Source organism: Hordeum vulgare, chromosome 3H (assembly GCF_904849725.1).
Source record: "Hordeum vulgare subsp. vulgare chromosome 3H, MorexV3_pseudomolecules_assembly, whole genome shotgun sequence".
Classification (NCBI taxonomy): Eukaryota; Viridiplantae; Streptophyta; class Magnoliopsida; order Poales; family Poaceae; genus Hordeum; species Hordeum vulgare.
Window position 1 is genome coordinate 150,411,103 of NC_058520.1, and position 71,743 is coordinate 150,482,845.

Genomic DNA, 71,743 nt, shown 5'->3' on the forward strand with positions numbered 1-71,743 from the left:
CCAACTCCACCGCGCGACCCCAAACGAACGTCTGTTTTGCCCGGATTCTGTCCGTTTGGGTGGGGAGATGGGGTCGTGTCTGGCCCTGTCCTGAGATGCGCTGGCCGCGCGCCCAGCGCGCGGCCGCATCCGTTTGCCTTATCTTGTCCGCCTCCAAATAGAACAACGATTCAGATGCCAGCGGCCAGTTCACGCCGGCGGCCCTAGTTCACTCGAGCAACACAGCCAGCGGCCTACACGTCCTCGTCGGCAACAAAGCCAGTGGCCGGCAACACAGCCAGCCTCCAAAATGAATAGTTTCCTTCACCGGCAACACAGCCAGCGGTCGGCAACACAGCCAGCCTCCAAAAAGAATATGTTTCTCGCCGGCACACACAGCCAGCGGCCCAGCGGGCGGCACCCATGCCAGCCTCCAAAAAAGAACGGCCATGTCTGATCGGACGACCTAGTTCAGGCCATCGGCGTCAAACATCTCCTTCTGCCTAGCCTCGAACCAGCTCCTCATCTTCTCTCTCATCTTCGTCAAGTGCATGCTCACGATCGCAAGGGCCACCTCCTTCGCTTTGGTTGCAGCATTGGTGGCCTCGATGTCGAGCTGCCTCTTCCTGGCCTCGATGTCAAGCTGCCTTTGCCGGGCCGCCTCCTCTAGGTAGATCTTTCTCTTCTTGGTTGCCTCCTCCATCTCTAGCTTCTTCCTTTGAAGCTTCAGGTATTGCTTCATTTGCTCATCCTTACTTTGTCGCTTCTTCTCGTCCCTCATGTCCTTTTGAGACATCATGCCATGCAAAGTCTCGTGCAAGGCCATGGATGTGGCATCACGTATGTCGTCCACCTTGGAGTTGGTCTTGCCCCTCGGCCTCTTCAACGCCTCGCCATCTCCACCTCCGGCGAACTTGGTCGTCTTCTTACCTCTCTTCCTTTGAAGTTCACGGTATTGATCCTTGAACTTTGCGCAATCGTTGATGATCGTCCAACAATGCATAAGCGTGAATGGCTTGTCGTTCTTTCCGGGCCTTGAATGATTCCAAAGATTGAAATGCCTACACCACATGATCAACAAAGATTTGGACATGCAAACATATACAAGGCGAAAGCAAGGAAAGGACTAGGTTGATGTGACAGCCCGAGATCGACGTTCCAGAAGATTCCCCCTTTATTCCGTTTTTGTCGCATGACTTATTTATTTATCGCATCATCATTGCATCATTTGCATCATTAGCATTGCATCGGCAGTCCGTTGCCGCCAGTTTTCAAAACTTGCATCCGTTATTAGTTGCCGGTTCTCTCTGTGTTCATCGTTGCCCGTTTTGAGCCCGACCACACACGCACGCGCCCGCGGCATCGTTAAAATATTGTTTTTAAAAGTGTGTATAAAACTTTCTCTGATTTGGTTGAAACTTGGCGCGCGGTCGAGTTTTATTATAGGTAGGCCGCCTGCCAATTTTCGTCGCAATCGGAGTCCGTCTAGTACCCGAACGATCGACCGTAGCGGCACCGTATTCGGTCTATCATCGGATGTTTTTCGATGTTTTAAAATTACGTTGTCGGGTGTTGTTTTCCCTCTCATCTCCGGCTAACCTACTCTACACGGCCACTTAGGCCCGTCCCGCGTTCGAGATCGTTCGATTCCGATCGCACAGTTGGATCCGGGGAGAAATTCTGCTAAACCTACACCCCCCCCCATTGTTATAAATAGACACCCATGCCATTTTTTAGACACCACTCTCTCTCTTCCCTTGAAATCCGTGCCCCCCAAAACCCTAGCGCAGCCTCCACCTCCCTCCTCTCTCTCCTCAGCTGCAAGGGCCCGCCAGGCCCGCAGCAGGCCCGCCCCGGGCCCGGATCGGGCTCTCACCGGCGCACGCACATCGAGCCGCCCGAAGCCCCTGAGCAGCTCGTCGGAGCCAGCCGCCGGGATCCGCACCGCGCCTCCGCCTCCCGTCGGCCATCAGCCCGCCGCCGTCGGCCGATCCCGCCACCAGTGGCACCCGAACCTCCGGGAATCCGCCGCCCCACACCAGCCTACCCCGCTACCGCTGCATGCTGCCGTTCGCCCACTCCGCCGGCCGGATCAGGCCAGATCCGGGCCGGAGGTCGCCGTTCCCTGTGTCCCCTCGCCCTGTCGGGGCCCCAGCCGCCGGTGCCGCCTCCCTGGCGAGTCGCCGCCGCGACGCTGTTCCCTGTCTCGGGCACGAGGACAGGGACGAGCGCCCACTCACCGATCCGCACGTGGGTCGCGCCCCAACCAGGCCAGCCTGAGTCGGTCCCACTCCCATCGCCCCTAGGCCTAGCCGGCGCCAGCCTGGCTCAGCCAGCGCTCCACCAGGCCGCCTCCTCCTCCGCATGGGCTCGGCCCACTAAGGTAGCCCCTTTCTCTTCCTACCCAGCGCTCAATGCACATCGGAGCTATTCTGCACCCATTGGACTGTTGACCCAACTGCTTTGACTCGGCCTGATTAGATTTTAGTATTTTACCTGTGATTAAGTTCTTTTTCAGGAAATTAGGATATTTTGAAACGCCCGTAGATAATTAATCGTGCGTCGAATCGCAATGATTTATACATGAAACTTGTGTAGTTTTTCGCGTAGATTAATATTTTGCAACTTGCATGCATGTTTGGAATAGTTTGACTCGCTGTTTGCCTAGTTTTGCGTGTTGTCCTAATGTATTAGATATCCCGTATCTATTTTTGCGCGTGTCTGGTTTGTTCAATCCCGTAGATTAAATCCTCATGTTTTTAAGGACCCTTTTCCATGTTTTTTAGAGTAGTTGTTTCATTTTTGCATGTAGGTTCCATTGCTAGTTTGTTATATCGGGTGTAGGACATAATTTCACATATACGTGTGGCGATATTTTAATTTTGCAACCCAACGTGTTATATATGTTTCCGGGATAGAAAAATCCATAGAATTTAACTGTGCATTTAGTTTTGGCTTTTGTGCAAGTTAGTGAGCGTGATATTTTGACATGTTGCCCTTCTGTTTATTTTGTGGGATTTAATCCGTGCATGATATGAATAAGTTGTCAACTAGAGATGTACCCTTGGATGTGTAGGCTAGCCCCTGGTAATTTTGGTTGCAATAGAAATCCATGTTTAGGTGTGATTTGCTTGTACTCAACTTGCTAGAAAATAGTGCTGATTTGGAGATGCTGAAATATTTCTAAGTCTGAGATCTGTTATATTTTGTTGTTGTCTTGTCATGATTTTATCTGGTCATCTGTAGCCTTTTTTAGGTTGGTGCAATGGAGTTAGTTGTAGCCCTTAAGATTCTCTACCATGTTATCAACTTTCATGTTATTTGGAGCCTTCTAGAATATAGTTTTGTTGCTGTCAATATGCCTTCAGGTCGAAAACTGCATTGTCATAAACTGATATTTTCACTAAGTCTGAAACTGGTATGAGATGCCATTTTGTGAGTCCTTTTCCTAGCGATCCATGCTTCCATGCTAAATGTTATTGGTAGTATGTTGTAGTGCATATTGCCCTCTACTATTTCATGCCTTGGTTGAGCATTTTGGATTTGTGTAGCTAGTTGTTTGAGGGTGTAGAAAATGTTATGTGGCTGATTTTGGCAGATTGTAGTCATTTCTTGTTTAGCTTGTAGTTGTTGAACCGTTGCTCCGTTTTGATCGTGTCCTATATGAAACTTGCTTATAATCTCGTGTAGTTTCATATTAGCTTGCTAGTTGTATGTCTTGGGATGCCCGTGACCGTCATTGCACACATATTGCATTCATGCCATCATATCTTGCGGTGTTTGTATCTTTTGAACTGTAGCTCCGTTGGAGATGTTCTCTTTGTGTAAATTGATTGAATCGACGCGTAGAATTACGTGCAAAGTTGTCAGAATCATGACTCAGGTCTTAGAATCTTACGATTTTACGATCCAAACTAGGCTCTCCGATTCTACGATTTCGCTCATAGAATCTAAGTTTCTACGATCCTCATAGTTATGATTCTATGATTCACGATCCTAGCAACGGAGTTGCGATCCGATTCAGAACCGCGATTCTGACAACTTTGATTACGTAAACCTGTTTATTTTGCTGTTTAACAAATATTTAAACGTGTCAGTTTAGATCTGGACAGAATTATAAATTAACGCATGAGGTCATCTCGGAGATGCTATATGTTGCTTCCGACCTCATTTAAAATGCCTAGATAGGTAGTTTAATTACGCTTCACCTCTTGCCATTTTTAACCACATTTAATATTGTCGTGTACCTAATCGTGATAGAACTAAATAATTCGTATGTGGAGTTTCGTCAATATGCAACTCGTTGCACATTGAACATCACTTAATGTGTAGTGTTTGGTTGTTGCGAATTGCCATGCTAGGTCTTGCATACTTCCAACCGTTCACGTATCATATGTGGTGTGCATAGTGTGGTGTATATCGTGTGTTGATTCTTGTTTCCGGTTTGCTTCGTCTCGATAGAGTTCCGCAAGCGTGTCGGAAAGTGAGGACCAGTTCGACTACATCGGCTCGTCTGATTCACGGAGTCGTTCTTCTTCCAAGCGGGATCTCAGGCAAGATGACCATTTCCCCATATACCATTACTATCATTGCCATGCTAGTTTTATCATTTCTATCGTTATGTCCCGTTGCCTACCACCTGTTAAATATCAGCCTCCCAACATTGCCATGAAAACATTCAACCTGTTCACAACCTAGCAAACCACTGTTTGGCCATGTTACCGCTTTCTTAACCATGTGTTAGCGTTGCTAGTTGCAGGTGTAGTTGCTTCCATGTGATAACGCTGGTTCCTTGATATATCACCATATTAAATGCTATTTAAATTAATGCACCTATATACTTGGTAAAAGGCGGAAGGCTCGGCCTTTCTAGCCTAGTGTTTTGTTCCACCTTTGCCCCCTTAGTTTCGGCTACCGGTTTTATGTTCCATAATTGAGCGCTCCTAACACGATCGGGGTTGTTATGGGGACCCCCTTGATATTTTTTTTTAGATTAATACTGGTCTGGCAAGGCCCAACTTTGGTTTTACATTTGCCTAATAACTTAATAAAATTTCATAGGGACTTTCCGGACCCCGAGGATAATTAATCAACCCCCGAGCCAGTGCTCCGCATGAGTGTTGGTCCACCCACCTAGCAGTCGGCGGTGCCACCTCGGGGCAACTCGAGCGTTTGGCTACCGTCCACTATGCATAAACGGTGTGTCCTGAGAACGAGATACGCGGCTCCTATCGGGTTCGCCAACACACCGGGTGGCCTTGCTGGATTAGTTTTACCTTTTACGAGATATCTTGTGCATCGGGATTCCGGTGATGCTTTGGGTAATCTCAGAGTTGAAGTTTTCCACTAAGGAATCCGACGAGATCGCGAGTGTCGTGATCGAGGATTTCTATGCGGCTTGTGGTAATTTGTGATGGACTAGTTGGAGCACCCCTGCAGGGTTAAATCTTTCGGAAAGCCGTGCCCGCGGTTATGTGGCAATGTGGAAACTTTGTTTAACACTGGTTATAGACAACTTGAAGTTAACTTAATTAAAATATGCCAATTGAGTGCGTAACCGTGACTGTCTCTTTCGTGAGCTCCTTCTCCGATCGAGGACACGGTGGGGTTATGTTTGATGTAAGTAGGTGTTCAGGATCATTCATTTGATCATCAGTAGTTCACGTCCGTTTTGCGTAGATCATCCCCCTCTTGATTCTTGTACTCGTAAGTTAGCCACCTCATATAATGCTTAGTCGCTTGCTGCAGCCTCACCACTTAACCATACCTCGCCTATTAAGCTTTGCTAGTCTTGATACCTTAGGAAATGAGATTGTTGAGTTCCCTGTGGCTCACAGATTACTTCAACACCAGTTGCAGGTACAGGTAAATGTTACTTGACGCAAGCGCGTTCATTGTTCATTTGGAGTTTCTTCTTCTTCATCATCGATCTAGGATGGGTTCCAGGCCGCAGCCTGGAATAACAAGGATGGACATCGTTCTTTTCTCGTTTGTTTTCATCCGTAGTCGGACCCTGCTCTTCTTCGTGATATTTATGTATTGTACTGATGTGACTCTGATGTAGCTTGTGGCGAGTGTAAGCCAATTCCATATACTCTTCTCTTCAGTACATGTACTTGTAACGATATCCGTTCTTGGGAAACGACGAGATGCGCTTCTATCCCTGTCGAGGCCCTCGTGCCAAAATAAGGATAGGATCGCATCTTGGGCGTTACAGTTGAGGAGAGCATACCATGTCCCCAATGATGAGGCCACTCACGGGCCGTGCTTCAATGCTCTCCAATGCGGCGCAATACTTGTTGCACTCTTGTTGGATGAACAACCACCTCTTTTGAATCGAGGTGATGCCACGGTCGCTTGTGATTTGATAGGGCTTAAACATCTTCCTTTCATGGAAAGTTTTGTGGACTCTCGTCCAAAGAACTAGGCCCTTTTGTTGTGCTCCTGTCCTCGGATCTTGGCTAATCTCCATCCAAGAGTTGCAAATCAGCTTGTCCTCATCTTGGGTGTATGAACCTGTGCGAATGCTCTTCTTCTTCTTTTGTGCTTCCGCTCTTTGGGTGAGCTCGTCGATGAACAATGGCTCACCACTAATATCAATGTCATTTACTTCATCTTCATCGCCATCACCTTCGCAATAGATGCCGTCGTCTCCATGCCACGAGTCACCATGGTCATAGTCAGCACGGTCGTCGGCCTCTTCATCGGCAACGAACTGGGCCCGGCCATCCTGACTTTGGGTCTCGTCGGGATCGTAGGCAGGAACATGCCCACCGTTGTAGATCACGTCCTCCATGAACTGGTCGTAGGTGTCGTCGACCAGTGGCATTGGTGTTGCCATTTCGTCGAACAGGACGCGGGGGGACGGCATGGTGCCCGCAAATGGCGGCCGTGCTTTCTTTCTTTGCATCTCGACGGCCGCCCGGCCGCCGCTGCTGGACCCAGGTGCGATGTTGAGGTTGATGCAGGCCGAGGGGCGTGGGGTGGAAGGCGCGATCATGCTCACGTCCGGCGACCCCGAGAAACGGGTGTGGGCGTCGTGCCTTGGCGGGGGGTAGCCGAGCGACACAGCCGTGGTCCGCGACATCGGCGACTAGCAGTGCGGAGACCGGGTGACCGACGAGCCTGTGCTCGCCGGGCCGACGGCCGCTGCAGAGAAACCGGCCGGACGACAAATGCCAAGCATGAGGAGGGTGTGCGCTTTGTTGATGATGGCCTCCTTCTCCTCGACCTCGATCTTGCGCCGCGCGGCCTCCATCTCATTGCGCTCGGTGGCGAATTTGTGGGCGACGGCGCTGTCCTTCACGGCCGCCCTCCGGTTCCTCCTCTTCGCCGATTCCGCGTCCAGCTTGGCGATCTCCTCCCGCGTGCACTCCGCCCGCGGCTTCCTTGGCGCCTTGGCCTTCTTCTTCTTGGCCATTCCGGGCTGGTCGACGATCGGACCGTCGGAATTCGGGTGGGCGTCGGCCATGGACGGGGGAGAGAGAGGGAGACGGCGGGAATGGGAGGTTTGGGGGAAATGACGCCAGTTGGGCCGGGAATGGGTCGAAAACGGACACAAAACGAACAAACGTATGTTCGCTCCCGCACGCTGGGCCGTCTGTTTTATCCGTTTTGCTTCAAACGGACACGCTCACGTTCAGACAGGATGAGGTCGTGCGGTGAAATTGGCCTAAGAGCATCTCCAACGACAGCGCAAAAAATCCGCGCCCAATAAATTTTTTAGCGCGTCACTGTAGCAGTTTTGAAGCGCGGGGACTGGAGCATCTCCAACAGACGCGCGTTAGTGCGGCGCCCACTCCAGCGGTCCCATCTGCAGCCGCTCAGAGTTTGGTGCGCGCGCAAGCCGGCGCACTAAATATGCTGCGCGCGATAGCGTTTTTAAACGCGCGCCCAGAAGTTTTTAGCGCGCAGCGTTTTGCAGCTTCTGCTGGAGCAGTCCGGCGCCTAAAAAACGAATCTTTTAACACACGGAGCAGTTTTTAGACCCGTGTTGGAGATGCTCTTAACACGCTGCGTGGCGGGGATGGGCAGGCAGGAAGCCAATGACCAGGAGTAAATAGCCAATGAACGAAGCCCCATTTCATTTCCCCCATTTTCCGCGCGCCCCACGCATGGCCCCCGCGGCACATGGGCAGCCAAACGCCCCCTCCCGGATCCAACTCCCGGAAGTGGAGTACCGTCGCACCCACAAATCAACAAAAGAAAAAACAATATAATAATCGTACGAGTACATGACCAACACAGCATCGGCTGGCTCAACGCCAACCAACCGCAACCAGGTTTGCACCAGCCAAGACCGGCTGCCATCATTTGAGGCCAGATTAATTAATCAACTGAACCGAACTGCCTCTCAACGATCCAGTCAGTCCTAGTAGTAGTAGTATACTCTATGTATCTACCACTAATATCTATACACAACTGTGGCGTATCATTGGTCCAGCACATATAGTTATGCCCAGTCCAGACCAGACGTATATACGTACACAACACATGAACACAATCGCGCATTAGAGTTGGCCACTTGATTTACGTACGCTGCGCGCTGTCTCATCACATTCACACAGCGTGTTCCATGCGAGGATCACTCCACTCGATCTCGGCGACACGTGTGCGTATCGTCATACATGATCCGATCCACAGCCGGCATCCAGCCCACAGCCTGCTGTTACTATATCAGTGCCGATTCTTAGATGGGAAATTCTATTTAGAAGTGCATGCATGCAATGATGTCATGATATTTTTTTTAAATGATCGGAATTCAAAAACTTTTATCTCTTAAACCGTTAATTTAATCGATGATTCGTTTTCGTCGTTGACTTTGTTTCGATAAAAGCTTCAAAACTAGATCACATGTCGACATGTTTTGACAACTTTTTTTTTGCTCGTACTTACCACATTTGCTGTACTTACTTGTCATATTAGTAAGTACTTACTTGTCTGATAAAAATAACTTAATCGTCAAAAAATTTGAAAACTGCGTATAAATATGACATCTAGATATAATCAAAATGGCAAGCACAAACAATTTTTTTAGGCGATTACGCGCAAAAATATGACAACTCAACATATTTAAAATCGGTGACCACAAAAAATCTTTTTTGATCATCGTTTATAAATATGATAACTGGACATAGTTAAACTAACAAACACACAAAATAGTTTTTTTTTTACAAAGTTGTATGTAAATATGACAAGTTTGCATATTTAAATTGACAAACACAACCTATGACAATGTTTTTATATCATGTATAATGAAAACTGTTACATGGTTTTGTACGAAAAAATATTAAAAGTGTCAATTAAGTTATTTTTCAGGCAAGTAAGTGGTTAATAATATGGCAAGTGGGGTCAAAAATGTGGTAAGTATGGATGAAAAAAAATAGTTGACGGAACATATCGACATGAGATCTAGTTTCAAGAACTTGTCGAGAGAAAGTCAATGATGAAAGCGGATCATCGATTGAATTAACGGTTTTGTAGATAAAACTTTTTAAATTTCAAAATTAAAAAGAATCTTGCTGACATCATTGCATGCATGTAGCAGTTTTCATTATACATAATGATATCATTGCACGCATGCATGCATGAGAGAGATATGTAATAAGTGATTAACAGAAGGTTAATTTTTGCATTGAAATATGATTAAATGAGCCGCCGCACGGTAAGACAGAGGTGCGGCGCCACTCGCTAGCGTTGTCCTTCTTAAATTACTCGAGTGACTGTGGCCAGCCGTTCTCGACCGAGAGCAACAGCGATGAGGATTGAGGAAGACCTGACGCGATTCGGGACGATGGATGCGAACGGGCAGGCAAGGTAGGCCGTCCATGCAATGCAACGTGGAAGAGGATAGCGGTGGCATGCGTGCAGCGTCCGCGACTGTGACATATATATACAGATGCAGTGTTAGTTTTGTCTAATTGTCTTCGTAAGAAGCAACGAGCAACAGTTTCGCCTTAAATTGAACGGATGGCGCCCGGTGGAGGTTGCGTGTTAGTGTCAAGAGGGGGATTTGCACATCACCCAACATATTTAGGTTGGGGGACTGTTTGGTGTTTTCTAGAGCTAGCATCTCTTTGTATCACCCAGATGCGGTTACTCATGCCTCTAAATTTCTTTCCTATCACGACTATATATGTGTGATGCCTAGGCAAACTCAGCATGTGTGCTGCCATCAAACAATCTCTACAATTTATTTTTATGTTTTCAGTCCATGTATGATTAGGCATCACTTTGATTTTAGTTCTTTTTTGTATTTTCCTCAGGAAAGCTATTGCCTAGCCCTCTTTTTTAGAAACAAATGCGGACTTTACATACACATGCATACCGTCATCCAATAAACACACACACCTTAATTATTCCTAGAAGCACATCCAAAAGACCGAGTCTGGCAAATTTCTAGTGTGTGACAAGTTTGATTATTTTTCACCCCATACATCATCACATCATGATTGTGAGGATAGAGGAGGCACAAAACTTGGGCATGCAATACACCATGTTGAAATCGTGTGTTGTGTTAAATTTTATTTTTTAGTCCGTGTTTTCTAATTCATGTGTTTCAAAAAAACATGTATCTATCAGTTTTTCTCAATAGTCAGCAACGATATTTCTAGGATTATATCTAATCTCATCCAATTATATGGTACACACTTTGTCTTGCTTGGTTGCTCGGGAATAGATGTATGTTCGAATCCATTCACTAATGATTTGGTCGATCTATCCCCTGCCACATATTATCTCGGAGTTGAATCCTTCCTAGATGTAATGTACTAGTCCGAGCACACATTGCTGGTACACATAGATCCGTAGATGTAATAGCGATATCACAGGTCATATAACACTTGAAAAAAGTGAGTTCCTGGTGCTTATTACAACCATGCTCAAAAGTAAGTTTTGCCATAGTACACGTCAAAAAGCAAGCGGAAGAGCGTATCAGTAGGTGAATCCACTAACATCAAGCAAGTTCAGTGGAAACCCGCATCCCTAGCTTTGTTAATCTTCCCACATGTCATAATATATATGAGCACGCCACGTAGCAAGTGAGTATTTTAAATGTACTCGTAAGTCATATCAGATGTTGGAAAAAAAATGCAATACATGCATAAGGGATAGGTCCTAGTATGGTGGCTAAGGTTTGTTAGTGAATGCAATTTTTGAAGAGTTTAGAAAGTACACATGGTACATACTACCTAGACACACCCAAACCCTACTTTGAAAGTAGGTCGTAAAACTATATGGGGCTAAACAGAACACTTTCTACTTAGCCTGATTATGAAACGCACACTTCTTCCACAAGAGCCACATAGGAATATACCAAGAATGCTTGACTTTCAGCATAGCTATATATGAATATGTGGAAAACCGCTATCTCATAGTGTCCCGAAGTCAATCCACCATCATAGCCCTATAGGCATACATGGCGATCACTTCCCCAACAAGACTATTGTTAGCACCCCCACATGGATTCCACGGTAGCTTGATAAAACAACATTGCTTTTGAAAATGGAAAAGAAGAGGAGATAAATTTAGTAGCTCAAATTGGCCATATTCATGGGCACAACTAATATGTTCGGTTGAGACTCTCGGGAGGGTTGTACATTTCCCCCCACATGACTCAGCTCATCCCTTATATCACCACATCGATTTGTGCACCACCCGGAGAAGGTCGAGACGAAGACTTTCGAGTGCACCCCTACCATTCTCACGATACACTTTCTCACTCACAGAACTATATACTAGTTGTGACACCGGATAAGGGTTTCCCGACATTCGCTAGGTCAAGTCAGAGCCCATATAGTATGTGGTTATTCGCTAAACCAATGGGTTCCAGTGGAACACGACTGATCCCATTGAATCTAATTGTGTTCCTCACCATATCCTGAGCATGCATCCATTACGGTCCTTCATCTACTGCAAAAGCTCCCACCCTAGCACTCTAGCCAAATAACAACGGTGGGAGGAGATAGTTTTTGAAAATAGTTTGAAAGACATATGTTTTAATAACGTGGGGTAAATATTTTTGAGAACATTTTTGCCCGCCCCAATACAATACATAGCATAGTATTTAGCAACATACATATTCCCGGAGTAACAAAAAGTAACATGTCATGAAAATACTAAAATTTCACTACTAGAGGCATAAATATAGCAGAATTATTGCAGCTGCAAATGCCTATATAAAACATTGCAAACCCGAAGGATTCACTATTAGGGCATAAACATAGTCCTACATGGTGACAAAAAGTAGCACGACATGACACAACGGGAGACGCAAACACAAAAGGTTTAATTTCTTATTTGACTTTTTAATTAATAATTGTATTTAGATCGCCTTGATTTTATTTCTTGTAGAAACACCTTGAATTATGTGCACAAAATAGTTAATGAAAACCGATGGGGAAAAAAGACAACAACAAAAACAATTTAAATGAATGAGAACGAGTCACCGTCTTGAAACATAAACTAAGGTGAATGATGCAATCATGTTAGATAATGTAACATGCAAGGTTACGATGACATTCATGCATGACTACGATTTGGGTTGTATGCAGTGTTTTTCATTGCTAAGAAGAAACGATCAACAATTTCATCTTTAAATTGAGCAGAATGGAGGAAGGTTGAGTGTTATTGTCAAGAAGGGGATTTGCACTCAATACGATCAATATATATGTTTGGGTTGTCTTGTAAAGCTAGGTGTGCGTAGATTCATTTAATAACATAACTATATGAATAAGAATAATATATGTAATTTTATCACCACGGTAATGGTTGTTTGATGGTCTCACAATATCAATGTAATGTTTAGGGTGCTTTGTATTTTTGGTGAAGTTTTGATATGTAACAAATCTAGATAATTTTCGCAAAAAAAGTAATACATGTAGTTTAGATATTAATGTGAGTATCCGTTGAAATCGTACGGATGTCTATAACATGTATACACGTTTTCAAGCAATTTAACGATGTCATGATGTTAACATTCAATGTATTCTTTTACCCACGCTTTTCATTCATATATGAGAGTTTCTCAACTTTCCCTGGTCAAAGTCAAGCGCGAAATTTCCATGATTATTTCTCTATTCCCCATCCTCTTGAACAATACATGTGCATACGTTAGTTATGTATAAGCCCGAGCGCCGGCCACCATGTCAGTAGGTTCTTCCCGGTTAAGTAACATTAGACTAAAACTAATTGCCGCCCCTAATCAATGAGTTCTAGTAGAACATGACTGATACCATTGATTAGTTGTGTTCCTCATCATATCCTGACTATGCATCCATTCCGGTTCTTCATCTACTGCAAATGATCCCACCCTAGCACTCTTGCCAGATAACAACAGTGGGAGGAGGTAGTTTTTGAAAATAGTTTGAAAGACATGCATTTTAATAACTTGAGGTAAATAGTTTTTGGGAACATTATTGCCCACCCAATACAATACTCAGATTAGCAACATACATATTCCTCGGGTAACAAAAAGTAACGTGACATGAAAATACTAAGATTTCAGTACTAGAGGCATAACTATAGAAGAATTATCCCAGTTGCAAATGCCTACATAAAACATTGCAAATTCGAAGGTTTCACTATTAGGGCGTAAACGTAGTCCTAGGTCAGAAATAAGTAGCACGACATGACACAACGGAAGGCAAACACAAAAGGTTTAATTTTTTATTTGACTTTTTTTAATTAAGAACTGGTTAGGTGGCCTTGAATTTATTTTCTATAGAACACCTTGAATTATGTGCACAAAACAGTTAATGAAAAGCGATAGGGAATAAAAGACAACAACAAAAACAATTTAAATGGATTAAATCAGGACACCTCTTGAAACATAAACGGGGATGAATGATGCAAGCATGTTAGATGATGCAACATGCAAGGTTACAGTGACATTCATGCATGACTATGATTTGGGTTGTGTGGAGTGTTTTTCATTGCTAAGAAGCAACGATCAACGGTTTCATCTTTAAATTGAGCAGAATGGAGGGAGGTTGAGTGTTATTATCAAGAAGGGAATTTGCACCCAATACAATCAACATATACGTTTGAGTTGTCTTGTAAAGCTAGGTGTATATGTGTAGATTCATTTCCTAGCATAACTATATGAATAAGAGTAATGCATGTAATTTTCTCGCGACGGTAATGGTTGTTCGGTGGTCCCATAATCTCAATGTAATGTTCGGTATGTTCAGGATGTTTTGTATTTTTGGCGAAGTTTTGATATGTAACAGAGCAGGATCATTTTCGTCAAAAAAAGAGAGAGGGAAAGTAATACATGTATTTTATTACATATTAATGTGAGTATCCGTTGGACGTGTTTTCAACCAATTTAACGATGTGATGATGTTAACGTTGAATGTATCCTTTTACCCCCACGCTTTTCATTCACGTACGAGAGTTTCTCGACTTTCCGCGGTCAGAGTCAAGCGCGAAACTTCCACCATCATTTCTCTACTCCCTTTCCCGTTGAACAATACATGCGCTTACGTTAGTTACGTGTATGTATGTATGTATATATAAGCCTGAGCGCCACGTCAGAGGTTCTTCCCGGGTTAAGTAAGATTATAAGTATAGAGTAACAATTGCCGCCCCCTAATCACTGCGGATCCGAGTCTGACTGCGCACGAGATAGAGATAGAGATAGAGACAGAGCCACAACGACAGAGGAGAAGAGGAAGCGCAATTATGACCTCCCCCAACCCCAATCAGTCATGTGCGGTTGCGAGCGCAACGCAATCATCAGCCCGGCGTGTCCCCCCAACTGGCTGGCGGGGCGGGGCGGGGCAAAGAATTGAGTCCGCCGCGCGCGGGCCCCTCCGACCCCGGGCCGGGCCACCGCAACAAAACCCCAAGCCCGACACCGGTAAGCAACAAAGTGGCGGCGCCCATCCCTCCACCTCCACCTCCCTTCCTCCTTCCATCTCGTACCACACGAGACAAGACAATCGCTCGCTCTCGCGCCACGCCACCGCAGGGCTCAGGCCAATCCAAAAAGGCAGCGGCCACCTAGCGCGCATCTTCCTCCTCCCCTCCCATCTCATCTCTTGTTCCGCGCCACGCAGGCATGAGCTCCTTCTTGTCAGCGCCGCGAGAGAACGACGGGAGGAGCCACGTCCGGCAGGGCAAGAAGAAGGACGAGGAGCCGGTGGAGCGCGCCCCGGCGCTCGACCTGCTCGACGACTACTGGTTCTTCAGCAACTCCCTCGGCGGCGGAAGGGACGACGCCGCCAGGGGGAGGACCAGGCCGCCGCTGCTGCCCAAGTCGCCGTCCACGTCCTCGGCCGGTGCGGCCAAGGCGCAGGACGCTTCCGGGTCCCGGAGGCTCCTCCGGACGCCGTCGCTCCCGGCGCCTCGCATCGGGATGAAGGACGAGGAGGAGGTGGTGGTGCAAGAGGGCGGCGGCCATCAGCAGGAAGCCGAGGTGGAGGACGATGAGATGAACTGGAGCAAGATTTACGAGGGCGTCCTGCGCACCAGGATCGCCGAGGAAGGCGGCAGGTCGTCGGCGCTCAACCGGGCGCCGTCCATGCCGGTCACGTCCTACACGGCCATGGGCGACGCCAACGGCCGCCGGCCCGCCGGGGTCACCGCGTCAACGCCGAGCATGCCCAGGCTCAGGCACTCCCACAGCACGCTCGAGAGGCACTACCGCTCGCACACGCCCACCAAGGTACCACGAATTACAGTGCAATGCATCAGCATCATAGGCATCCCATCATCGCCATATCAGCAACCGATCGTGGACTGGATGACCGATGGAATGCTCTGACTCTGAGCTATGGAGCTCAGCTACTTACTACGTGTCCGACGAACTGACGTGCTGTCTTCATTCATTCATTGCAGCCTGACCGGACGCCGAGGATGGCAGGCGGCAGACCGGAGCGTGGCCCGCCGCGGCGCGACCTCCGATCGTTCAGCGCGAACCAGCAGCCGGCCCTCGTCCGGGACAAGAGCAGCCTACAGGACAAGATGTGGAAGAGCTCGAGCGCGCTGGAGTCGATCGAGGTGCAGGGGTTCAAGGACCTGGGCTTCGTGTTCGACCAGGAGGAGCTGAGGGAGAGCCTGGCGGACGTCCTCCCGGGCCTCCGCGACGACAAGATCACCAACAAGCCCCACAAGAGCTCTGTCTCCGGCTCCGTCTCCGGGTCAGGCAGCGCCAGCGACAACGACGACTCGACGACCGTCAACAACGCCAACGGAATCGGCATCGGCACCAGCAATAGCAACGACGACGGGGTCGTGCGGCGGCCGTACCTGTCGGAGGCGTGGCAGCACGGGGCGCGGTCGGCGCCCCCCACGGCGGCGGCGGCGATAAGGCTGCAGCAGGCGGACGCGAGGTCCGCGGCGGAGATGAAGGACCAGATACGCATGTGGGCGCAGGCCGTCGCGTGCAACGTCCGACAAGAGTGTTAAATGGCCGCCGGCGGCGCCGCCGCCTTGCTTGCTTCGTCCTGCACAAACCACGCCCACAGGCAGCAGAGGGAGAGGCCATCAAGATTGAGAAAACCACACCCACACTGCGTCCGATGATATGATATGATATGATATGACACTCCGAATTTTGTTACTTTTGCCTCCGCGGAATATACTTAGTTAGTAGTAGCTGTCCAATGCTCTCCCATGATCGATTTCTGGAATAAAAACCTGTGGAAATCACCCTATTCTTTCTTTCTTTCGATCCGGCCATTGCTGCTCTTGGATTTTAGCGTGATTTTTCTTCATTCTTCCCGCGGAAATTGAACTGCAACCTCGGAACCAGAGATCCCAGGCCTCAGCTAGTTTAGAGAATGACGGCTACTCGCTCCTACGAAACTGCTACGAAGTTCAGCAGTACACACTACTACCGAATTCCCGTCCACGTTGCAGACGGGTAAGGGTGCCAGCTGCAACTGTTGGTGGACGTGGTAACAATTTTGAAGTGAAAATGCTGCCGATACCCGATAGACATGGCCGGCACGCAAGCAGGATAAGTTTTTTGGCTGATACGTTTACGCTCACGTAACTAGCGGGCGAGACAATAATGCAACACGTAGCGAGCAGCAAGAGGGCATGGCGACGCACACGGCACACCTGGACCTGGCTGCCCACCGGATCCCATGTGCTCCGGCAGGCCACTCCAAAAACAATGTTCGGAATCTGGTCACAGTTCGGTAACGTGCCAGATCCAACCGGCATATGCAGCATCCTTCGTCAGGTGTCAGCTGATACCTGATGGAGCAACTCGACCCGCCGATGATCGCGGGGGCCGGCTCGGCTCGATGTCTTATGCTACAGTTGTGCCCGAGTAACATATTACGGGCTTTCTCCCCCAACAACAATTATTCAGATACAAAAGGAGTATTTCATAAAAAAATAAAAATGTTTAGATCACTACTTGATTCCCTTTGCAATTTTTAAAACCAGGATGATTAGAAGAAGGGTGTGACTAGGTCTCATTGGAGTGAGACTTAAACCAAGTCTCAATCAAATGATATAATATGTAAGAAAAAACTAAAAAGAAATTGTTCGCACGGATCTTCATGCAAGATCAACAGATTATATTATCAACTGAGACATAACAATGTCTCAAGTCTCAGTCAAGTGAGACTTAGCAAAACTGTTAGAAGAAACGGCCTCCATTCATTATTATAAGGAGTTCTATTTTTTCATTAAATCGGATGTATATAGACATATTTTAATGTGTTTTTCCCTCAATTTAGTCCATATGTAGTCCATATTAAATTATATAGAAAATCTAATATTTGTAAACAAAGAGATTACAGATATGACTAGCAAATCTACATAATGTATATTTAATTTAATACGTAGAAGTTCATGCTGCAAAAGTTCATTGAGTGGCATTCTCTATGTTGAGACTTGACAGTGCTGGGGACTGCTATACATGGGCTGAGAATACTGTCAGCCACCATCAGCTACCCAAAATGCGCCTACAATTCACCCTGACACACCACTTGTGCCAGTAAATCAGAGTCTAGGTTCCGTGCCCTCCAGCAGCAGCACTTCAGTAGGCTGGTTCAAATCAGTTGGCAGGAATGCTACCACTGCCGGCAGGCCTTTTCAGCATTGCACCTTGCAGGAGATACGACGCCTTGTTTCGGACCTGCATGGAGCAAACAATATGCTCATGAGCAACATATAGGAAAGAAAAGGATGCGTCAGCTCAAACAAAGCAAAAAAGGCAGGCTTTGGCACCTTGGAAGCGTAGAACCTCCAGTCCGTGCATCCTATCTGGGTCGAACAGTTCCGTAGAAAATTGCGCCAAGCGTCGATTATCGCGATCTTGTTTCTGAAAGCGTCGCTCGAGAAGAGCAGGTTGTCCATCAAGACTATGTGCACGTACAGCATGAAGAAGCTGCATTCTTTCTCCTTCACATTTATCGATGTGACTGACTTCAGGATCCTTTCAACATTCACCACCTAAATATGCAGGATATGCAGTCAGCGCCACTAGCCAGAAGCCGATTCATATAGAGAGCACGTGCTCGCAATACTTACTTTAAGGCCGAAGCTATTTTTGAGCAACTGAAGGGCCAGCTGGCTCCTTAGGAATTTGCTACGGTCGTTGGTTCCGGTAATGCAGTCAACAATCCTTAGACAATTAAGATCCATGTTGACCCTGCAATGCTATGAAACTGACTTCAGAGAGGCAAACACCCTGAGTGGAAAAACCATGGGACCGACTCAAGGAAGCTTCTTTATCACAATATAAATACCATGAGCTGATAATGTACTCCCTCCGTTCCTAAATATAAGTCTTTCTAGAGATTCCACTATTGAACTACATACGGACGTATATAGACATATTTTAGAGTGTGGATTCACTCATTTTGCTCCGTATATAGTCCCCTATTGGAATGTCTAAAAAGACTTATACAGTATTTAGGAACGGAGGGAGTACATGCAACTTAACTGCCTTTACATGCCATGGACGCAATAGATAAGCTTAAGCCCTTGAAATTAGCACAAAGTGAGCAAACAAGATTCATAGTTTATTCAGGACCCAGTTTAAGTACTCCAGCATTTCTCTGATTGGACATGGACATATGATCAAAACGGTACTATTGGCTACAAATCTATAATAGGCATCACTGAATCTTTTACCTCTTAGAAATCGACTCAGCAACCATCAGACAGCTACTTTCCCATTCACTCGTATTGAAGTACGAGATGAGTGAATTCAGGCAATCTCCCAAAATAAGTGGCAGCCCTTCAAGTCGACGGTCCAAAAAGAGGGAAATAACAATAACAAGGACATCTTCTGCTTCCGAAGGTGAAAAGACAGAATGCAGTTTTCTGTACAATAAATAAACAGACCATTAAAACAGAAAGGATGATATAGCTATTTTAAATATTTGTTATCATCAAAGTGTTTCAAAATTTTCCAAGGATTAAATGAATGATAACAAAAGCCACTTCAGAATAAAGAAATGATTCTTATACATCATGGAACAGTGCACCTGCATGTTATCATGACCACAATAGCGACAACTGACAAATTCCCCTCAAGGCAGAGATTTTCATCATACTGGGGATAGGAAGAAACACGAGACAGGCAAATAAATAAATAAATAGATACATTATCCTAGACATTCTGTTGCAAAACTATGCCATAAAAATCTTGAATTTCATAGGCAAATAGAACGTTACAGCGAACAGCTTTACATAGGCAGTTCAATCTTAGATTTTGTAAGTGAATCACAAGCAAAAATGAAACAGCTATACTCACTGTATCAAATAATCCAGTTACCTAATTTTGCAGCAAGCGGATACAACTCTTAACCATGCGGTGATGTTTTGAGGTGGGCCATCTGAAGTGAATATACAACAAATTATTTTCGAATATGCATGCTGCTGAGAAATAAGAAATGGAGATGGAATTTTCAGAATGTTCACCATCACAAGTACGAAATTAATAACTCAAAATCGAATGTGTTGTGCATAAGTAATAACTGATTAAGAAAGGAAGAAAATTATGTATGGAACCAACCTGCAACCGCGATTTCAGAGGTGCAAGTTTTAGACCAAGGAGCATCATGTAGGTATCCATAATTAAGTACAGCATCCTTTAGAATAGAATAGCTTGGAAAGTATCCAAAGTTTACGGATGGTTTATCATCCTGCAATCAACCTTAAGTTATGTACAGAGGCCAAAGAAAGAACACAAAACACAAAAGAAAATTGATTATGCAGTTACCTCATTTAGGGAAAGGAGACTATCCCAAAATTCAGATGCAGAATCTTGTAACTTCTTATTGGATGAGTACAGCACTGGTGGCTAATGGTGATAAGCATACAGTGCAATCTAAAAGAACAAATTTGAACTGAGCTTAGATCCTTACATGCGGTTAGCGCCCATGATGCTATAGAGTCTTCAACAGAACCATATAAGGCTACCAACTTCATAAGCCATCCATTCATCAGCATGCCTTCTAAAAAGGCCTCTCCTGCATAAAAAACAGTAAGAAGTTGCTTACATTATCTGCAGAGGCAAAACCAAAACCTAAAAGCAAACCTAACTAGATACAAAAAAAGAAGCATAGGCATGGTGCCACAATGAGAAATAGAAGGGTTAAACCAAACATGCAAGCAAAGCAATAATGTCCATTTTTAGTTAAATAAGAGAATTGCGCACGCATAACAAAACTAACCTTGTTCAATTTCTAGATCAAAACCTAACTGCTCATCTCCACCGAATGATTGCAAAAGTTGGCATTTTTCAACTCCCGTGCCACCAAGAATTGAGGGTAATTTCTGTAAGTACAGTTCATGAAGACACTTTAGTAGTAGAATCTAGAAAAAAAAAAGCCAAAAACTGAACAAATTTAGGGTCATTTGACCTGACAGCCGAAAACTCGCTGTCCCCATTGGGGTACATCCTCTCCAGGATCCATCACTTTCGCCTTCAAATACAGTAAGATATATAAATAAAAAGATCAGGCCCAGTCTATAAGTACACACGGTTTGTTTGACAGTTACCTTTTCCTCACACTCATCCACAAATTTGCAGAAGTCAATCTCCTTCTCCCTGATCTTCTTGTCTTCATCGTCTGAATTGTCTCCTTTGGGGCGACCCTTAGACTTAGCAGCAGAAGCTTTGAGCTCATCCTTCCCGGAATCAAAGTAATCTTGTAAGAGATCATCCAACCCAATAACCTTCTTCCTGCAGTGGACACTGACCTTGATCAATGATTGCTAAATCTCTAGAATGACCGTATCACTGATAGGCTAAACCCAAATTGCACGCCACAGGGCCAAATGACCCTGGTGGTAAAATTTCACCAAGCATTCTCCTAGCTAAAGATACATTTAATGAGCTTTTTCTCCGTTGTGCACACAACAAAATAGTTGGGCACTATATTTGTTCACAAGACGTTCAATTTGCCTTTTATCAAGCTTATTGGTTCATCCTTTTTTTCCTGTGTCTAGGGATTTTCTTCGAATTTTACAGATTGCTGCCTCTGATGCGAGTGCTGCTAAAAAGCATGACCGGTCGATCAACCGATACTCACATACTGAAACAAGGAAATTCCCATCTGATAGCCTGAGCCTCCACCAAAGGTGTGTGTTAAACCCTAAAAGCACTAGTAGAATAAAACGCCCGCAGCAAGTAGCTAATCCACGCCCGACTGCTTAAAACCTCCCACCAGTAAGATGCCACCATGCATTCTCCCAGCTAAACACCCATCAAACAAGCTTTTGCCGCGCACACCAGAAAATGCTAGTACTAGTGTACTACTCGTACTTACCACACACCAAACGAATTTTCGCTGTGTCACGCACACCACAAAAAGAAAAAATATATATACATCCGAAAAGCCGTAAAGCTTGGGGAGAGCAAATCTAATCGAGCCACGCCATCCACGTGTCCCTGCCGCCGAAATTGAAAAACGAGACTGGAATGGATTCGAAGGGGGAGGGGAGTACCTCTTGGCGGGGCGGCGGACGGTGAGGAGGGGGTCGTCCTCCCCCTCGAAGTCGAGTGGATCGTCAATCCTCATCGCACCGGCACCGGCCTCTCTCGCTCGCCCGCCCGCCTGGTTCTCCCGCGGGATGGATTTGGGGGAGATGGGTTTGCGTTGCCGCCCTCCGAAACCTTAACCTGGCTGGGCGCCGTGGCTGCTCTCGCTCCGCTGCCTTTTGCGAAGCCACTGGCACCTGCAACAGAGGTCCGGCCCGGCCCGGCCCGGCCCACGGCCCGTTTCATGCATCTCTAGACTGTCTGCTAAGTGGAGACGCCTTCTCCCCTGTTTCAGAGATTCAGATACAGACTGCAGAAAGTTCAGATAGTAGGGTCCTGTCTTGACACGGCCGACCACCACCGCCGCCGGCCGCCCCGCTTCCTTCCGCTGCCTGCGTACCGTCGCGGATTCTCCCCGGCGTTTCGCCAGCGTTCTCCGTCCTCCCGCAGAAGCCATAGGGTTCCTGCCCCTCTCGCCCCTCTCTCTGAATCGATCCAAGACCCTCGGTCAGTCACCGGCACGGACACCGACTCCAGATTCGAAGCGCTGGAGACCGGCCGCCGGCCTCCACTGCCCCGGCAAGGCTGATACGGTTAAGTACGTCTACATGCCAAACTGTAATGTCCTCTTCTTTTTTCCATACGCCCGCACCACTATTGTATCACCGTATGTAATAACCAATAACGGAGCAACGGGAGTTCAATGCTCAGCATTCAAACAGAAAGAGTAAAAAAGCATTGAAATGTACTATTGCTAATTCCTAGCGTCGATTCGCTGATGTACCCGTGTTTAATCTTAACTTGCTGTATCGGTAGGATGGGTGCTTTACTAGTACAATCCCACTTTCACAACTAGGGCAGTTAGCTAGTTTATGATACCAAATATACAAAAAAAACAGCAACCCAATGCAGATTTCACTCAAGTTCTAAAATATATACCGCCACTTTACTATGATTTTCTGTAGGTGCGGCTCGAAGAACGCGTTTCTTGTAGCGTCAGGTGATGGCCAACAGCGAGTATGAGTACGTCAAGAGGGAGTTCGAGTTCGACCGCCGCCTCCCGGCCTCCAACTGGATCGTTGTCCGCATCGACGGCTGCCATTTTCACCGGTATAGTTCATTTCTTCCACCTAAAAGGGTAATAGGGAGCCAGTTTATATGCATGTTTCTTGATTTTTTTCAGCAACCCTGTTAAGTTATTACTGCTTTCTTTAATAGCGGATTGTCTCTAAACCTTGACTGGTTGCTCTCGCTTTACTTTGCTCACTTCCTAACTGTACACTGACATGGGTCACTAGTGGTTAAGCAACTGCATCGACCATCTTGCCATCTTAATTCTTAGTCTAGTTAATGCACCAATATCTTTTGCTTGAGTTGTTGTGATGATAAACATATGGGAAACATGCCAAGAAGGTTACACTATGCAAATATGGGGATCACTGCTGCTCCAGATAAGAAATTTCTATCTTTGTTGTTTTTTTCCAGTGTCCGCTAATTTCAGTTTTCTTTTTGTTAGATTCTCCAAGATACACGCCTTTGAGAAACCAAATGATGAGAATGCTTTAAGATTGATGAATGCTTGTGCCACCTCTATGCTCGAGAAGTTTCCTGATATCGTGTTTGCTTATGGTGTTAGCGATGAGTACAGGTATAACATCTTATGAAGTTAGGATTACAAAATTGTATGCAGATTTGGTGCCCAAAAAAATATATGCAAATACCAGTTGTGAGTCCAGTCTCTTTTTTGAATTGTGCGGGTCCCATTCTTCCTTTTTGAAAGAGTTCTGTCCATTCTTCTGATAATAATCTGTGTTTGTTATATTTCTGTTTGCTTTGCAGTTTTGTTTTCAGAGAGGGAACAGAATTCTATCAAAGGCGAGAAAGGTACCTACCTTATTCAATCTGTTCGCTCCTTCACTATTAGGATACAACCATGCCCAAACTGGTTTGAACTATTCTATTATAAAATCTCATCAACTCTCTACCAATATGTGCAGCAAAATTCTGTCTTTATGTGTTTCTTACTTCACGTCTATGTACGTGATGAAGTGGAAAGATTTCTTTCCTAATAAAGATTTGAAGGAGCCCCCCTATTTTGATGGGCGAGTGGTCTGCTATCCAAATATGAAAACCATTCATGATTATTTGGCATGGAGGCAAGTGGACTGTAAGCTTCTTAAACTACAGTCAACATTTTCCTAGTACAAATAATCAGATTCTTATATTATGCGATTATGTGTTCTGATTTCTCTACAATAAAATCATGTTTCCACTCAAAACAAGAAAATCATGTCCTGTACTCCCTCCGTAAACTAGTATAAGAGCATTTAGATCACTACTTTAGTAATCTAAACGCTCTTATATTAGTTTACAGAGGGAGTACTATTTACCAAAAGTTGTTGAAACTAGGAAGCTTCAGCAAGATTAACTAAACATAAGATGCATGGTGTATGTATGTGTCACTTCACTGAGATATCTGTGTCCGGTTGCTTTGCTAAAAAAATTATCCTATATGTCTAAGTAAGTGATTCCATTTAAATGCACATGCAAGCCATCCACATCATCAAGCCCATGCAACCCTTCCACTTTCCACTTCCCACCACATGCAATCCCTCCACATCATCAAGCACATGCAAGCCCTCCACATCATCATTTTTTATTTTTTATTTTTTAATTTTGAGCAACAAATAACTGAACTTGAATGTCACAAGGCAATATAACATGCACTCACCCTCTATTTACCTCTAGGTTTGCTACTATTCATATGGCAAAAATGTGGTGTGGTATTATTCTCATTATTCTAATCTTATTTCTGATAATTTCACTCTATAAATTTCCGAGCGATGTGGGGTGTTATCTAGTTTTAATTAATGGGTGAAGATTAACATATTTAATTTTATGTGTGCCTTCCAGGTCATATAAATAATCATTATAATACATGCTTCTGGATGTTGGTGAAGTCTGGAAAAACTGAAAAAGAGGCACAACAAACATTGAAGGTCGTCTAAATTATCTAGAGTTAGAGGTGTCTTTTGTAGCATTTGTATAAATATTTTTCTTTACCGTCTGTTTTCTTGTAGGGAACATTCTCTAAGGACAAGAATGAGTTGCTTTCTCAACAGTTCCAAGTCAACTATGAGGATGAACTGGCTATGTTCCGGAAAGGATCCAGTGTTTATCGAGATAAGGTAATGCTGTCAAGCATTCAAAAGTTCATTATTATTGATGTTCCTGCTCATTCTCAGTGAAGTATTTACATCGCACAAAACATTTTTTGCATGATACATACAAATGACCATGAGAGCTTCTAGTCATAGTGCCAGACATATCTCTAGCATTTTTGACTTCTCTTCTGGTTCTGTTCTACATATAAACATTCTTGCTGTACTTTAGTTTGTATGGATAATTGAAGCACCTTAGTTGCCATTTCCTTGTCTGATATTGACCAAAGGTTATGATGACCAATCAAGTGTGCAGACCGTATACTGCATTTCTTTTGTCGGCCTAATTGTTGACTAATGTTAGGGTTCTACATGTTTCTGTAGGTAGAAACAAAGGTAAAAACAGACGACTACGGGAATCCCATAAAAAGAATCCGGCTGGCAATTACAGTGTCAAATTTGGATATCATAGGACCTGAGTTTTGGGAAAAACATCAATACATTCTTCGAGAAGGTTAGTTGAATAATTCTAGTTATAGGTATGCTTCCAGTCCAGCTCCTGTCAACCTTCGTTTTAGCTGGACTGGAGGCTTACCTAAAGCTCCTGTCAACGTTGGATATATACAGTATCAGTCTAACTGTGTGTCGGGGAAAAAGAAAAATGTAGATACGAGTATGTGAAGAAGTTTGACGACATCCGTAGGCTTCCATGTTGTAATTGGATCGTTGTTCGTATCAGCACCTGCCAATTCGATCAGTGAGGACCCTAGTTTCCTATTTTCTTATTTAAATACATGTGGCAATACATTTAGATACTTATGTTGTCTTATTAACAAGGAGAATTCATTTTTTCCCTAGATTCTCGCTGATCCATTCATTTGACAAGCCAAATGATGAGACCGCTTTAAGTTTGATGAACGCTTCTGCTTCTTTCATGATGGAGCAATTCCCTGATATTATCTTTTGTTATGGTTTTAGCAACGAGTACAGGTATAATATGCCCGTGCAACACTTCTATTTTTGCATGGAGAGAACTATGAAAAATACAGAGAAAACACGAATATTTGTTTCCGCATAGCACAATTTTTCCTCCTTCTATCAGCAGAAGTGATTTAAATCGAATACATTGGCAATATAAAGATCATGTTAAAACTCTTAGGCGAAGTGAACCACCAACAAAAGCTTAAATATGACGCACTTCAATTTAGACAGTTGTTTTTTTGTTTGTTTGATGACAAACCTGAAAGTTCGGTGCAAATGATCGTTTTAACATATTTTTTATTGTTGCAGCTTTGTGTTCCAGGAGAACACTGAATTGTACCAGAGAAATGAGAGGTAGCTATTAGTTTCAGATTTCTTGCAGTGTATGTTTTTCAACTGGTCAAGTCTTTGATTCCTTTTGCAGATTACTCCTTTCTTCATGTTCATCATGTTTCACTTCCTTTTACATGATGAAGTGGAAAGAATATTTCCCCGGTAAAGAATTAGTGCAGCCACCTAAATTTGAAGCAGAAGTTCTCTGTTACCCAAAACCAAAGATAGTTTGTGATTATTTGTCCTGGAGGCAAGCAGAATGTGAGTTATTCCTCCTAACATAGCATATCTTTAACTAACCGAAATTGTCAATGAATTTGTCGATGGTAGTTCAGCATGAAATGTGTGAATTCATATGTTGTATGCAGCAGTATGAATGCATTAAATTTGGTGTTTGTATAGCTCTATGCTGTGATGAATACTTATCAGTGTCCAAGTATCTTTTTCTTCAACAATACCCTGTTGCAGGGGGTTGACTCTTCTAGTAGTTAGAACAAACCATGAGAAGAAAATGAGCTAACTTGTTGTGCACGCTAATTTGCAGGTCACAACAGGAACCAATACAATACATGCTTTTGGATGTTAGTGAAATCTGGAGAAGACGAAAACAAAGCCAATGAGATACTAAAGGTCTTCTTTCATCATTTAAATATTTTTTCGATTCTCGTAGTGATTAATTCTTTAGTTCTCTGTAGTCTCTGACTCTTTAATATTCTCTGAAGGGAACATTATCAAAGGATAAGAACGAGTTACTTTTTCAGCGATTTCAAATGAACTACAACAATGAACCCGCTATGTTCCGAAAGGGTTCGTGTACTTACCGTCAAAAGGTATCTTGTGCATCATTCACGGATTATTTTCAACAATAACGTTGTTTGTGCTGCTACTGTTATTAAAGCAAACCAAAATGACAGTATAGCGATGCTTAAGAAGCAAGATTGACATTACTTGAAGGATCAAAGTAGTTTTTCAGTAACTATAACTGAAGAGATGCGTGGATACATTTTCCAACTGATACTGATCATGAACAACTTATTAAACGATTGCATGTGCATGAATAAAGTAATAGTGAAGCAATACTGTCTAACAGGCTAAAAATCACCCAAATTTATAAACCATGCTTGTATTACTCTAATTGATTAGGTGGAACTGCTGCTATCATATGAGGAAAAGTTTGTCCTTTTTTTTTGTGTGCGTTGGAGCAGAAGATGATTCTCAGATTACGTCGGAGTTTCTTTGCTAACGGCTCACGCGAATGTGGCTGCAGGTGGGAACATTTGCCGAGGTGAAAGTGAGCGGAGATGTCGCAAGAGATGGGTGGGATGTGGCAGTGAGCCACGTAGACATGGGGCCTGACTTCTGGAGAAAGCATATTTGTATTTTCGACAAATGATGGTACTTGTACGTATTCTAGGCCGGTTTGCAGCTCTCATTGTCCTCCGGAGTTTTGTCTAGATAACATCACGGTTTGTAGACTGTTGACGGTGTTTGTCTATGCTGCGATAGCCAATGCCATTTTCTTGTATTGGGCTTACTCATGGTCATGCCTCGGAAGAAATGAGCTTCAGAAACTGGTTTTCTCTAGGAAATTGACGTACTCCTTCCGTAAAGAAATACAAGATCTTTTAGATCACTAGTTGCTAGTCCATAGTTTCTTTCTTCAGAAAGGACGCTGCAGTTTGTATTCGGGAGTTCACTCCCAGCGACTCCTATATACAGGCAAGCAAATGTGCTTATGTAACATCGAGTGGAAGTGTCTACGTACAGAGCATAGCGAGCGGTGGTACACTGATCATGAGCATCGTTGGCGAAATCCGAAGCATCTAAGAACATCACGTAAACGGTTGGTTGGTCCTTGGCAGTCCACCTGCCACCGAAATGCTTGACCAGAACAAACGTGTATTCTGCAGGTTCCCAGGCAACGCTTCTGAACTAGGCAGCAACAGCACGTATCGGACGTAAAATAAAGGTGAATCTGGTGGCAGACTGCGTCTAACAATTGCTCTCAAAGTTTTTAGTTTTCTGCCAGGATGGATGGATAATCAGTGCCACAAGTACAAGCCTAACACCATGTAAAAAAAAAGTACAAGCCTAACAGTAGTTCCCTCTGTTGCAAGACAGACTGGTAGAGACACAGGTCTGATATGTAAACGTAATGCGAGTCGGCGTTGTTACAGGATGCATGACATATCTCAGAAATATATTTCACATTGACAATGACACATCCCAAAAAACTGACAGCATAACGGCATTACTATGGTCACTGGACATTTCAGCAGAAACAATATGTCATGGGAGTATGTGATCAAATGGCAGGAATATATCACAACTTTGGTAAGTAAACAAACTAGACATTGCTGTATATAAAGCAAGAATGCTCATTGTATTCTGTACTTGCCATCTCAAAATTGGCAAAAGCTTGGAAACTAAGTTCCTTCTCAATCATCTGCAGTCAGGCTAGAAATAGCGCTCCTTTCCATGTTCCCAACAGGGGCGTCATGCTGGAATGAAAAGGAGGAACATCCAGTCGATATGCCTTGCCTTGCAAAAAAAACCTGTAGCATAACAACCAAGAGAGGAACCAACATCATTTGGATGTCAAAGTCAGACTCATCTCATACGAAGGAAAACAGGGGTATATTTGTCATCTCTCTCAAGTAAAAGGTTTACAACCTCAGGTTTAACATGATCTTTTCCAACATTATTGACCAAACTGTCAGAGCAGACAGGCACAGGCAACCTCAAATAAGATAAGACATGCATGGCCCTCCACCATAATAAACTACAATGACATTAGCAACTACCACAGATTTACCACTGAACAGAAGATTAACAGAAACAAGGAAATGGCATCACAAGGCAGCAGCTGCAAACATTTCATAGGCTAGTCCGCTTCACTAGTAACAATGGCGAATATGCTGCACAATGGAACAATACCAGCATGCTTTACCTGACACCATCATAATAAAAATTGCTAAAAACTATCTCCCCGGGCACAAAACTAGAACAGAAATCTAAGGGCCCGCTTGGATTGGGTGTAAGTTTATACACATGTATTTGTTTTACAGGTGTAAGTTACAGGTCACCACTTAAATTTTGCCTGGAATGGAAAACGACACGAGGAGGTCCGTATTTTAACCGGCCAGAAAACGAGCGAATACGCTAATCCAAACGGGGCCTAAAGGTGAAGAATAAAAGGAGACACTTATAGTCTCCTACATAAAGCAAGAGATGATAGAAAACCACTAATGCAGTGAGAAGTAGACAAAAATCAAGTACCTCAACAAAGTTCTGTGAGAAGATTAATCTGAAGCTTAAATCTGGACTTCAAACTCCTGCTTGCTCATGAATATTGCAACCGGCTCACCAGGGGAAGGCGGATTCTTGTCTAGCAGAGAAGCATGCTTTCCAGCTTTGGCACGAGCAGCTCCATCAAGTGCCGACAGGACCTCAACATGCTCAAGACCCAACTGCCTTCTGATCAGCTCTAGGTTCTCCTCAAGCACATTAATTTCACCAAAAGGAAGCTTCAAATTTAGAGCCTGGGGACCAACGTTCCTTGCTTCATCTTTCTTGAACCTGATGAAAGGCATGCAGAGCTTCTGTACTTGTTTGAAATTTGATTCGCGGTCGATGAAGCAGTTCCTTAACGCTTCGTTAATCTCCTCGTCGGGGGCAAAGGAGCATGCTTGGCTATCAAAATTTGATTGAAGCACCCTCAAACATTGTTCTTTCCATCCATCATAGTGCTCGTTGACATATATCAGACCAACAGTGAGCTTGTTTTCTGCTGATGGAGGAGGTGCGGCTCCCTTCTTGGGTTTCTTGGAACCAGACTCTTGCTTCTGAAGCAACTTCCTCATTAAAACAATGGAGTCCTGTAAATATTTGTTCGCACTTCTTAGAGTAGGATCCGGGGTGCCTGCAACTGGCCAGCCAGCTTTTATTGCAAAACCTTCCTTCTTCAGGATCTTTTGCCACACATGCTCAGCATAGTGGGGACAGATCGGGGTGATAAGCCTGGTCTGGACTTCCATAAACCGCCCTAACAACTCACGGTTCATGCCCGCTGCTCCACAAGAGAGTCTGTACTCATCTCTAGCAAGTTGCAGGTCATAGAAACCAGACTTCAGGGCATCCCTGAACATGAAGGCGTTGTAGCTCTTCTCACTTTCTTTTACAGCAATGTTGATCTCATTAGCAAACACATGGTCAGCATAAGTAGAGGGAGGACCGCCTCTCAGAGAAGATTCAGCAGCTATAACTTCCTCCATCCATGCGATTTCCTTTGTAAGCCTCAAAATAGCAGCATTTGCAGTTTCAGTAACAAAGTTTGCATCGTCCATACCATCACCAGCATCAGCAAGGGCAAACCTAGTGGCATCCGAGGAATATTTTAAAATAGCCTCCTTAAGTGTTAGGAAGTTCCCTGTGGACTTGGACATCTTCTCAGAGTTAAGCATAAGATGCCCATTGCAGCGAAAACCACGAGGCCAATGATGCTCTGGAAGAAGTGCTGTATGATTGTAGATGCTGAATGTCAGATGGTTCTGGATAAGGTCCTTCCCAGATACCCGAATATCAAAGGGGTACCAATACTTGAACTCTTGCTTCATTTTACTCAAGAGGACAGGAGGGATGTTGCTATTGGGTGCTGGACCATCACAGAACACATATTCCCATACTTCATCTGTCATTTCTTCAGGCTTGATAGAAGATATTTCTTCTCCATACATGTTACCATTTTGTAGATGATGTGCAATGGTGTAATACGCCATGTACAGGGTTGAATCTGAAAGGGATTCTACCAAGAACTGCTCGTCCCATGGAATGCGAGTACCTAGGCCAAAAGAGCGTGAACATGCCCACTGGTTCAACCAGCCCAACGTGTGTTCAAATCCATTACGGGTTTCAGCTGAGAATGTATTCATATTTTCCAAACATTTGACTGCCTTCTGCTTCCATTCAGTTTCACCATAAGTTATGTACCACTGATCTGTAAGAGCAACGACACACTCGTCTCCGGATCTTGACATGACTTTCTTCTCAGGCTCGCTATACAACACAGCAGAGCCTTCTCCAAGAAGCTTGTTCTTTATCAGTGGCTTCGCTTCTTGAACCTTTCTACCATCAAACTCCCCTGCAATCATCACTCCATCTGTAAATCCTTTAAGGTATGTCATCCTTTTTGCTTCAGCAAGCTTCTCCTTGTCATTCTGGCTCTTAATCTTAAGATCAAGGCACACCTTCTCAGCTGACTTATCCCCAAACTCAGGTATGTTGATTATTGGTATGATATTAAATGGAAGAACCCACTCATCTTGAACCCCATACTTCTGTCTCAAAGCAGGCTTTGTAATTAAATCTTGCAGTGCCATGTAATCATCTGGCGAATCACTTGGCACACTAGTCACAATGCCAGTACCTTTATCTGTCAAGATAGTGAGCATGGGAAGTGCATATATGATTTCATTGAATGAAAGGGGAGACTTCAATGGCAACCCAATCAAATCATTGCCAGTAAACTCAGCTAAGCAGGTAGGCTTTTCCGGGACCCTGGATAGATGCTGATATGCAAGATTAAGGGCTGACCTTGCTGTCACAATGAAGACATCAGTTTCATTGATCTCAAAAGCCCCATAATTCCCATCAGGCAATACCCAACAGTTTGTTTGCCCATACATTGTCTCAGGTCTTAATGTAGCAGCTGCCAGATAAACATTCTTTCCTTCCAAGGCCTTCAACTTGTGAGGAAAAGGTGGGATCACCATCATTTTAATCAACACATATTCTTGTGGCTGCACACCTTCACCTGATGCCCTGTCATGATCAGCACAAGGTTGGCCATCCAGTGGAGAGTAGATCGTGTACCTCATATCCTTAACAACTTTGCCCATTTTCTTCAGCTTCCTCATCTGCCAGCGAACAAAAGCATCATAGAAAGGATTCATATCAGTGGTTATGAATGAGCGCCTCCAATCACAACCCAGGCCAAAATCCTTCAGATCTTCCTTTGCCAGAGGAGGGAAGTAGGTCAACCAGTGAGACGGATCCTGAAATTTGGCGATGGCTTCATCTGACAGACCAAAGCCCTTCATGATCTCCCACTGAAACTTCTGCAGGCCGGTCTTTGCAGCAGCCTTAGATTTCTTACTCTTAAATTGCCCTGGGGCAACAGCAGCCTGGTCAGCCTGGCTATCATCTCCCACTTCAGCACTTGAATTATCCTCTGCTGCAGAGAAAACTGGAGGATTTCCATACTGTTGAATCTCCCTAGCAAGCTTATCAGCTGAGGCCTTGATGGGCATCCCAGTACAATGAAAACCAAACGGCAAAAGGACATTCGAGCCACATAGTCTGTGGTATGCAGCACCGAACTCAAGCTTGGACAGTGAGAAGGCATGACCCAAATGCAGCAATCCATTCATGTAAGGGTATGGAAAATTGCCAAAGAATTTTTCACCAGGGCCAGGAGGTCCACTGCCAGGTTCAGCCTGAAAAACCTTGCTCTCCTCCCAGCACGTTTGAGCATCTGTTTGGATCTTGAGCAAAAGGTCTCTACGTGCATGACTCTTGGGTTCTTCAGCATTTGACGACATTTTCCTGAACGATCAACAAAAAAAAAGGCGTCAAAGGGCAAGCATCTGAATTTAATCTAATTAAGGAATATATTAATATATATCTTAGATACATCGACGAAACATTGTTATACAAATTGTAGTAGTGCAATCTCCTTGAATATCTCGTTTCAAACATAGCTGACAAACTCATGGATAGGAAAGCCATGTGATGAAGCTAATTATGTAACAGAATCATAATAAACCATAAGCAAACATCATCAAGACATCAAACAAAATTAGCCTTCTAACAAGCAAATTATGGAGGTCAGGTAAGCTGGTGTTATGTTGCAGAGTCTTCTAACAATGTAATGTTTCTTCTGACACTGATATTGTGTGTGGGCTGTGGTATATTTGATGCAACAAACAGCACAAGAAAAACAAGATATATGCTAATGTAGATGGCTGGAGAGAACAGTAAGGCAATTACCATTTGGAATCACGGTGGACATGCTTCTTTGACCTTTCCTATTAAGTATCTTGAGCTAAAGTTGATTCACGTGGGTGAAAGTTAACATATAATACAGTCACAGTACAGGCAGTTTGTGGGTTAGTATAATTAATTTGCTTTAGTGCATTTGGTACATTTCTGTCCTTTGTCACCCTGGACAATGCTGGCTAATTGAATTCACTTTCTGCAGATAATATGTCTGGGGGCAATATGTAAAGATCGAAACATAGTCGAAGGAACGTAAGCCTAAAATTCAGCAAAGTCCTGACTGTGGAAAATAAGCTACGCATAACTTGGGCCGCCAGATTTATACAAAAATGTAAGCATCAGCATCGATCTGCCTGCCCCGAAGCTAAATCACCCAACAGCTAAAGCTCACAGTTTCCCCGTGTACTCAACGAGTACGAAATTCGTCATCGCATCACTAACCCGTCGAGACCGCGGCGGCAGCGTTCTGCTGTCCTAGCAATCAATCGCGCGGATGGACGGGGGACGGGACAGGATGGGTACCTGACGACGGCGCGCGAGGCAGGGAGCCGCAGCAGCCTCAGGGCGGGGAGCAAACCGGGAGCCAGCAGAATGCGACGGCGACGGCGACGGCGACGGCGACGGGGACGGAGGAGGAGGAGGAGGAGGCTGCGGATGGAGGGGGCTAGGGTTTATCCTGGCACACTGTCACGTGGGCCTTGATTCGCGACTTGGCGTGCACGAACCAGATTCAGGCTGGAACGGGCCGCCCAAGGAACTTGACTCACGAGGCTAGGGGCTGTTCTCAAAAGAAAAAGATCTGATAGCGGTTAAAGGTGTTGGCTACACATCATGTGTGAAATACGTAGGAGGCAGCCCACACGGATCGTATGTGAGTAAACAATAAAACTGTCCATACGTATGGGTGCGGCTACTTCGTGTCATATACCCAACAAGTACTATTCATCTCCATCCCGTATGTATAGCATGAAGCAAATCTGTCCATACGTCCTCATACAGCTACGTTAGTTATCCGCAAGATGGCAACTCTTTACCCCGGGGATGGCAATTCTAGTTATCTCGGATGGGAACTGTAGTGATAAAAGCATGACAACTCTAGTTATCCCGGATGGCAAGTGTAGTTATAAAAGCAAGACAACTTTTTCTGTTTTGGTTAACTATAGTTATCGGGGATAGTTGCCATGTGTGTTTACCTAGTTGCCGCGTGTGGTTTAACCATAGTTGCCATGTATGGTTAATCGTAGTTGCCATGTGTGTTTATCTTGTTGCCACGTACACGCAACTGCAGTTGCCATCTAGCAACGAATCATAGTTGCCTTGTGTGTTTACGTAGTTCCACGTATGCCACGCCCAAGATGCGACTCTATCCTCAATTTGGCACGAGGGCCTCATCAGGGATAGAAGCGCATCTCGTCGTGTCGCAAGAATGGATATCGTTACACGTACATGTACTGAAAAGAAGAGATATATATATATAATTTGGCTTACACTCGCCACAAGCTACATCAGAGTCACAACAGTACAATACATAATCATCATGAAGAAGAGCAGAGTCCGACTACGGACGAAAACAAACGAGAAAAGAAGAACGACGTCCATCCTTGCTATCCCAGGCTGCCGGCCTGAAACCCATCCTAGATCGATGAAGAAGAAGAAGAAGAAGAAGAAGAAGAAGCAACTCCAAATGAACAATCAACGCGCTCGCGTCAAGTAACCTTTACTTGTACCTGCAACTGGTGTTGTAGTAATCTGTGAGCTACACGGGGACTCAACAATCTCCTTTCCAAAGGTATCAAGACTAGCAAAGCTTAATGGGTGAGGTATGGTTAAGTGGTGAGGTTGCGGCAGCGGCTAAGCATATATTTGGTGGCTAAACTTACGAGTATAAGAAATAAGAGGGGGAAGATCTACGCAGAACGGACGTGAGCTATTGATGATCAAATGAATGATCCTGAACATCTACCTACGTCAGTCATAAACCCAACGTGTCCTTGATCAGAGAAGGAAACTCACGAAAGAGACAGTCACGGTTACGCACACAGTTGACAAGTTTTAATTAAATTACTTCAAGTTATCTAGAACCAGTGTTAAACAAAGTATCCACGTTGCCACATAACTGCAGGCACGGCTTTCCGAAAGATTAAACCCTGTAGAGGTGCTCCAACTAGTCCATCACAAATTACCACAAGCCGCATAGAAATCCTCGATCACGACACTCGCGATCTCATCGGATTCCTTAGTGGAAAACCTCAACTCTGAGATTACCCAAAGCATCACGGGAATCCCGATGCACAAGATATCTCATCAAAGGTAAAACTAATCCAGCAAGGCCACCCGACGTGTCGACGATCTCGATAGGAGCCGCGTATCTCGTTCTCAAGACACAACGGATAAGCACAGCGTACGGTGGCCTGATAGAAATCTCCCGAGTTGCCCCGGGTTGGCCCCGCAAACGGCTCTAGTTTTGGACCAGCACCATCAGCACTGGCCCTCCTGTATTATGTAGAATTACTCCTCGGGCAGCGCTAACTCCCTATGCATTTCAGTGTTAACAGAATTATTATGTTGGGAAAATAGTACCAGTGTTGGGCATTGCCAGACCAGCTTTAATCTAAAACGAATTATCAAGGGGGTCCCCATAACAACCCCGATCGTGTTAGGAGCGCTCAATTATGGAACATAACACCGGTAGCCGAAACTAAGGGGGCAAAGGTGGAACAAAACACCAGGCTAGAAAGGCCGAGCCTTCCACCTTTTACCAAGTATATAGGTGCATTAAAATAAATAGCATTAATATGGTGATATAACAAGGAACCCATGTTGTCACATGGAAGCAACTGCACCTGAAACTAGCAACGCTAACACAAGGTTAAACAAGCAGTAACATAGCCAATCAGTGGTTTGCTAGGTTGAACAGGTTGAAGGTTTCATGGCATTGTTGAGAGGCTGATATTTAACATGTGGTAGGCAACGAGACATAATCGATAGCATCGAAATAACTAGCATGGCAATGATAGTAATGGTATCTAGGGAAATGGTCATCTTGCCTGAGATCCCGCTTGGAAGAAGAATGACTCCGTGAAGCAAACGAACCGATGTAGTCGAACGGGTCCTCACAATCCGACACGCTTGCGGAACTCTACCGAGACAAAGCAAACCAGAAACACAAATCAACACACGATATTCACCACAGATGCGAGACACATATGATGCATGAACAACTGAACACATGCAAAACACGACATGGCAATTCACACAAACAAACACTACACCTTAAGTGAAGTTCAATATGCAACGAGTTGCATATTGACGAAACTCCACGTATGAGTTATTTAGTTCTATCCCGATTAGGTACACGACAATATTAAATGTGGTTAAACCTGGCAAGAGGTGAAGCGTAATTAAACTACCTATCTAGGCATTTTAAATGAGGTCGGAAATGACATATAGCATCTCCGAAACGACCTGACATGTTAATTTACAATTCTGTCCAGATCTGAACTAACACATTTAGTTAGTTGTTAAACAGCAAAACAAACAGGTTCACGTGATTCTACGCGTCGTTACAAGCAATTTACACATAGAGAACATCTCCAACGGAGCTACGGTTCAAAAGATACAAGCACCGCAAGATATGATGGCATGAATGCAATATGTGTGCAACGATGGTCACAAGCACCTCAAAACATACAACCAGCAAGAGAAAATGAAACTACACGAGATTCTAAGCAGGTACCATATAGGACACGATCAAATCGGAGCAACGGTTCAAAAACTACGAGCAAAACAAGAAATCACTACAATCTGCCAAAATCAGCCACATAGCATTTTCTACACCCCACAACTACGAGCTACTCAACTCCAATATGCACAAGAAAGACATGACACGAAAGAGTATAAGAAGCACTATAACATACAACCAACAACAACTAGCATGGCATCATGGATCACTAGGTAAAGAAGTCACAAAATGCTTTCTCACACACAATTTCAGACTTAGTGAAAATAACACTTCATGAAAGTGCAGTTTTCGATATGAAGGCATATTGACAGCAGCAAAACCATAAGTTACAGGACTCCAAATGGCATGAAAATTCACAACATGCTAGAGAATCACAAGGTCTACAACTAACTCCATTGCACAAACCTCAAAAGAGCTACAGATCACAAGATAGAAGCAAGACAAGACAATAAAAAATATAACAAATTCCAGACTTAGAAAATATTTCAGCATCTCTAAAACAGCACTATTTTTAGCAACTAGAGAGCAAGAAAACCACACCTAAACATGCATTTCTATTGCAACCAAAAATACCAGGGGCTAGAGTAAACATCAAAGAACAACTCCATAGTTGACATCTCCTTCAAATGAAGCACAGATTAAATCCTACGAAATAAACAAAAGGGCAACATGGCAAAATATCGCGCGAACTAACTTGCTCAAAAGCTAAAACTAATTTCTACCCCAAAAACATATAAAACATGTGGGGTTGCAACACAAAAATAATGCCACACGTAAATGCGAGATATAATCCTAAACACGGGAAATAAACTAGTGGCAAATCCCTACACGCAAAAATACCAATGTCCGCTCTAAAATACATGGCAAAGGTGTTCCTAAAACATGGACATTTTATCTAAGGCATTCGAGCAACCCGGACACGCACGAGAAATAACTACGGAATGGATCCTATTGGAACAACACGTGTTTCTAGGCATACGACATGCTAAACGACGTCAAACAATTATGCAAGTTATAAATTCGGATTCTACGCGAAATTCTACACAAAAACCATATACAACTCATCGCGATCCGACTTACGGTTTAAAAGTTACGGGGGTTTTATTATACGTCTATTTCTCTGGAATATATACTAATTCCAAAAATACTGATTATTCTAACCGGGCCCACACGGAGCGAATGAAGCTAAAGGGCGCTCGGAGCGAGGAATAGGGGCGGGGTTACCATGGACCGCCCTGGATGTGGCCGCGGGCGAAGGAGGCTGCGACTGGCGGCTCGGGCCGACTTGGGGCGATGGGCCTCGGCTGGCGGAGCAGCTCGGCTGGCTGCTGGCTCCCTGGGCCGCAGCGGTTCGTGGCGCTGCGGGAGCCCACGCGGGGGGGGGGGGGGGGGGCGAGCGAGCAGGTCGTCGTGGCGGCTGGCGCTCCCTCGATCCTGCTTGGATCGAGGAGCAGGAACCGGCGGCGCTGGCGCACGGGGAGAAGACCCCGCAGGGCAGGCCGGCGAGGCCCACGGCGGGTCCAGCGAGGGCGCGACGGCCGGATCCGGGCGGCTGCTCGCCGGATCTAGCGCGAGGCGGGGGCGCAGCTACAGGGAGGCGGGGGTGGCGGCTGCTGCAAGCAGAGGGCGGCGCGGCTGCGGCGTAGATCGGGACAGGGAGGCGGCGAACTGCGGCGAGGCGCCGCGGCTCGGCTCTCCGGCGAGCTGCAGCCGGCGGCGGGGCACGGGGAAGCCTCGGGGCGGCGCGGGCACGGGGGAGCCCGGGAGCACGGGAGGCGGCGGCGGCGGTTCGGGGCCGGGCGGGCCTACGATGGGCTTCGCGGGCCCGCGGTGGCTGGCAGAGGAGAGAGAGAGAGTGGGGGGCTAGGGTTTCAGGCGCGGATCCCGAGGTAGAGGGTGGTGGCTGTCTAAAATATGCACGGGGACTATATATAGACAAATGGGGGGGGGATAGGTTAACAGGAATTTCGTTCCGGATCCAACCACGCGATCGGAATCGGACGATTCCGAACGCGGGACGGACTAAGTGGCCGTGTAGAGTAGGTATCCGTAGACTTGAGGGGAAACGGGCGACGCGGCAACGATTTTTAAAACACCGATAACCGTCTGACGGTATACCGAATACGGTGCCGCTACGTTCGACCGTTCGGGTACCAGACGGTCTCCGATCGCGACGAAATTCGACAGGCGGCCTAGCTATATTAAAGTAAGACCGCACGTCAAATCTCAACCCAATCAGAGAAAGTTTTACGCACACTTTTGAAAACAAGATTTAAATGATGCCGCGGGCGCGTGCGTGTGTGGTCGGGCTCAGAACGGACAACGACGAGAACCGGCAACTAACACGGATGCAAGTCTTGAAAATTGGCGGCAACGGAGATGTCGATGCAATGCAGATGGGGCGAATGATGCGATAAAAGAAAATAACCATCCGACAGAAATGGAATGGAAGGGGAATCTTCTAGAACGCCGGCATCGGGCTGTCACAACTCTCCTACACTACAAGAGGATCTCGCCCCGAGATCCAAGAATGAAAGGGGGAGAGGATGAGAAAGAACAAGAGGTAAAAACTTAGTCGCTTCTTTGACAAACGAGTGAAACCAATGATCCTTGAAGGTTGCAAAGAGATGAGGAATGATATGAGAAAGAAGCAAGAATTCACGGAAAATTTCGGTAGCACTTCGGTAGGAAAATGGGACAAAAAATTCGATAAGATGGAAGAAATAGACAATATTCACAGCCAACAAATAAATATAACAAGGGAACACCATGATCTTGATAGAACAACATAATACACCCAAAAGAGCAACATTACAATGCCTCCGGAAGAAGAGAATATGAAGTAGCTCATACGGAAGAAGAGAATGAAGAGAGAATGACAACTACTATCTCAAATGAACTTGACAAGCACCCTTGCAAGAAGAATTGAACGGAGTTGTTGGAAAAACAACAACGAAAAGAACAAGATAGCAGTGGGCTTATGGGAACCTTTTCAAACTAATGAAGTGACAACCAGCCACTAACAGAACAAGGATTGATTGGGAGAAACAAGATATGAACAATTTCTTACACCAAGAGGATACATTGAGAACTTGGATTAATGACGATCACCATAATAGCAACAATCCATAGGAAAAGCTTTAGGTGAGATCCAAACCAAGATAGCTCAATGAAGAACTCATGGGTTGAAAATATCTCATGACCATAGAATTGGTGGGTTTAATTATCTCATTCTTGAAAGGAAATCTCTTCGAGACTCCCACACTAACAAGAATGCAATAATACCACCTCAAAAGGAAAAGGAAGAACAAATGCACTTGGAAATGCAAGAGAAGAAAACTTGAGGTTCTCCAATAAGAATCTTGAGGAACACTTTGAGAATGAATTGACATCAAGAGCCGCCCCGAAAGAAGAATTCAGATTACTATGAACAAGAATAAGAATTATGTTATGCTTATCCTTCATCAAGTTTAATTGATGACAAGCAACGGATTTAGCATACAACTTATTCCTCTTGAAAGAATCTTGAAGAGATAGAGAGATAAGCACCACTTGAACCATAATTGAGGGAAGCACCGGTAAGAATTCAAAATTGAATGGGAACACCATGAATTAATGGAGATACATGAGAATGAAGAGATCATGAGCCACCTAACAGAAAACTTGAACAAGGCACCGAAATAAATGAGAGACGAACAAAGAGACGACGATTAAGAAGAATTGAGGATGAAGCAGAAAGCTAAGAACGAAGAATCTTCTAAAATGATGGCCTTCGGAGGATCGAGAAATGAACACAACTCAGAAATGCACCGGATAGCAAGAAATAGATTCTCATGATTGGGAACAATTCAAGATGATGCCACAAGGCTGAAATGATGAATCTCCAAGAGAATGGACCAAGATTTGAGAGAAACACTCCTTCGAATTGTAAGCTGAGAATGATGACGAGAACAACACCAAGAATACTGAGACACTCCGGAATAACGAAGAATGAAAGGTTGAGCCAAGGAATGAATTAATTCGAATAGACCTTGGAGAAGGGATATGAGTGATGAGATACATACTTACGTCATAGTTGAAAAGAATTAAAGATCTTCGGAAAAGATTACAAGGGCTAAAAGATCCTGGGAAAATCCTGTGGGTTATGGGCCCACTCAAAGAAACCACCGTTGAAAAGATTGCTAGAACGAGAGATATTGCACCGGTATAAGAAAACAAGATGAGGTTAGCACCTCGAAATTACTAAAGGATTGAAAACCAGAACTTCTGAAATATCTTCAACACTCCGGATAGAAAAGAGATGAATAAACAAGATAGGCTGATAAAAATCTCCAACATAGGAAAGAATTGCAAGTATGAAAAGGATACGATGACACGGATAACTAAATTGAATTCACCGGTAAGGATGACAAGAATGAACAAATATGACACGAATCTCCTGAGAACCTTCACAACGAATCACCGGATAAGAGAGAAAAGAACAGACAGCGGAAGCACAATGAAAAGAAAACTCTTGGATGAAAATTGAATCACTGAGAAAAAGGGCGGGAGGGTGGGGAAAAACAAAGACAACTTGGGCTAGATGAGATGAACTCCGGAATAAAATAGAGAATGATCTTGCAAAAATTTGGAGAGGATTGAATCCACTTGGAGAGAAACAGACCGGTTGGAAAAGAATTAACATGACGACTCCGGTTGACAAGAATTGATAAGACAACTGATTGAGCAAAAGGATTAGCACTCTCACATGAATATGAGAACACTACTTAGAAAAGATCTGAAATCACCACTTGACATCGAAGCAACTTGAATTGCCACATTCCAACAAAACAAATGGTGATGCTTATGAAACAAGCCAGAACAAACTCATGAGAAAGATTTCGTCCGATATTTTTGTGGACAGGATCGCAGGGGCTCGAACCTTACAGTAGCCATCAAGTGCAAGGCAGTGCACCCGACATACAAAGCGTCCCCGAGTCATAGCAAGCTACAAGGACTCTCTAAGACACAACGAGAACCGCTGTAAGTCGACCGTCAACAAACGGATCCACTAGATGTCGAACCCCAACCTAACATCATGGATTTGTTGGAAGATTGTCCTATAAGTAACTACTTGAATTCCCACCTAAGAATTCCCAAAATATCTCGTCATGCAATCTGGTACACGGATACAAGGAGTAATATCACACAACTCCTATACTAACCCGTCACCTGTATCACATCCGTCAACACACAACCAGAATCTCGGACCTTCATCTACAACAGACCCTCGTGATCACAACGATACAAAGTATGGCAGTACTCCCGAACAATCTGCACCAGTACTGGGGACGTCGGGGTTATCTCGCCACTACTAGTATTGAAGCAATTACGAACATCCTTCATTCTGAGATACTAAGAAATCTGAATGATAACGATGTGCTCGAGAATTCCCTGGAGCTCAACTCCCTAGAAGAAATCAAGTCAGACAGGAGGCACCAAGACAGAACTCCGTCACATCGGCATCATATAGATTCCAAGAATATCCGCGTGATCCTAAAAAATTTGAGTGAGAAGAGGAGTAGAATTAAAATATTACGTCAAGATTCCTCACCAGAGCATAGAAGAGGAGAAAAAAGAATCCTACTCTCTGATATATAACTAGACTCAGAGTAGTTTTTCACTAGACTCGACTCGGCCAAGTTCGATCAATCAAGGGGGCTCCTAGGTTGGTACTACTCTGATACCAACTTGTCACGTCCAAGATGCGAGCCTATCCTCAATTCGGCACGAGGGCCTCGTCAGGGATAGAAGCGCATCTCGTCGTGTCGCAAGAATGGATATCGTTACACGTACATATACTGAAAAGAACAGATATATATAGAATTTGGCTTACACTCGCCACAAGCTACATTAGAGTCACAACAGTACAATACATAATCATCATGAAGAAGAGCAGGGTCCGACTACGGACGAAAACAAACGAGAAAAGAAGAACGACGTCCATCCTTGCTATCCCACGCTGCCGGCCTGGAACCCATCCTAGATCGATGAAGAAGAAGAAGAAGAAGAAGAAGCAACTCCAAATGAACAATCAACGCGCTCGCGTCAAGTAACCTTTACCTGTACCTGCAACTCGTGTTGTAGTAATCTGTGAGCCACAAGGGGACTCAGCCATCTCATTTCCGAAGGTATCAAGACTAGCAAAGCATAATGGGGTGAGGTATGGTTAAGTGGTGAGGTTGCGGCAGCGGCTAAGCATATATTTGGTGGCTAAACTTACGAGTACAAGAAATAAGAGGGGGAAGATCTACGCGGAACGGACGTGAGCTACTGATGATCAAATGAATGATCCTGAACACCTACCTATGTCAGCCATAACCCCATCGTGTCCTCGATCGGAGAAGGAACTCACGAAAGAGACAGTCACGATTACGCACACAGTTGGCAAGTTTTAATTAAATTACTTCAAGTTATCTAGAACCAGTGTTAAACAAAGTATCCACGTTGCCACATAACCGCGGGCACAACTTTCCAAAAGATTAAACCCTGCAAAGGTGCTCCAACTAGTCCATCACAAATTACCACAAGCCACATAGAAATCCTCGATCACGACACTCGCGATCTCGTCGGATTCCTTAGTGGAAAACCTCAACTCTAAGATTACCCAAAGCATCACCGGAATCCCGATGCACAAGATATCTCATCAAAGGTAAAACTAATCCAGCAAGGCCACCCGACGTGTCGACGATCCCGATAGGAGCCGCGTATCTCGTTCTCAGGACACGACGGATAAGCACAGCGTATGGTGGCCTGATAGAAATCTCCCGAGTTGCCCCGGGTTGGCCCCGCAAATGGCTCTAGTTTTGGACCAGCACCATCAGCACTGGCCCTCCTGTATTATATAGACTTACTCCTCGGGTAACGCTAACTCCCTATGCATTTCAGTGTTAACAGAATTATTATGTTGGGAAAATAGTACCAGTGTTGGGCCTTGCCAGACCAGCTTTAATCTAAAACGAATTATCAAGGGGGTCCCCATAACAACCCCGATCGTGTTAGGAGCGCTCAATTATGGAACATAACACCGGTAGCCGAAACTAAGGGGGCAAAGGTGGAACAAAACACCAGGCTAGAAAGGCTGAGCCTTCCACCTTTTACCAAGTATATAGGTGCATTAAAATAAATAGCATTAATATAGTGATTGTAAGTGCATCTAGTGCCCCTTAGTGATTTTGGTGGTTTGAAGACTTATAGGTTAAGTATCTAATGTGTTTATAAGTGTACACAGGATCTATAAGTCATTGAGGAGTTTGAGATATTTGAAGAATATCGACCCCTAAAAATGTATATCTTCAGTTGAAGAAATTGGTCTGAAGCTGAAGAAATGAATCGCGAGGAATCTGCGATGAAATTGATATTCCTCATGAAGACACTAATATTGAGAAGACCGGTGGTTCCTAAAGAAAATCATTCTGAAGAAATTGAAGCGTGAAGATTTACGTTTTCTGTTTTACTTTCTTCGTATTTGATGAATAGGAACACCGTACTGTTAAAGGGGGTCAAAGTAAGACTATGGAATGGATTTCCTCATGATGCTCAACCCAAGCCAAATCCTACCAAAAGCCTCAAGTGAGGAATATGAGTGACATGAGGACTCTCACAGTTGAGGGTCCCGACCGTTTCGGTAACCACGCCAAGTCACTGGTCTTATCCACTCCAACGGTCATATTATTTAAGGGCATTAGTGTCAAATCATGTCGGGATGCTCCGAGGCTATAAATAGCCACCCCCCACAACCACTAGCTGGTTGGCTGCTCCGTTAGAAACTGACACTTGTCATAAGAGCAACCCAAATTCCTCAGAGCCTTCGAGAGTAATTCATCAGTGAGGAAATACACCACCCACCGAAACCACAAACCAAACCTAGTGATTGAGCATCACTGAAGAAGTTGTTCCTGTGTGGGACTGAAGCCTTTTACCTTTGAGGACATGCATCCTCCAGACGGTTAGGCGTCATGGTCTAGAGCAATCCAGCAGTCAATTGTGGATCGCCGGGTGACCGAGTTTGTGAGGGTTTGGAAGTCTGCCCTGAAGACTTACCACGAGTGTTGGGCGAGGACTGTGTGTCTTTAGCTCAAGGAGAATACGGTAGGGACTGTGTGTCCCGGGACTGGGTGTCCTTTGGTTTCAATACCAAGCCGCTCCAAACCAGATGTACAACTGTCACAACAGTTGGAACTGGGTCATCAATGACTGTCTTCTGTGAGAATCGGGTTCGAATTCCTCAACTCTTTACTTTCTCTGTATTATGTGTTGATGAATTTCACTGTGACTGTTTGAAGAATTTGTTGAAGACTTTCTCTGAATTTCCTCAACCCCAAATTTTTCACAATAGTTAATCATCATCTGTATTCTGCGTGCCTGCTTACTGTGCAATCTGTTTTCACATTCTTCACTCTCAAATACTGCTGGTGTGAACGTTTGCACGTCTGATCCTTTACTGTTTCCGCTGTAAGTTAGTCATCAGTGAGGAATTTCCTCAAAAGGAATTTCCTCAGTGATGAAATTCTAAAAATCTCCTATTCACCCCCCTCTAGTCGATATAACGCACTTTCAATTGGTATCAGAGCAAGGTACTCCCTTGTTCTGTGTGATTTTGGTTTAACCACCTGGAGTTTTAGTTATGTCGACTGCAGGCATGTTCAAGGTGACTGCAACATGTCCTACCTACGAAGGGAAGAACTTTCCTTTCTGGAAGAACAAAATGCAAATGCATCTACAAGCTATTGACAATGATCTCTGGTATATTGTGGAAAATGGCGTCCCCATCATTTCTGCCAGTGTCACTGCAGCTGATGTGAAGAAATTCAAGCAACTTGATTCTCAAGCGAAGAACATCATCTGTGGCCATCTGAGCCCTGACCAGTTTGGAAGAGTAAGTGCTTTGGGCTCTGCAACACTGATCTGGGAGAGACTGTGCAAGGTAAATGAAGGAGTATCAACCCAGTGTGACTCTCGTGTTGATATTCTTCGCAATCTCTTCAATCGCTTCAAGAGACATGACAATGAATGCTGCCAAGACACCTTTGATCGCCTCACTGATATATCAAATGAACTGCAAGCACTGGGAGCTCGAGACATCACTGATCACGAAGTTGTGAAGAAACTGCTGAGATCCTTGGATTCTTCATTTGACACTCTAGTTCTGATGATTCAAGAAAGACCAGACTACAAGATGCTAGATCCAGCTGATATCCTTGAAAGGCTAAATACTCATGAATTCCAGCTAGAAGAAAAGAGAGATCTATATGGACAAAGCTATTCCAGACCACGTGCACTGAAGGCTAGAGCAATTTCCTCATATGAAGAAGAAGACACAGATGACAACGGTTGTGACCCTGAAGAATTTGGACAGGAGCTTGCAATGCTTGTGAGGAAATTCCAGAGATTTACACGACGAGGTCAGTTCGGTAAATCATCAAGAAGAGACATGAGGAAATCAAAATCTACATCTGAGGACTACAAGAAACGGACCTGTCACAAGTGCAAGAAATCAGGTCATTACATTGCTGATTGTCCCCGCTGGGGAAAGGAATCAAAGAAGAAGAAATACAAGGATGACAGTTCTGATGACTCGAAGAAGAAGAAGAAATCTTCAAAATCCTCATCTTCAAAGTCCTCATCACACAAGAAGACTAGCTTCAGAAAGGCTCGGGCACTTATTGGCAAGGAAATGGACTCCGAGGCAGAATCAGAGGAATGTGATGAAGAAGAAGGCTCCGAAGAAGACTCAGAATCCGGACAGGCTAGTCTTGCACTAGCAACCACTTTCGTCGGCAAGTCAATCTTCAATCTTGAAGAAAATGATTGCACCATCCATACTGATGACTATGCTGATGACATCGCTCCAACCTATTGCTTCATGGCAAAAGGTTCAAAGGTATCAAATAATGCCTCCTCCTCTGATTCAAGTGACTGTGAACATAATGATTATAAGAAACCCAGTTATAGTAAATGATGGGGTTATAGTCCTAGGGTAGGGTCATAGGCCTGCCCTATAGGTCCTACCCAAGGACTACCCCCCACAAAGGACAATACCCTTAGTCAACTCCGACTGAATTAAGGAATCCATGTCTTCCAGTCGGTAACATACCTTCGGTCGTCCAGTCGGGGACTAGCATTCGGTATACCACTCGGTACATCGTAACCCCCCTGGAGGGAAACGGTCGTACGTTTCCAGGTGTATTTATTAGCATTAAGGGCATACGTTACCTGTAACGTATGCATTCAATCGCCACTACTCCACCCGTGTACCAGAACCGTTGTGGAGGGCAGCGCACTCTATATAAGCCGCCCTCCCCCACTGGTAAAGGGGTTAGCAAATCATTGTACTCCATATTCCACTCGGCAACAAGCTCCGAGAGCACTGAGACGTAGGGCTGTTACCTCCACCGCAGAGGGGCCTGAACTCATACAACCTTGCCGTAGCTAGGACTCTGCCCATCTCATTCGTACCCTACACATCTATTGAAGAAATTGGTCTGAAGCTGAAGAAATGAATCGCGAGGAATCTGCGATGAAATTGATATTCCTCATGAAGACACTGATATTGAGAAGACCGGTGGTTCGTGAAGAAATTGAAGCGTGAAGATTTACGTTTTCTGTTTTACTTTCTTCGCATTTGATGAATAGGAACACTGTACTGTTAAAGGGGGTCAAAGTAACACTATGGAATGGATTTCCTCATGATGCTCAACCCAAGCCAAATCCTACCAAAAGCCTCAAGTGAGGAATATGAGTGACATGAGGACTCTCACAGTTGAGGGTCCCGACCGTTTCGATAACCACGCCAAGTCACTGGTCTTATCTACTCCAACGGTCATATTATTTAAGGGCATTAGTGTCAAATCATGTTGGGATGCTCCCAGGCTATAAATAGCCACCCCCACAACCACTAGATGGTTGTCTGCTCCGTTAGAAACTGACACTTGTCATAAGAGCAACCCAAATTCCTCAGAGCCTTCGAGAGTAATTCATCAGTGAGGAAATACACCACCCACCGAAACCACAAACCAAACCTAGTGATTGAGCATCACTGAAGAAGTTGTTCCTGTGTGGGACTGGAGCCTTTTACCTTTGAGGACTGTGCATCCTCCAGACGGTTAGGTGTCATGGTCTAGAGCAATTCAGCAGTCAATTGTGGATCGCCGGGTGACCGAGTTTGTGAGGGTTTGGAAGTCTGCCCTGAAGACTTACCACGAGTGTTGGGCGAGGACTGTGTGTCCTTAGCTCAAGGAGAATACGGTAGGGACTGAGTGTCCCGGGACTGGGTGTCCTTTGGTTTCAATACCAAGCCGCTCCAAACCAGATGTACAACTGTCACAGCAGTTGGAACTGGGTCATCAACGACTGTCTTCTCTGAGAATCGGGTTCTAATTCCTCAACTATTTACTTTCTCTGTATTATGTGTTGATGACTTTCACTGTGACTGTTTGAAGAATTTGTTGAAGACTTTCTCTGAATTTCCTTAACCCCAAATTTTTCACAATAGTTAATCATCATCTGTATTCTGCGTGCCTGCTTACTGCGCAATCTGTTTTCACATTCTTCACTCTCAAATACTGCTGGTGTGAACGTTTGCACGTCTGATCCTTTACTGTTTCCGCTGTAAGTTAGTCATCAGTGAGGAATTTCCTCAAAAGGAATTTCCTCAGTGATGAAATTCTAAAAATCTCCTATTCACCCCCCTCTAGTCGATATAACACACTTTCAGTGATATAACAAGGAACCCATGTTGTCACATGGAAGCAATTGCACCTGCAACTAGCAACGCTAACACAAGGTTAAACAAGCTGTAACATAGCCAATCAGTGGTTTGCTAGGTTGAATAGGTTGAAGAGGTTGAAGGTTTCATGGCATTGTTGAGAGGTTGATATTTAACATGCGGTAGGCAACGAGACATAATCGATAGCATCGAAATAACTAGCATGGCAATGATAGTAATGGTATCTAGGGAAATGGTCATCTTGCCTGATATCCCGCTTGGAAGAAGAATGACTCCATGGAGCAGACGAACCGATGTAGTCGAGCGGGTCCTCACAATCCGACACGCTTGCGGAACTCTACCGAGACGAAGCAAACCGGAAAGACAACTCAACACACGATATTCACCATAGATGCGAGACACATATGATGCATGAACAGCTGAACACATGCAAGACACGACATGACAATTCACACAAACAAACACTACACCTTAAGTGAAGTTCAATATGCAACGAGTTGCATATTGACGAAACTCCACGTATGAGTTATTTAGTTCTATCTCGATTAGGTACACGGCAATATTAAATGTGGTTAAACATGGCAAGAGGTGAAGTGTAATTAAACTACCTATCTAGGCATTTTAAATGAGGTCGGAAATGACATATAGCATCTCTGAAACGACCTCACATGTTAATTTACAATTCTGTCCAGGTCTGAACTAACACATTTAATTAGTTGTTAAACAGAAAAATAAATAGGTTCACGTCATTCTACGCGTTGTTACAAGCAATTTACACATAGAGAACATCTCCAACGGAGCTACGGTTCAAAAGATACAAGCACCGCAAGATATGATGGCATGAATGCAATATGTGTGCAACGACGGTCACGAGCACCTAAAAACATACAACCAACAAGAGAAAATGAAACTACACGAGATTCTAAGCAAGTACCATATAGGACACGATCAAATCGGAGCAACGGTTCAAAAACTACGAGCAAAACAAGAAATCCCTACAATATGCCAAAATCAGCCACATAGCATTTTCTACACCCCACAACTACGAGCTACTCAACTCCAATATGCACAAGCAAGACATAACACGAAAGAGGGTAAGAATCACTACAACATACAACCAACAACAACTAGCATGGCATCATGGATCACTAGGGAAAGAAGTCACAAAATGGCTTCCCACACACAATTTCAGACTTAGTGAAAATAACACTTCATGAAAGTGCAGTTTTTGATCTAAAGGCATATTGACAGCAGCAAAACCATAAGCTACATGACTCCAAATGGCATGAAAATTCACAACATGCTAGAGAATCACATGGTCTACAACTAACTCCATTGCACAAACCTCAAAAGAGCTACATATCACAAAATAGAAGCAAGACAAGACAACAACAAAATATAACATATTCCAGACTTAGAAATATTTCAGCATCTCTAAAACAACACTATTTTTAGCAACTTGAGACCAAGCAAACCACACTTAAACATGCATTTCTATTGCAACCAAAAATACCAGGGGCTAGAATTATACATCAAAGAACAACTCCCTAGTTGACATCTCCTTCAAATGAAGCACAGATTAAATCCTACGAAATAAAAAAAAGGGCAACATGGTAAAATATCGCGCGAACTAACTTGCTCAAAAGCTAAAACTAATTACACAAAAAAATCCCATGGATTTTTCTACCCCGAAAACATATAAAACATGTGGGGTTGCAACACAAAAATAATAATAATGCCACACGTAAATGCGAGATATAATCCTAAACACGGGAAATAAACTAGAGACAAATCCCTACACGCAAAAACACCAATGACTGCTCTAAAATACATGGCAAATGTGTTCCTAAAACATGGACATTTTATCTAAGGCATTCGAGCAACCCGGACACGCACGAGAAATAACTACGGTACGGATCCTATTGGAACAACACGTGTTTCTAGGCATACGACACGCTAAACGACGTCAAACAATTATGCAAGTGATAAATTCGGATTCTACGTGAAATTCTACACCAAAACCATATACAAATCATCGCGATCCGACTTACGGTTTAAGAGTTATGGGGTTTTTATTATACGTCTATTTCTCTAGAATATATACTAATTCCAAAAATACTGATTATTCTAACCGGGCCTACAGGGAGCAATGAAGCTAAAGGGCGCTCGGAGCGAGGAATAGGGGCGGGGTTACCATGGGCCGACCTGGATGTGGCCGCGGGCGAAGGAGGCTGCGGCTGGCGGCTCGGGCCGACTTGGGGCGATGGGCCTCGGCTGGCGGAGCAGCTGGGCCGGCTGCTGGCTTCGTGGGCCGCAACGGTTGGTGGTACTATGGGAGCCCATGCGCGCGGGGGGGGGGGGGGGGGGGGGTGGAGCGAGCGAGCAGGTCGTCGCGGCGGCTAGCGCTCCCTCGATCTCGTCTGGATCGAGGAGCAGGAACCGACGGCGCTGGCGCACGGGGAGAAGTCCCCGCAGGGCAGGCCGGCGAGGCCCACGGCGGGTCCAGCGAGGGCGCGGCGGCCGGATCCGGGCGGCTGCTCGCCGGATCTGGCGCGAGGCGGGGGCGCAGCTACAGGGAGGCGGGGTGGCGGCTGCTGGAGGCAGAGGGCGGCGCGGCTGCGACGCAGATTGGGACAGGGAGGCGGCGAACGGCGGCGAGGCGCCGCGGCTCGGCTCTCCGGCGAGCTGCAGCCGGCGGCGGGGCACGGGGAAGCCTGGGGGCGGCGTGGGCACGGGGGAGCCCGGGAGCACGGGGCACGGGGGAGCCCAGCAGCACGTGAGGCGGCAGCGGCGATTTGGGCCCGAGCGGGCCTGTGATGGGCTGTGCGGGCCCGCGGTGGCTGGCAGAGGAGAGAGAGATTGGGGGGCTAGGGTTTCGGGCGCGGATCCCGAGGTAGAGGGTGGTGGCTGTCTAAAATATGCACGGGGATTATATATAAACAAATGGGGGGCTAGGTTAACCGGAATTTCGTTCCGGATCCAACCGCGCGGTTGGAATCGAACGATTCCGAACGCGGGACGGACTAAGTGGCCGTGTAGAGTAGGTATCCGGAGACGAGAGGGGAAACGGGCGACGTGGCAACGATTTTTAAAACACCGATAACCGTCCGACGGTAGACCGAATACGGTGCCGCTACGGTCGACCGTTCGGGTACCAGACGGTCTCCGATCGCGACAAAATTCAACACGCGGCCTAGTTATATTAAAATAAGACCGCACGTCAAATTTGAACCCAATCAGAGAAAGTTTTACGCACACTTTTGAAAACAAGATTTAAACAATGTCGTGGGCGCGTGCGTGTGTGGTCGGGCTCAGAATGGACAACGACGAGAACCGACAACTAACACGGATGCAAGTTTTGAAAACTGGCGGCAACGGAGGTGCCGATGCAATGCAGATGATGCGAATGATGCGATAAAAGAAAATAACCATCCGACAGAAACGGAATGGAAGGGGAATCTTCTGGAATGCCGGCATCGGGCTGTCACAACGTACGTGCACTACAGTTGCCATCTAGCAACATACGAGCAATGTGTGGGCGAAGAGCAGTCCGCCCACACGCGGTGGACTAGGTGATGCCTGTGTGGGCAGAAAACGATTCACCCACAGGCACAGCCGGCAAACCGCATGTTGTGAGTCGTGTGGGCGAACTCTTTAACGCCCACACACACGATAATGCCTACGTGGCACAGAAATTTCCATAGATTCCTTCAAGATGCGTATAAAATAGAATCAAAGACGCGTGTGGGCGAAGTACAAACGTGTGAGCGTTATCTTTTCCCAAAAAAAACGAGGCTATGGACGATTCTTTTGGTAGATTCTTTCGGAACCGTCATTTTATATTTATTTATTTACAATTCTATCTAGATAAGATTTAATTAGTTAGGATTATATAAGATATAAAATAATGATTTTCGAAGAAGCTGGGGAGGAAAGAGATTATGAAAGAATCGACCAAAAGAACCGTCCCTAAGGAATTCACGACATTGGCTTGACATCATGATCCTTTTTTTAATGAAAGGCATATTATTTTCTACCTTGTATATTTCAAAGCAAGCCGGTCATCCTGGGCATTCGGGTATTTTGGTTATTTCGGTTCGGGTAGTTCGGTTTATGTGTAATTCGGGTATTCAAAAATGAGAACCAAAATTATTTCTGTCAAAGAAATATCCGAACCCAAATTATCCAAAATTTCGGTTCGGCTAATTCGGGTACCCAAAATAACCAAAATAATTCTGAGCATACATCAACTGTTGATATGAATAACTCGGATAGTATGGGTATTTTTGGTAATATGAGTATTTTAGTTAGTATGGGTAACAAGTTAGTGTAATAATAGCATGAAAATTTTAAATAGTATGAATAATTTAGGTAGTATGGATATTTCGGGTTTTCCATGCTAGAACCCGAACCCTAACCCGAAAACCGAATAGTTAAGAAATGAGAACCGAACCCTTACCCGATACCCGAATTACCCGACAATTCGGATAATTCGGTTCGGTTCAGGTTTGGCTAGCGGGTTCAGGTACAAACGCGCAGGGTGATAGGCCGGAGCATGAAAACCCTAGTTCAATTACATGAGATTATATTATGCACCGTGGTGTGGGGGTCATAAACTGTGTGGGTTTGGGTACAAAGAAGGAAGTGAAGGGCACACAAGATAACAACGCTGATTTATCCTCTTCCCGCCTAGCCCTGTTACTCCAAAGTGTAAGCAGTTGTGATGTGTAAAGTCAAGTATAAGAGGTCGTCCAAATCTTCTGATTAAACACCATGTCAGTCCTGACATGTCATAGCGTGACAGCGCACGCGGCAAAAAGGATGTGTTATTTACTAGCAACAGGCCAAGCCGGATTAACACGACTCGCAAAATCCATCAGGCTAGAGGACCTCCAAGCGGCATCAATGACGTTCGGTTTGTCCTAGAGAAGAAAAGCATGGGTGCAGCGCAGAACCAAGTGGATGATGGATTCAAGAGCTCGACAGACATCACAACCGACATGTGTAGCAACAGACGACCAGTGCTTCTTAACCAGAGTAAATTGTCAAAAACTATTAGAATTCGTGCAACCATGTCCAGGAGCTACCATAATATGATTTTGTCCCAAAAACTATCACTATTTTATTAATCCGTTGCTAAATGCTACCAAGTGTGAAAACTGCTCCATTAACCTCTTCTAAACACCTTTCTGACATGCTGGGCCCACAAGTCAGGTTGACCGTTATTATAGATAGGACCCACACGTCAGACCTTTCGTCCACCTCTCTCCATCCTCATGTGCATTATATCGAACAGGTTATGTGTGTCTCGTCGCAGAGCACGGAGAGCTCGAAGGCCGCCTCGCCGCCGCGCCGCCGGGCTCGGCCATGCTGCTGAGCAACAACCCGGCGCCTCAGGCGTCCGTCCTCCCCCGGTTTGCAGCTTCATGATCTCCAAGCCGTGCGACTCCGTCGAGCTCACGCGTCCTCATGGATAGCGAGTTCTTTCCCAGGACGTAGTCCACCTGGGACCTGTTGTTGTCGCCGTTCTTCTGGATGCATGCGCACATGAAGAACTCGGCCTTGGCCCGAAACTGCTTGAGCGTGTTGGCGTAGTCGCCCTCGCCGCCGCCGGCAGGGAGCACCTTGGAGAGCAGCACCTGGACGCCGGCGTACTTGTTGTCCCAGGAGAACACACGCACGGACCAACCGGTCCCGCCGAAGCCCTCGGCGTTGCGGGCAACGTAGTCGAGGTAGTCCTCGTCGTCGGTGGCCTCCTAGAGCCATGCCGCGCCCTAGAGCAGCTTGTCCTGGTAGCTGGAGGCAGAGGGGTAGAACTTCTTGGCGCACTGCACGGAGTCGTTGTAGCGGCCCCGGAAGGTGTCGGCAAAGGTGAAGATCTGCTTGGCGTGCCGCGGCCGCGGGTCTCAGCGAGGACCACCGCCAGCATCAAGACCTAGATTACGGGGCACCTGACATGTGGGCCGGCCTTGCCAGGAAAACGGTTAAACGAGCTAAAACGGGCAGTTAAAACTTTTGATAGTTTTTTACCACCGATTAGTCTGATTTTGATAGTTTTTGGGACAAAATCATATTGTGGTAGCTTCTGGACACGGTTGCGTGAATTGTGGTAGTTTTTGGCAATTTACTCTTCTTAACCATGTTGTCCCGAGTCTTCAGACGTCCCCAGAAGGCTAGCCAAAGGAATATCCTATTTTGAGAGGAATAATGGGGCCCCGGACCAACTTCTCAAACTCATAGGATACACCTCTGAAAGTTAGTAGTTGATAAATATAAGCAGTGCTTACTTACTTCCTGATTCATTGCTCATGGATAAACACCCAACAAAAAGAAATGTAGGTGATGCAATTCCCTAGCGGCCGATTGTGAGAGATTGGGATGCAGATGAATGTCCCAAACTCCGTTGGAGAACTGTGAGGCAACCGAGCAATCAAAGTCCTTGACATAGGAGAACAAGGTAGGAAGTTCAAACCGCAAGCGCCCGACATCCAGCCAGGAATCATGCCAGAAGGATATTGACCTCCCAGAGCCCTGAGCGCATCGAGAAGCAGCAAGAACCATGGGGATAAAACTCTTGAAGCACTTCCATGTGGGTGTGTCCCTTCTGCTATATTCTTGTGGTATGTGGTTATGACAATATTGTGAGGCAAACCACTCGAAGCAGGGAACACCCAGAGTGTTGCAGTACCTTTGTTGTGAATTTACATAACATAGCTTGCTTGTGCGCACATAAATCCCTCACTCCCAACCCACCAGAGCACCTTGGCCACGAGGCAATGACCACCTTTAACATGATTCTTGCCCTGTCAAAAAATGCCCAAAGCAAACACTCAAGTTTAGCAATGGATTCCCTGGGCCACAAAAAACAATTCATGAAGTAGCTCGGGATGCTGGCAAGCATGGAGTTGATCAAAGTAAGACGACTTCCCCATGACAGAAAGAAGCAAACTAGCCGTACAACCTCCTGTTGACCCTGTGTATCACTAGCAGAAGCATACCGTGCTTGATTTTGTGCAAGGACAAGGGAATACCAAGGTACGTGCAGGAGAATGATGAAACTGGGCAGCCAAACAAAGCAACAACCTCAGAGGTAATATCAGTGTCCAAGCATATAGGAATTAGGGTACTTTTGTGGAAATTAATACGCAAGCCCGAGAAATCTGAGAAAGCCATTAAGATTTGCTTGATGATAGTGGCATGCTGCATATTACCATGGAAGATCAGTAGGGTGTCGTCCGCATACTGCAACACCGGGAACAACCTATCTGAACCAAGCGGCTGTACCAAATTTCCTGCCTCAAACTGTGTACAACCGAGCCGTTGCAGCACATCAGCAACCAAAATGAACAGGTAAGGGGCCATAGAATTACCCTGTGTGAACCCTCTCTTCATGACAATGGGATCACCAAGTTCGACATTAACCATTACTCGGCAGCTCATAGTGGACAAAAGAGAAGTAATCCAGTTGATCCACGTGTGAGGGAAGCCCCTAGCCTCCATAATACTAAAAAGGCACGGTCAAGTAACGGTGTGAAAAGCCTTTTGGAAGTCCAGCTTGAGAATGACAATTGGGCAAGTGTCTCGTGTGGGCTGTTTGGACCATGTCGGCTGCCATAGCAAAGTTCTCCACAATAGATCGACCCTTCTCAAAACCTGACTGAAGTGAATGGATTAACTGTGGTATCTGACACTACAGCTATCTGGTAAGGACTTTGCTAGCTAACTTTAGCACACTATGAGCGATTGAGATTGACTTGTAATTGCGAAGCTCAAGCGGTGAATCCTTCTTGGGAAGAAGTGAAATAAAAGTTGTATTAATCCCGGCGAGATCCACCTGATGGTGATAAAACTTAGAGAAGTGTTGGAGATCATTCCACAAACAAGACACTGTGGAAAGCCTTGTAGAACTCGTTCGTGAAGCCGTCCAGACTAGGACTCCGGTTATTTGGTGAGTGGTTAATAGCACTCAAAATCTCCTCCCATGAGAATTCTGTCGCAAGGCAAGATAGGTCAACATTGTCACAACTGCGTTGGGCTGAACCGTTGGCATCGAGGGCGAAGATTGTCCCAACAACTCAGAGAAGTAGTTGGTGGCTAGCCGCAACTTCTGTGGGTTATCATAAAATTCAACGTCTTCATTAACTATAACTCTGATCTTGCTATGTCTGTTCTCACAATTGCCTGTGGCATGGAAGAATCTATTGCTCTCATCACCAGAGACACACCAATGCAACTTAACCTTTCTACGCCACATAGCAGACTGCCATACAATAATCTGCTTAGCCTTGGCAGACGCAAACTTTCTTCAGGTCATCTCTAGGGCATATAACATGCATCATTCCTTAATAGCATTCAAGTACTCAACCACTGCATTGTTGATACTGATCAACAGATCAAGGCTAGCTCTGTTCCGCTTCCACTTCATTAGGGTTGCACGGATACGTCTCAACTTGAAGCTGATAAGAGAGGCGGAAGACTGAAAGTGCCTAGTTCCTCGAGACCAGCCATCAACAATAATGTTTATTGTGTCCTCCATCATAAGACAATGATTTTGCATCCGAAACAAGATGCTTTTAATAGTCTCAAAGCTGAATTGAACCAGGATGGGCACATGATCAGAAGTAATGATACGTCTCCAACGTATCTATAGTTTATGAAGTATTCATGCCATGTTTATAACAATTTTATATGTTTTTAATATGATTTGTATTAAATTGTGATCCAAATTCTATCGTATTGGACTAGACGTGGTACAAACAGTGTGGACCTTTGCGTTGGTACCGACGCATACGAGTACAACTCGTTTACTTGTCCTCCAAGGACTCTCATGTATTGCCCCTCATATATACTCCATGTAGTCGCACCTAAAGACGGCATGTCGTTTCGTGCTTGCAATACTCCTCCTCATAGTGATTGCGCCTTCAACAAGTGGTATACAGAGCTGAGGTTCTATAGTATACGAGATTTGAGACCAAAAGCTAGGGTTCGTGCGCCACCGCACGCGTCACTGGCGATCCGTCCGGATCAATTTCCACTCCATGTTCGACAGGATTTCTGCTGCAGCTGCTGTACATTAGTCCGTCCGATACGCGAAGCCGCTCTGTTAATCACTCGGAGTTTCAGCCCGCGATCCTTGCCGTGGCCCCGAGGCTATCCAAAGCATCCGCCGAGTTGCTGTTTCTGCCGCATACGTCCAGGAAACGCTGTCCGCTGTGCTGCTGCTTGCGACTGTTCCACGCAATCACTTGATCCATTGATTCATCCATCAGCACGTCAAGGAGCAGACTAGTGCTAGTTACTAGTAGATCAGTTTTTTCCCTTCAACTGCTACATCTACCCGAGAGCTACCCGGTGATATTTATCCTATTCCGTTTTATCCGCATATTAATTCTGTTAAGAATTTTCTGCCGGCTTGTACTACTTTGTGTACACAGATTTATCTACTCATGGCTTTCATGAAGTACGATCTTTCGCTGCTGGACCGTGACACAAGGTTTACCCTATGTCAAGTCAAGATGCGGGCATTGTTGGCGTAGGCCGACTTTGATGATGCACTCGTGAAAGTGCATGCTATGCCCCTAATCGTCTTTTGGTGTTAATGACAACACATACATCGGAAACTAATCCTATTTGTTGAGTGTATCTCAGGATGACAAGTACTTTAGTAGATTGAGAATTATGTGCCAAAGGTTGTCTCAGAAGATTGGAGATTTATATTTCGAGAAGGCTCGGGATTAAGAAAAGATGATGTAGACTAGTCTTTGAGTTTACTGATATTGAGTATATGGACCCCACACTATTAAGAGGGGATCACAGGTTTTGCGATGAACTTGCTCATACCACATCTTTACTTTCATACCCAATACCACATACTCTCCACTCTGTTCTTATATCAAAACAGGTCTATTGCCTCGGACATCCGGCTCCCTCCGGACGTCCGAGGGCTGGACGACCGGCAGGCTTCGAAAATCCGCAGCCCTTCACGAGAAGTTTGTGAGTCATATAACTCGGAAATCCGGCTCCCTCCGGACATCCAAGGGTCGGACGTCCGGCCAAGCCCCAGAAATCCGGAACCCTGAACCAGTAGAAGTTGAGTTCTATAACTTGGAAATCCGGATCCCTCCGGACGTCCGAGGGCCGGACGTCCGACCCCCATCGGAAATCCGGAACCTACCACCAGAAGAAGTTGAGTTGTATAACTCGGATTTCCGGTCCTCTCCGGACATCCGGTCGCTGTTTAATTCAAAATAGTTCCAGTCGTGTCTACAGGCCTCGGACGACCGACCCCTGTTGGACGTCCGACCCCTCGCGGACGCCCGGACTTCCGGCAACTGCCGGACGTCCGGACCCTGTGTGACTTAAAGCACCTCCAACGGCTGGATTTCACTCCCCACTATATATACTCTTCTCCCACCTCGTGAAAGGGTGTTCAACACAGCTAGAATACACCCAAGAACACCTTTCCTCTCACTCACTCTTGTCTACACCAAATCCTAGATCCCAAGAGCATTTGTGAGTCCATTTGAGTGTTGTTCCAGTCAAAAGATAGATCGTCTCCCTCTCCTCCTTCCCACCAAAGTGATTTGTGATTTGAGCAAGTTTTGAGCAATCCCCGTGATCTTGTTACTCTTGGAGGTTGGAGACTCCTAGGCGGTAGGAGTCTTCGGAGAGGAATCAAACCATTGTGATATCCCCCGGAAAGTTTGTGAAGGTTTGGAAGCCACCTCAAGGCTTACCACTAGTGGTTGAGAAACGCCTTCGTGGAGTTATCTCAAAGGGAGAATAGGGTGAGCCTTCGTGGCGTTGGTGTGCCTTCGTGGTAACATCCGCCCCTCTAACGGTGACGTAGCTTCCCTCCAAGGAAGTGAACATCGGGATACATCCTTGTCTCTCTTGGAGTTTTGGTTATTCCTAACCCTAACTCTCTACTTGTGTTAGTCCTTATTACATACTTGTATTTGATTATTGTTTACCGCTTGTCTTACTTCACTCTAAATAGCTTACTCTTTGTCGTAGCAATTATTAGGCTTACACTCATATTCCGCACTTTTGCCTAAAATTGCTAAGTAATTATTAAAATTTGGATTTGTACCTATTCACCCCCCTCTAGGTCCATCTCGATCTTTTTCAATTGGTATTAGAGCCTCGTGCTCTATTCGTGTGGCTTAACCGCCCTAGAGCGAGATGGACGTGGATCCAGCTACGGTAGCTCAGTGCAGAGGGACCGGACTTCCTCGGAAGTCAAGTCTTTCACCTCTGAGGACCTGGAACGGGCCCTTGCCAAGCAAAAAGAGGAGCATGATGCTTCTCTTGAGGCCATGGTCCAAATGAGACTAGCATCACTAACCACGGGGACAACCACGTTCCCGAGGGCCTCAAGGCCCCATGTGCACGGTACTTCATTTGGCCAACCACCTCCGGAGAGGAACCAAACCAGTGTTCCATGGCTTTATGCTAGATCTCAAATTGAGAAACCTAAGTACAATCCTGGAGGAAAACCTCCCTTGCTTGATGACAATTCCGATTTTGCTTTCTGGAGAGTTGGTATGCAGGATCATCTTAGGTACGCCAATGATGAGATGTTGGACATCCTCGAGCATGGGTACAATCCTGTAGATCCAAGGTCCCTCACGCCCAGAGAAACTTATGACAAGCATCTCAATGACACTGCGATCATGTGCATAAGAAAAGGAATGAATGACAAGCAACGAAGACCATACATTCACATCACAAGTGCCAAGGAACTGTGGGATAGCATCATAAGGACCAAGACTGGTACCTCCACTCTTCGGCTTGCTCAACATGAAATTGCCAAGGGGCAACTACAGAATTTCTGTGTCGGAAATGGTGAATCTCCCAATCAACTACTAGAACGGCTCATGACTCTCGCCGCGGACATTGAGTCATGTGACTGTGACAAGATGCAAGATGGCTTCAATCTGACCAAGAGATTTCTTGTGGACAAGTTACTTCACGCTCTTGCTCCGTATCACCATCAAATGGTATGGGACATGAGGCAGCATCATGGGTTCAAAGAAATGACTTCGGATGACATCATATCCACCTTCCAATTATTTGAAGAGTCAAAGGCAAATGCAACAAAACACCTTGCCATGCATGGCACTTCAACATCAAAGATCAATCTTGCTTTGAAAGCCAAGCATGAATGTGACGAAGAAGAAAGTGAAGAAGAAGAGGGTGATGATGACTGCGAAGATGGTGATGATGTTGACTCTGATGAAAGCCCATCTTATGAGGACATTGCTCTCTTTGTAAAGAAGTTCAGTGCAGGAAGTTCAAGGGAAGATTCCCAAAGAAGAAGGTAAGGAAATGCTATAACTGTGAGGAAACCAACCACTTCTCCAACGACTGCCCTTATGAGAAGAGAGAAGACAAACCAAGGTTTCCAAAGACCTTTGTAAAGAAGAAGTTGCCAAACCCTATGAACTCCAAGTTGAAGAGGACAGATGGAAGAGCAATGGTTGCACAAGAAGAATCAGATCCAGAAGATGTTGGTGGAGTTGCCGGAGTAGCTCAGGATACACAAAGCACCTTGAGGCTAGTCAACAAAAGTGGTGATGTTGTTCACTACAACTATATGAAGGACTACAAGGGCAACGCTCACAATTGTTTGATGGCAAAGACTGCCATGGGAGATGAGGAAGACCAAAGCTCCCATGATAAGGTTAAGGTAACTCCACGGTTAAACTCTTTCAGTCTAGTTTCTACTCCTTCTGATGAGTATCTTGATGCGGAAGATCACTATGAGGATAATGACTTAGATCATCCCATGTTTGCTAAAATAAACAAATTTATGTGCTCTCTTAAAGGAAAGAAGCTCACTATGTTTCGCATACTTATGGAAATGGTGAGTAAGCACACCAATACCATCAAGGAACTCGAAACCCTCGTCACCGAGGAGAAGGAAAGAAATGAACTCCTTGAGCAGAAAGTCATGTATGAGGAAGCACAAAATGATGCACTATGTTCAAAAGTAGGTGAAAACCTTGATAAACATGCTAATGATCTTGCCTCCTTGAAAAAGGCTGAATCTGTGTGCAGAGAATTACTAAATGATAAAGACCAACTTGTGAACTCTCATGCTTCCCTTTCTAAGGACTGTGAGCGTCTATTCTTGTCTCTCAAAGACAAGGAAGAGAAACTCACTGTTCTTACAAAGAGTTTTGAGGCACTTAAAGTCACTTATCTTGACACTCTAGCTAAGGCCTACTCCTCACCTATTATCAATGTTGATACCTGTACTACTAACTCTAGTAGTGAACTGACATCTATCCTTGAGGAAAACTGTTCGTTAAAGGCACAGCTAGACAGAGGTCTCATGACATGTGCACAAGGACAAAAGACTCTCAATGAGATCTTAAGTCGACACAATGGAGGTTTCGCCAAGGAAGGGCTTGGGTTCTACCCAAGCACTGCCAAGAAAAGTGCATCCCCTCTCAAGTGTACCACTCCGCTTAAGGAAATATTTGTACGAGAGGGACACACGGAGAAAGGTAAGGTTGTGAGTGGATCGGCCACTAGGGGTTCGTCTACTCACAACAAGACAACCGAATTCATGCCTCCATCCTATGTACTACGCAAATCAAAGGAAGGAGAGGTCTATGCTAAATTCGTTGGCCCCCGTAATGCATTTCGATTCTATGCTATTTGGGTCCCTAAGACTCTTGTAACTAATGTGAAAGGCCCCATGACAAAATGGGTACCTCAAACCAAGTCTTAATTCGTTACAGGCTGTTTTCTCCGGAGGAGCCAAATGGGTGATCGACAGTGGATGCACCAATCATATGACCGGAGATAGTAACTTGCTCTATGACTTCATGCAAGCCATTCGACCATACATGAGCATTGTATTTGGTGGAGAGTCGAAAGGGCAGGTAATTGGGTTGGGCAAGGTGGCAATCACTAATGACATGTCTATTGCAAATGTCATGCTTGTCCAATCTCTTCAATATCATTTACTTTCAGTTCGCCAATTGGCTTCCGTCGGTTATGACACATTATTTGGACTAACGGATGTGAAAGTATTTAAGAGAGATACTCTTGAATTGGCCTTTGTTGGAGAGTTGGATGGCAACCTTTACACGGTTGATTTCTCGAAAGAGAGCACCTTCCATACAACTTGTCTAATGGCCAAGGCCGACATGGGATGGCTGTGGCATCGCCGGCTCGCCCATGTTGGCATGAAAAATCTTCAAAATCTCTTAAACGGCAATCACATCGGACTAACAAATGTATCTTTTAAGAAAGATCGTGTGTGCAATGTATGCATAGCTGGGAAACAACATCAATCAAGACATCCACCCAAGAACATTGTATCCACTTCGAGGCCGTTAGAGATCCTTCATGTGTATCTATTTGGGCCTCCTTCATGGGCAAGTCTTGGAGGGAAAAAGTATGGCCTAGTCATTGTTGATGATTACTCAAGATATACATGGGTGTTCTTTCTCAAGTCCAAGTACGAGACGAAGATCACTTTCATTGACTTTGCCAAACAAGCCCAGCGGAAGTTTGAGAAGGACATCAAGGCAGTAAGAAGTGATAATGGATCTGAGTTCAAGAACTACACCCTAGAAGAATTTCTTAGTGATGAGGGAATTGAACATCAGGACGCCGCACCTTACACCCCTCAACAAAATGGTGTGGCAGAGAGGAAGAACTGGACACTTGTGGAAATGACAAGGTCCATGTTAGACGAATACAAGTCACCACACAGTTTTTGGGCTGAGGCCGTCAACACAACATGTCATGCATCAAACCGGCTCTTCCTCCGATCAATATTGGAGAAGACTCCATATGAGCTCCTAACTGGGAACAAGCCCAATGTTAAGTACTTTCGTGTGTTTGGATGCAAATGTTTCATCCTCAACAAACGGGAACAGTTAGGAAAATTTCAATCCAAAACAACTGAAGGGATTTTTGTTGGCTATGGGTCAAACTCTCACACCTACAGAGTCTACAAAAAATCCACTGGCTGTGTTATAGAAACTTGTGACGTGACATTTGATGAATTTAACCGCTCCCATGGGGAGCAAGTTGATCTAGATGATGCAGGTGAAGAAGACTCCCCACAAGATATCTTAAACATGGGTGTAGGTGCACTTCTTCCCATGAAACAAAGACCCCATGATGATGATGAAGATGATGAGAGTATCTCTCATCCTCAAGACAGTTCACTGCCCGTACCTCCACAAGATATTAACACACACATCATGCCAGTTGTTGAGGATCAAGTGGGAGAACATATCTCTCACCCTGATGACACTCAAGAACAAGTTGATCTTCAAGAGGTAGACCAAAGTATGGGTATGTTTGATGATGAACCTCAACAGGTGCAACACGAAGAGGAATATCTTCCGCCGCACATAAATGATCCATATGTTGAGGACGTTGATGATGGAAACAAAGTCGAACCTCGTGAAACCTTGACCTCCATCATGCCACGTGTGGCCGGTCGTGTTGATATTGATCAAATCCTCACACGCGTGTCGGAAGGTAGAGTGACTCGTAAACAATTAACAAACTTTTGTGCTCACTTTTCGTTTGTCTCTAGTACTGTGCCACACAGGGTTCAGGATGCATTGTGTGACAATGACTGGCTACTTGCTATGCAAGAGGAGCTAAACAGTTTTACACGCAACAAAGTATGGTCATTGGTAGAACGACCAAGTGAGGAACACAATGTCATTGGAACTAAATGGATTTTCAAGAACAAGGAAGATGAGAACGGGACTGTCCTACGCAACAAGGCAATGTTAGTAGTACAGGGGTACTCCCAAGTTGAAGGTTCGCACTTTGGTGAAACTTTCGCCCCTGTTGCTCGTCTTGAGTCCATTCGCATTTTATTGGCCTATGCTGCTTTCAATGGTTTTACTTTGCATCAAATGGATGTGAAAAGTGCTTTTATTAACGGTCCTCTACAAGAAGAGGTATATGTATCACAACCACTTGGGTTTGTTGACCCTCATGACAAAGACCATGTATATAAACTTTCACAAGGCTCTGTATGGTCTTAAACAAGCACCCCGTGCTTGGTACGATCATCTTAAGAAGTTCCTACTCGATAATGTCTTTGTGGTGGGGGTGATCGATCCCACTCTTTTCACTAAGAGGGAAAATGGTGATTTGATCTTATGCCAAATCTATGTAGATGGCATCATTTTTGTTTCTCCTAACATCCATTTCTGCAAGAAGTTTGCGGCCTCCATGACCAAGACCTTTGAGATGTCACTCAACACGGACTTGAAGTTCTTTCTTGGTTTTCAAATACAACAATTTCAAGAAGGGATTTTCTTGTCTCAAACTAAGTACCTCAAGGACATTCTTGAAAAATTTGATATGAAAAATGCTAAACCAACGAAGACACCCATGGCCACCGATGTAGTTCTAAATGAAGACACAAACGGTATTCCTTTTGACCCATCTACTTACCGCTCCATGATTGGTTCGCTGCTTTATCTTTGCGCATCTAGACCGGACATCATGTTAAGTGTAGGTATATGTGCTAGATTTCAAGCTTCCCCTAGGGAAAGCCATCACACGGCGGTTAAGCATATTCTTAGATACCTTGTTCACACCCCAAAGTTAGGCTTATGGTACCCTAAGGATGCAAAGTTTGATCTTATTGGGTATTCCGATGCGGATTGGGCCGGTGATAAAGTGGGACGGAAATCCACTTCCGGTGCATGTCAGTTTCTTGGACGCTCCTTGGTAAGTTGGTCCTCGAAGAAGCAGAACTGTGTTTCTCTCTCCACGGCCGAGGCCGAATATATTGCAGCCGCAAGCTGTGCAACCTAACTGCTATGGATGAGGCAAACACTAAAGGATTATGGTATCACGTATCGACACGTTCCTATTCTCCGTGATAATGAAAGTGCCATAAAGATCTCCGAGAACCCCATTGATCACCCTCGCACAAAACATATTGATATTAGGTATCATTTCTTGAGAGACCATGTGCAAAAGGGTGACATTGATATTACCTATGTGGGTACCTACATGCAGTTAGCCGACATTTTCACCAAACCACTTAGCGTAGCTAGGTTCTGTCAACTTAGGCGTGAACTTGGTATCTTGGAGCTTGACAACATCTCTTGAAACCTTGCACACATACACACACTCACATTATGTCTGTGTCTTGATGTGGGCATGCATTTAGGGGGAGTGAGTCTTAATTTTCCGTTTTAAGCTTACAAAGTACGCATAAATCAATTCATACATGTAATGCTTGTAGGATACTATGTTCGTATTTTTTTGTGTGCGAAACCATGCAAGTCATCATCTCATCATCAAAACAAAAAAAAACCAAGAATCAGTCTCTGCCTCCTCCTCCTCCTCGGACGTCCGACAGGTCTCGGACGTCCGGCAGCAAAATCCCTTCCGGTCGTCCGACCAGTGTCGGTCGTCCGTTGCCAAAATCACCTTCGGACGTTCGACGCCTGTCGGACGTCCGACGCCTCGGGCCTATATATATATCTGGGCGCGGGGGCTGGGCTCTTGCCCTAACCCTCTGCGCCCCCTTTCCCTACCACAGCCGCCGCCAGCTCGAGGAGCTCCTGCCTGCGCCGTCAAACTCGAGATCGGGCCAATCTCCTCCGCGGATCCTCCACTCCTTCCTCCGTATTCTTCGCGGGATCCGTCCTCAGGTCGCTCCTCCGTCTCCTTTCGCGTTTGTTTTGATTATCTCTCTCTCTCCCATGTATCTCCATGTTCGTTCCTCATTTGGGGATTTTTCATCCGCGTAGGTGTTTGTGCTCCATGGGCAAGACCAAGCACACCGCTCAGAAGACCGTGGCTGGCTCATCCTCTCGCGCCCCTATTAACACGGGGTCGGACTCGGATGAGCCACTTCGTCCCTTCAAACGGACTGCCCGGCGTTCTCCGGCCCGGTGTTCTCCGTCTCCACAACTGCCCTCGTCGTCTGATGGTGATGACCCCGACTTCGAGGAGGAGCTTGCCGCCGAGGACCTTCCTGTCCAGCACGTCGATCGAAGGTCCAAGCCAAAGCCCGGGACTCGCAAGGCGTCCTACATGCCACAACCTCCTCCTGCCCAGCCCGCAGGTGAAGCTCGCCGCATCTCACTAGAACCTCCTGCCACATTAGGTTGTGCTATCACGAACTTCACCGCACTTGGCGCAGCTTCATATCTTACACTCCGCCGCGACATTGATCAATACGCTCTCGTACGTGACTCTACTGACTCAAGTTTCCGCACAAACGTCCAGGCGGACATTTTTACCACAGTCATAGTTCCTAAGGGGTTATCTATTGATCACTCTATTGATGTTGAGCATATTCGCATGCACCCGGCGAAATATCTGGGTGCCATTGAGCTTATTGAGGCATCGGGGCTTGCCGCCCCGTTTGCCTTTCATTGCGACTTTAATGCTGCTGCCATTCACCAGTTCTATGCCACATGCCATTTTGGCCCAGACCACACTGTCAGCTGGATCACCTCTGACGTTCGCTTCACAGCTTCTTATGATACATTTGTTGCCGCACTGGGTTTCCCCAATTCCGGTTTCAAAATACATAGGGATGATCCTAACCATGCGCCTAAGTCTATTGATGCGTGTGGGCATCTTCTCAAGCCACTACATGAGCTTGATGCCGATGAACGCATGAAGGACCTTAACCAGGTATCCATCTGGCGGTCACCTTATTTCATCATTTTTCAGTGTCTCATCCGCACCATCTATCCCAAGATGGGTGATAAGGGTTCTTGCAGTGGCTATTGTATCGACATCATGTCTCACTTGTTCGAGCACCCCAAGGGCAAAATCAATGTGCCTCATTTTCTATGGCATGAGATTCGGCTTGCTAGCTTTCAGTACAAGCGAGCCTTTCCTCACGCCCCTTTCATCCAGGCTCTTATTAACCATGTTGCTGATTTCTCTATGGCTCTCACTCACACACATCGCAAGTGGGTCATTCCTGCTCACATGGCGGATGACTATGCTCCCAAGAAAGCCCCCTCATCCTCCACATCCACTCGCCGCACTGCTGCATGGGCCGCCACCCCCTCATCTAGCTCCGCTCCTCTCGATCGCATTGCCAAATTCCTTGGCAAGGCACATTCTGCTTTGATGAAGGCCGTTTCCTTCCAGTGTGGTCAAACCCATGACGTGGTTTCTCGCTTAGTCTCCTCCAAGAATGCCCTCAAGGCTCGTCTGAGAGCCTCGGGTGCTCTTGATGTGAGTGATGATGAGGCCCCTCCTGCTCCTCCTCCTACTGATTTTGGCTTCCCTTCTAGTCCTGAGTGGTCTGATTTCCTTGACGAGGCTGGTGGCAATGGCTTGGCTGATGATGCTGATGATGATGGTGATGAGCTCTGAGCGTGATTGGTACTGTTGATGGCTCCCTTTTTGGTACTTGGTGCCAAAGGGGGAGTAATGTATCGTAGTTTTTAGTCTTTGGAGATTTAATGTAATGGATAAACTCATGTATGGCTACTTATGAATGGTTGTGATTTGCTATGGATTGCTATGATATCATCATAGACTATTATGTCTTGCTCCACTACTTCTATGATGATCTATTATCTTTACATGTTGATCCATTGGAGCTTCGATTTTTTTATTATCATGCATATACTAAGGGGGAACTCCGTACTAAATATCTCCTAGACTATAATGTATGTTAAATCCTTTTGAGACCTATGTATATGTTGTCATCAACTACCAAAAAGGGGGAGATTGAAAGTGCATGCTATGCCCCTAATCGTCTTTTGGTGTTAATGACAACACATACATAGGAAACTAATCCTATTTGTTGAGTGTATCTCAGGATGGCAAGTACTTTAGTAGATTGAGAATTATGTGCCAAAGGTTGTCTGAGAAGATTGGGGATTTATATTTCGAGAAGGCTCGGGATTAAGAAAAGATGATGTAGACTAGTCTTTTGAGTTTACTCATATTGAGTATAGGGATCCCACACTATTAAGAGGGGATCACAGGTTTTCCGATGAACTTGCTCATACCACATATTTACTTTCATACCCAATACCACATACTCTCCACTCTGTTCTTATATCAAAACATGTCTATTGCCTCGGACATCCGGCTCCCTCCGGACGTCCGAGGGCCGGACGACCGGCAGGCTTCGGAAATCCGCAGCCCTTCACCAGAAGTTTGTGAGTCATATAACTCGGAAATCCGGCTCCCTCCGGACATCCGAGGGCCGGACGTCCGGCCAAGCCCTGGAAATCCGGAACCCTGAACTAGTAGAAGGTGAGTTCTATAACTCGGAAATCCGGATCCCTCCGGACGTCCGAGGGCTGGACGTCCGACCCTCGTCGGAAATCTGGAACCTAACACCAGAAGAAGTTGAGTTGTATAACTCGGATTTCCGGTCCTCTCCGGACGTCCGGTCGCTGTTTAATTCAAAATAGTTCCAGTCGTGTCTATAGGCCTCGGACGACCGACCCCTGTCGGACGTCCGACCCCTCGCGGACGCCCGGACTTCTGGCAACTGTGGGACGTCCGGACCCTGTGTGACTTAAAGCACCTCCAACGGCTGGATTTCACTCCCCACTATATATACTCTTCTCCCACCTCGTGAAAGGGTGTCAACATAGCTAGAATACACCCAAGAACACCTTTCCTCTCACTCACTCTTGTCTACACCAAATCCTAGATCCCAAGAGCATTTGTGAGTCCATTTGAGTGTTGTTCCAATCAAAAGATAGATCGTCTCCCTCTCCTCCTTCCCGCCAAAGCGATTTGTGATTTGAGCAAGTTTTGAGCAATCCTCGTGATATTGTTACTCTTGGAGGTTGGAGACTCCTAGGCGGTAGGAGTCTTCGGAGAGGAATCAAACCATGGTGATATCCCCCGGAAAGTTTGTGAAGGTTTGGAAGCCACCTCAGGGCTTACCACTAGTGGTTGAGAAACGCCTTCGTGGAGTTATCTCAAAGGGAGAATAGGGTGAGCCTTCGTGGCGTTGGTGTTCCTTCGTGGTAACATCCGCCCCTCTAACGGTGACGTAGCTTCCCTCCAAGTAAGTGAACATCGGGATACATCCTTGTCTCTCTTGGAGTTTCGGTTATTCCTAAACCTAACTCTCTACTTGTGTTAATCCTTATTACATACTTGTATTTGATTATTGTTTACCGCTTGTCTTACTTCACTCTAAATAGCTTACTCTTTGTCGTAGCAATTATTAAGCTTACACTCATATTCCGCACTTTTGCCTAAAATTGCTAAGTAATTATTAAAATTTGGATTTGTACCTATTCACCCCCCCTCTAGGTCCATCTCGATCCTTTTCAACTGGATAGTTTTGGGAAGAATAGAATTGAGGATTGGACTGCTGAGGAGAAAAGAAGGGATCGTAAGGTTTTGTCACAAATTCAACTCCATTTGCATAATAATATTTTGCAGGAAGTTTTGAGCGGGAAAACTGCGGCCGCTCTATGGTTAAAGCTGGAAGGGATTTGCGTGACAAAAGATCTCACCAGCAAGATGCATTTGAAGCAAAAAATTATTCATGCACAGGTTACCCAAGGGATTATGTATTCTTGGTATGACAAAGGAGAAGAACTCACATAATGAAAACCGTGGCAAAAGTAAGAACGACCACAGGGGCCGGTCGCAATCCAGAGACAAGAAGCAGTCTTGCAGATATTGCAAGAGAGACGGGCATGACATCTCAGAATGTTTCAAGTTGCAGAATAAGAAAAAGAGAAATGGTACGTATAAACCGAAAGGTAACAAACAAGGTGAAAATTCTGCTAATGTTGCTCGTGATGATAGCTTCTATGATGCGCTTGTTGCTATTGCTGGATGTGCTGAGACCAATGATGAGCGGATACTTGACACTACGTGTACTTTTCATATGTGCCCGCATATGGTTTACTACTTTTGATTCTACTACTGCTGCTGGTTCCGTTTTGGGTTTTGATAATTCACCATGCAAGATTGAAGGCATTGGTTCCATTAGAATCAAGATGTTTGATGGCACAATCAGAACTTTGATAGATGTTCGGTATATTCCGAAGATGAAGAGAAATCTTATCTCTGTGAGTGCTCTTGATGCAAAGGGCTACAAGTATTCAGGTGGAGATAGCGTTTTGAAGGTCATCAAAGGTTCTCTCATTGTGATGAAAGGTGACTTAAGTTCGACCAATGGTCTTTATTACCTTCGAGGTTTGACGGTTTCAGGTAACGCTACTCCACTTATTTCAAAGAATTCTGATTGTGATGCTTCTAACCTTTGGCATATGCGTCTGGGACATATGAGTGAACTTGGTTTGGCAGAGTTAAATAAGAGAGGTCTTCTTAAAGGATACCAAACTGGTAAATTGAAATTTTTTGAGCGTTGTATCTTCGGCAAGCACAAGAGGGTGAAGTTCAACATTTCGACTCATACAACTGAAGGTATTCTTAATTATGTGCATTCTGATTTATGGGGACCATCTCGCAAAAAGTCACTAGGTGGTGCTAGTTACATGTTGACTATTATTGATGATTATTCGAGAAAGGTATGGCCTTATTTCTTGAAGCATAAATGGCAAGCTTTCTCAACTTTTAAGGAGTGGAAGATTATGATTGAGAGACAAGCTGAAAAGAAGGTAAAAATACTTCGCACTGATAATGGTATGGAATTCTGTTCTAAGCAATTTGGGAATTATTGCAAGTCTGAAGGCATTGTCAGACACCACACCGTTCCTTATACTCCTCAACAAAATGGTGTTGCCGAGCGTATGAACAAGACCATTATTTCCAGAGCCCGTTGCATGTTGTCCAATGCA

General features: G+C 45.2%; 4 protein-coding genes across 6 annotated transcripts; 2 read left to right on the top strand and 2 right to left on the bottom strand.

Moving 5' to 3' along the window:
- The first annotated feature begins 14,831 nt into the window (after positions 1–14,831).
- On the top strand, positions 14,832–16,644 carry LOC123443307. Its single transcript, XM_045119642.1, has 2 exons — positions 14,832–15,646; positions 15,820–16,644. Exons 1-2 carry the CDS (start codon positions 15,041–15,043, stop codon positions 16,387–16,389), a joined length of 1,176 nt encoding a protein of 391 aa, XP_044975577.1. The 5' UTR covers positions 14,832–15,040; the 3' UTR covers positions 16,390–16,644.
- A 1,110-nt stretch (positions 16,645–17,754) lies between these two features.
- LOC123443310 lies at positions 17,755–22,099 on the bottom strand. Its single transcript, XM_045119648.1, has 12 exons — positions 21,901–22,099; positions 20,953–21,136; positions 20,814–20,876; positions 20,625–20,727; positions 20,316–20,420; positions 20,171–20,244; positions 19,964–20,093; positions 19,724–19,784; positions 19,078–19,269; positions 18,472–18,592; positions 18,169–18,393; positions 17,755–18,076 (listed from the first exon to the last, which is right to left on the bottom strand). The coding sequence occupies exons 1-12, from the start codon at positions 21,972–21,974 to the stop codon at positions 17,996–17,998; spliced, it is 1,413 nt and encodes a 470-aa protein (XP_044975583.1). The 5' UTR covers positions 21,975–22,099; the 3' UTR covers positions 17,755–17,995.
- A 105-nt stretch (positions 22,100–22,204) lies between these two features.
- LOC123443309 (tRNA(His) guanylyltransferase 2-like) lies at positions 22,205–27,943 on the top strand. 3 transcript variants are annotated; one of them, XM_045119646.1, is made up of 15 exons: positions 22,219–22,552; positions 22,900–23,044; positions 23,451–23,582; positions 23,774–23,818; positions 23,932–24,101; positions 24,848–24,933; positions 25,015–25,122; positions 25,480–25,609; positions 25,753–25,852; positions 25,954–26,085; positions 26,386–26,430; positions 26,501–26,670; positions 26,954–27,039; positions 27,132–27,239; positions 27,677–27,943. In XM_045119646.1, exons 2-15 carry the CDS (start codon positions 22,938–22,940, stop codon positions 27,800–27,802), a joined length of 1,545 nt encoding a protein of 514 aa, XP_044975581.1. In that variant the 5' UTR covers positions 22,219–22,552; positions 22,900–22,937; the 3' UTR covers positions 27,803–27,943. The 3 variants fall into 3 exon arrangements, with proteins under 3 accessions (XP_044975582.1, XP_044975581.1, XP_044975580.1); XM_045119645.1 differs by having other exon boundaries at positions 22,219–22,532; XM_045119647.1 differs by lacking the exons at positions 26,954–27,039; positions 27,132–27,239; positions 27,677–27,943 and having other exon boundaries at positions 22,205–22,532; positions 26,553–26,751.
- Positions 27,944–28,633: 690 nt separating this feature from the next.
- On the bottom strand, positions 28,634–34,231 carry LOC123443308 (leucine--tRNA ligase, cytoplasmic-like). Its single transcript, XM_045119643.1, has 3 exons — positions 33,988–34,231; positions 29,689–33,012; positions 28,634–28,964 (listed from the first exon to the last, which is right to left on the bottom strand). Exon 2 carries the CDS (start codon positions 33,006–33,008, stop codon positions 29,724–29,726), a length of 3,285 nt encoding a protein of 1,094 aa, XP_044975578.1. The 5' UTR covers positions 33,009–33,012; positions 33,988–34,231; the 3' UTR covers positions 28,634–28,964; positions 29,689–29,723.
- Positions 34,232–71,743: the final 37,512 nt, after the last annotated feature.

What these genes read in the sequence shown, in the direction of transcription:
- LOC123443309 (XM_045119646.1), top strand. Translation starts at nt 22,938, where the DNA reads ATGGCCAACAGCGAGTATGAGTACGTCAAGAGGGAGTTCGAGTTCGAC. An exon ending in GACGGCTGCCATTTTCACCG is followed by an intron (nt 23,045 to 23,450) that starts GTATAGTTCATT and finishes TCTTTTTGTTAG; the next exon opens with ATTCTCCAAGATACACGCCT. An exon ending in CGTGTACTTACCGTCAAAAG is followed by an intron (nt 27,240 to 27,676) that starts GTATCTTGTGCA and finishes ATGTGGCTGCAG; the next exon opens with GTGGGAACATTTGCCGAGGT.
- LOC123443308 (XM_045119643.1), bottom strand. Translation starts at nt 33,008, where the DNA reads ATGTCGTCAAATGCTGAAGAACCCAAGAGTCATGCACGTAGAGACCTT.
- LOC123443310 (XM_045119648.1), bottom strand. Translation starts at nt 21,974, where the DNA reads ATGAGGATTGACGATCCACTCGACTTCGAGGGGGAGGACGACCCCCTC. An exon ending in AGCGAGTTTTCGGCTGTCAG is followed by an intron (nt 20,728 to 20,813) that starts GTCAAATGACCC and finishes CTGTACTTACAG; the next exon opens with AAATTACCCTCAATTCTTGG. An exon ending in CTCTGAAATCGCGGTTGCAG is followed by an intron (nt 19,785 to 19,963) that starts GTTGGTTCCATA and finishes TATTCACTTCAG; the next exon opens with ATGGCCCACCTCAAAACATC.
- LOC123443307 (XM_045119642.1), top strand. Translation starts at nt 15,041, where the DNA reads ATGAGCTCCTTCTTGTCAGCGCCGCGAGAGAACGACGGGAGGAGCCAC. An exon ending in GCTCGCACACGCCCACCAAG is followed by an intron (nt 15,647 to 15,819) that starts GTACCACGAATT and finishes CATTCATTGCAG; the next exon opens with CCTGACCGGACGCCGAGGAT.